This window comes from Nicotiana tabacum, chromosome 2 (assembly GCF_000715075.1).
Source record: "Nicotiana tabacum cultivar K326 chromosome 2, ASM71507v2, whole genome shotgun sequence".
Classification (NCBI taxonomy): Eukaryota; Viridiplantae; Streptophyta; class Magnoliopsida; order Solanales; family Solanaceae; genus Nicotiana; species Nicotiana tabacum.
This window is the reverse complement of record NC_134081.1, coordinates 120,439,208-120,511,296: the sequence shown is the minus strand read 5'-3', so window position 1 is coordinate 120,511,296 and position 72,089 is coordinate 120,439,208. Positions and strand designations below refer to the sequence as shown.

At 36.6% G+C, this 72,089-nt stretch overlaps 5 protein-coding genes across 7 annotated transcripts; 4 read left to right on the top strand and 1 right to left on the bottom strand.

The window, feature by feature from the left end:
• The first annotated feature begins 26,271 nt into the window (after positions 1 to 26,271).
• Positions 26,272 to 35,741, top strand: LOC107785784 (WD repeat-containing protein 26 homolog). Of its 3 annotated transcripts, none has more exons than XM_016607155.2 (5): positions 26,272 to 26,616; positions 28,489 to 29,384; positions 30,926 to 31,027; positions 33,992 to 34,621; positions 35,359 to 35,741. In XM_016607155.2, the coding sequence occupies exons 2-5, from the start codon at positions 28,587 to 28,589 to the stop codon at positions 35,572 to 35,574; spliced, it is 1,746 nt and encodes a 581-aa protein (XP_016462641.1). In that variant the 5' UTR covers positions 26,272 to 26,616; positions 28,489 to 28,586; the 3' UTR covers positions 35,575 to 35,741. The 3 variants fall into 3 exon arrangements, with proteins under 3 accessions (XP_016462641.1, XP_075094650.1, XP_075094646.1); XM_075238549.1 differs by having other exon boundaries at positions 26,277 to 26,616; positions 28,602 to 29,384; XM_075238545.1 differs by having other exon boundaries at positions 26,277 to 26,616; positions 28,511 to 29,384.
• A 420-nt stretch (positions 35,742 to 36,161) lies between these two features.
• Positions 36,162 to 38,216, bottom strand: LOC107785785 (oxygen-evolving enhancer protein 2-1, chloroplastic). The gene is given in 4 exon segments (NM_001325408.1): positions 36,162 to 36,525; positions 37,012 to 37,062; positions 37,168 to 37,400; positions 37,924 to 38,216. Coding segments are annotated over 4 exon segments (807 nt in total). The 5' UTR covers positions 38,186 to 38,216; the 3' UTR covers positions 36,162 to 36,264.
• A 3,622-nt stretch (positions 38,217 to 41,838) lies between these two features.
• On the top strand, positions 41,839 to 45,560 carry LOC142173293 (polygalacturonase-like). Its single transcript, XM_075238533.1, has 4 exons — positions 41,839 to 42,052; positions 42,601 to 42,912; positions 44,034 to 44,549; positions 45,142 to 45,560. Exons 1-4 carry the CDS (start codon positions 41,918 to 41,920, stop codon positions 45,382 to 45,384), a joined length of 1,206 nt encoding a protein of 401 aa, XP_075094634.1. The 5' UTR covers positions 41,839 to 41,917; the 3' UTR covers positions 45,385 to 45,560.
• An 8,360-nt stretch (positions 45,561 to 53,920) lies between these two features.
• LOC142173292 (polygalacturonase-like) lies at positions 53,921 to 57,765 on the top strand. The gene is made up of 4 exons (XM_075238532.1): positions 53,921 to 54,134; positions 54,683 to 54,994; positions 56,116 to 56,631; positions 57,224 to 57,765. The coding sequence occupies exons 1-4, from the start codon at positions 54,000 to 54,002 to the stop codon at positions 57,464 to 57,466; spliced, it is 1,206 nt and encodes a 401-aa protein (XP_075094633.1). The 5' UTR covers positions 53,921 to 53,999; the 3' UTR covers positions 57,467 to 57,765.
• A 4,767-nt stretch (positions 57,766 to 62,532) lies between these two features.
• LOC142173290 (polygalacturonase-like) lies at positions 62,533 to 66,254 on the top strand. The gene is made up of 4 exons (XM_075238528.1): positions 62,533 to 62,746; positions 63,295 to 63,606; positions 64,728 to 65,243; positions 65,836 to 66,254. The coding sequence occupies exons 1-4, from the start codon at positions 62,612 to 62,614 to the stop codon at positions 66,076 to 66,078; spliced, it is 1,206 nt and encodes a 401-aa protein (XP_075094629.1). The 5' UTR covers positions 62,533 to 62,611; the 3' UTR covers positions 66,079 to 66,254.
• The last annotated feature ends 5,835 nt before the right edge of the window (positions 66,255 to 72,089 follow it).

Here is a 72,089-nt window from a genome sequence, read left to right as displayed (position 1 = left end):
ATGAAAAAGAAAAAGAAAAAGAAAAATACACATGGGTTACCTCCCAAGAAGTGCCTGATTTAACGTCGCGGCACGACGCAGATTACCAATCATTTGAAATAAAGAACCTCCACGATGTGGCCATCATCAACCTTTCCAAGATAGTGTTTTACCCGGTGCCCATTGACTCTAAACACCTCATCATTTTTATTCTTCAAGTCTAAAGCACCAAAGGGGTTTACATTCACCACTTCAAATGGGCCACTCCATTTAGAATTCAACTTGCCCAGAAACATCCGTAACTGAGAATTGAATAATAACACAAGATTACCTTCTTTAAACTCCTTGTTTCGGATGTACTTGTCATGGAGGTACTTCATCTTGTCCTTTTATAAGGACGAACTTGAATATGCATGGTACCAGAATTCATCAAACTCATTCAATTGTGCCACCCTTAAGTTGGCGGTGACATCCCATTCAAGATTAGGCTTCTTCAATGCCCACATAGCCTTGTGCTCAAGTTCCTCCGGTAGGTGACAAGATTTCCCTAATACTAACTGATATAGAGACATACCAATCGGTGTTTTATAAGCTATCCTATAAGCCCAAAGAGCATCATCAAGTTTCTTTGACCAATCCGTCCGGTTGGCATTCACAGTCTTTGACAAAATACTCTTGAACTCCCGGTTGGAGACTTCGACTTGCCCACTTGCTTGAGGATGATAGGGAGTCGACACTTTGTGAGTGACACCATACTTTGTGAGTAAGGTATCAAAAGCTTTGTTACAAAAGTGCGATCCCCCATCACTAATAATGGCCATTGGGGTACCAAATCTCGTGAAGATGTTCTTTTTCAAAAATGCCACCATACTTCGAGCTTCATTGTTGGGTAAAGCCAAGGCTTCAACCCACTTTGACACATAATCCAAAGCTACCAATATGTAAGTGTTCACACAAGAGCTCACGAACGGACCCATGAAATCAATGCCCCACACATCAAAAATGTCAACCTCCAAGATGGTGGTGAGGGGCATCTCATTCTTCTTAGAAATCCCACCGGCCTTTTGACATTCATCACAACGCTTGACTAGATCGCTAGTGTCCTTGTAAAGAGTAGGCCAATAGAATCCTCAACTCAACATTTTTTTGTCGTTCTAGCTCTACCATGGTGACCACAATATGGTGAAGAGCGGCAAGCCTCAATAATTTCCCTTTGTTCCTCCTCCGGCACACATCGTCGAATCACACCATCGGTACAAATTCGGAAGAGATACGTCTCATCCCAATAATAGTCAAGGCAATCCCGTTTGAGCTTCTTCCTTTGGTTTGAAGAGAACTCATTCGGTACAATACCACTCACAAGATAATTGGCTAAGTCGGCGAACCATGGCATCCCGATCATTGAAATGGCTAGAAGTTACTCGTTGGGGAAGGAATCATTTATCTCAAGGCCGTCATGTGGCATCCCCTCCTCCTCCAAATGAGACAAGTGGTCCGTCACTTGATTTTTACTACCCTTGCGGTCTTGAATCTCTATATCAAAATCTTGCAATAGAAGCACCCACCGCATTAATCTTGCTTTAGAATCTTTCTTGCTCATCAAATATCAAAGTGCCGTATGGTCGGTGTGTACAATCACCTTTGTACCCATCAAATACAGGCAAAACTTCTTCATAGCAAAGACAATAGCAAGGAGCTCTTTTTCGGTCACTATGTAGCTGACTTGGGCATCATTCATGGTCTTACTAACATAGTAGACCAGATGGAAGATTTTGTTGATACGTTGCACCAAAACTACTCTGACCACCATATCACTTGCGTCACACATGAGCTCAAAAGGCAAGTTCCAATCTGGCGCGGTGATAATAGGAGTAGTAGTCAACTTGAACTTGAGCAATTCGAATGCTTTCATACAATCCTCATTGAAATGGAACTTGGCATCCTTCTCCAAAGGTTTATACAAGGAGTTCACCACCTTAGAAAAGTCATTGATGAATCAGTGATAGAACCCCACATGACCCAAGAAGCTCCTCACTCCCTTCACGGATGTAAGGGAGGGAGTTTGGAGATCACCTCAATTTTGGCCTTGTCGACCTCAATACCATGCTTTGAAATTTTGTGGCCGAGGACTATGCCTTCTTCGACCATGAAGTGATATTTCCCCAATTCAAAACCAAGTTTGTCTCCTCACGTCTTGCCAAGACCTTATCTAAGTTGTTCAAGCAATCATTGACAGAATTCCCAACCATAGAGAAATCATCCATAAAGACCTCAAGAAAATCCTCCACCATATCGGTGAAGATGGCCATCATACACCGTTGAAAAGTCGTCGGTGCATTGCATAACCCAAATGGCATCCACGAGAATGCGAAAGTACCATAGGGACAGGTGAAAGTAGTCTTCTCTTGGTCCTTAGGAGCAATAAGAATTTTATTGTAACCGGAATATCCATCAAGGAAATAATAAAAAGCTCGTCCGACCAACCTATCAAGCATTTGATCAAGAAATGGAAGCGGAAAATGATCTTTCCGAGTGATTTGTTTGAGCTTCCTATAGTTCATGCAAACTCTCCACCCGGTGACCATTTTTGTGGGGATCAACTCGTTCTTGTCATTTGTTACCACATTCATGCCCCCTTTCTTTGGGACACATTGCACCGGAGAGGTCCACGAGCTATCGGAAATGGGGTAAACAACCCCGGCATCCAACCATTTTATGATCTCCTTCTTCACCACCTCTTGCATTGCTTCATTTAATCTTCTTTGATGTTCAATGGAGGGTTTGGCATCCTCCTACAAAATAATCTTGTGCATAAAAAAGGCGGGGCTTATACCCCGAATATCCGCCAGTGCCCATCCTATAGCTTTCTTCCTCTTTTGAAGCACCGCCAAAGTAGAATCTACTTGCACGTTAGTCAAGCAAGAGGAAAGAATAACATGTAAAGTAGAACATGGGCCAAGAAACTCATACCTGAGATGTGAAGGCAATGACTTTAACTCCAAAGTGGGAGGCTCCTTGAGTGAGGGCTTTGTTGGAGGAGTTTTCCATTTTTCAAGATCTAAGGATAATTTTCGGGGTTTATAAGTATACGACCCCATTCCCTGTAATGCATTTACACATTCCACAAAGCCTTCCTTCTCATCATCATCATGATTAAGCAATACGGCTTCCAAAGTGTCATCAACATTCATCATGGCACTAGCATCATCAACAATCACCTCGGTCACTAAGTCCACAAACGAACAAACTTCATTACTATTTGGTTGCCTCATAGATTTGCATACATGGAAAACCACCTTTTCATCATCCACCCAGAAGGTGAGCTCACCGGCTTCCACATCAATAACAGCCTTCCCCATAGCAAGGAAAGGTAAACCTAAGATAATAGGCACCTCATAGTCCACTTCGCAATCAAGAATCACAAAGTCCGCCGGGAGGATGAACTTATTAACACAAACCAACACATCATCAATAATACCCAATGGCCTCTTCATAGTACGATCCGCCATTTGTAACCTCATAGATGTGGGTCTTGATTTCCCAATTCCCAAAGTTTTGAACACCGAGTAGGGCATCAAATTGATACTCGCCCCTAGATCACATATAGCTTTGACAAAGTTAGCGCTTCCAATAGTGCAAGGGATTGTGAAAGCGCCGGGACTTTCCAATTTCGGATCTATTGAGTGCACAATAACACTCACTTGATGTGTCATCTTGATAGTCTCATAATTCATTGATCTTTTCTTTGTCACCAAATCCTTCATGAACTTTGCATAACCGGGCATTTGTTCCAACGCCTCAACCAATGGCACATTAATGGATAACCTCTTCATCGTGTCAATAAACTTCTTGAATCAGTTCTCACTATTTTGCTTGGCGAGCCTTTGAGGGTATGGAGGAGGAGGCCTTGACATTGGTTCCTTGTCCTTTGGCACTACCGGTTTCAGTATGTCAATCACGTGTTCCCTAGATGGGTCCACTTCTTCTTGGGTCTCCTCCACACTCTCATCAATATCAATTCTCACTTCTTCATTAGCTTGAACCACATTGCTTGGAATCTCATCTTCTTGAACCACTACATCATCATCCACAATTCTTCTTTGATTTGAGGTGGTTGTATCTCCACCTCTTCCACTCCTTGTTGTTACGGCCATGGCATGTCCTGTGTTGTTCCCACCCTTCGGGTTCACCACCGTATCACTAGGTAGTGCCCCCTTAGGACGAGTGTTTAAAGCTTGCGAGATTTGCCCCAATTGAACTTCCAAATTACGGATTGAAGTGTTGTGAGAGGCTAATTGAGCATCGGAGTCGGAATTTTTCTCCATCATTTTTTTGAACATATTTTCAATCCGTCCCATCTCATTGTTGGAAGAAAATAGAACCTTGAGACGGATAGGGAGGCGAGTTTTTTGGCTGTTGATACATCGGGGGCCTTTGAAAGCCCGGCCCCCGATTCCCTTGGTTATTGTTCCAATCCCCTTGGTTGTTGCCTCCCCAATATCCTTGATTGTTGCCACCCCAATTGCCTTGGTTGCCTTGATTGTTCCAATTGCCTTGATTATTGTTATTCCTCCAATTACCTTGATTGTTGGTACCACCACTCCAATTGCCTTGGTGGTTTTGATTGTTCCAATTTCCTTGATTTCCTTGAGATCGCCATTGTTGTTGATTCGGGCCTTGAGAGTTGTTCCTTTGCCCTTGGTAGTTATTCACATATTGCACTTCTTCCTCTTGCTCATTGTATGATTCGTCTTGGTCAAACCCACTATCATCTTACATAAATTATTCCACACGGTTTTCCACTTGTTGACCCTTTTGCCTTCGCTTGTTCATCATTATATTGACACCTTCCATTGCATTTACTTGCTTAGGACCTTGAACCTGTTGAAATTGAGCTTTGTCCAATTGATTCATTGTAGTGGTCAACTCGGCAATTGCTTGCCCATGATCATGCAATTCTTTATATAGGTGAATCACATTTGGATCACCTTGAGGAACATTTACTCTACTTTACCATGCCGATGAAGTATCCCCCATTTCATCTAATATTTCACAAGCTTCGGCATATGGTGTTGTCATTAAATTTCCACCGGAAAGTTGATTGACCACGCATTGATTGGTAGTATTGATCCCCTTGTAGAAGGTTTGTTGAATCATAGCCTCAGTCATGTCATTATTCGGGCACTCTTTCACCATAGCGCGGTACCTCTCCCATATCTCGTGCAAAGGCTCATTGGATTCTTGTTTGAATGCTAGAATCTCGTCTCTAAGAGTAGCCATATGCCCGGGAGAAAAGAACTTGGCAATGGATTTTTCCGCCAATTCATCCCATGTATGGATAGAATGGTTTGACAATCTTTCTAACCAGTCCAAGGCTTTCCCCCATAGAGAGAAGGGAAATAGCCTCAACCTTAGAGCATCATCGGAGACGTTGGTCTGTTTAATCCCCCAGCAAGTATCCAAAAATCCTTTTAAATGTTTGTACGCATTTTGGTTCGGAGCCCCGGTGAAGAATCCCTGTTGCTCAACCAATGTGAGCTTAATATTTGTGATTTGAAAGTTTCCCGCCCTAATGCGGGGCGGGACTATGGCACTTGTGTACCCTTCATTCAGCACACCCGGTGTGGAGCCGCTCTTGGTGGATTTGGGGGTGGAATGAGAATATTTTCTTGAGGGGGTAGGCCTTGTCTATTTACTTGAGGCTCAAGAGGAACCTCCTCAACTTGGTCATCTTTCACATCCACATCCCCCAAAGGCATGTTTCCGAGAGTATCATTTTTTAGAGCCATTTTTGTACCTACAATCGATTCACAAAAAGGTTAGTAACCCAGAAGGAAAAGAAGACAAATCACACACAAAACCAAATATATAGCTAAATTTGTTTTTAGCTCCACGGCAACGGCGCCAAAAATTTATGTCGCCCAAACTCACACCACTAATTGGGATTGTGAGGTGGCCGATGCAATTATAAATACCCAACACGAGTCATGGTCAATTCCACAGAGAGCTTTATGTTGTATTAGGTATATACCTAGTCTAAGTATATGACGTGCCCAAGATTTTACTTCCACATATTCGATTGTTTCTTTTCTACTCCTAAATCTTATGCTAATGTTGTAATTGTAAAGCTAAGAAACAATGTTTTTGGTATTGTTGTTTTTCAGGTTATAAAAGATCTAGGGTTGTAACTTCCACTTAGTGGGTTACCTAACGGATTGAGAGATTTAGGGCATGTTTGGTTGGTCGGGATACAATATAGCAATCACACGCGATTACTCACTCTATACCTCTCGGTAGTTTGAGTGATTTTGCTTAATTTGGCTTTCTCAAGTCCAAATGGTTATTTCACAAAACAAGTGATAGATGATCAAGTCGGGTCTTACTATCGCTAGATTCGACCCTTTAATATGGGCTATCAATTTCTTGAGTTCACCCCAATTTCTTGTTAGCCAAGTTTTTCTAGACTTAGTCTCTCTTTCTCAAGTAGAGACTAAGTCAATTAGGCATGAATCAATGTTTGCAACCATCAATTCTCAAATTCAAGCAAGAACTAGGCTAAATATCATATACCCAATCATAAATATGCGCTAAATCAATCACCCATTAAGTATCCATACTAGGGTTGGGTCACAACCCTAGCTAAGAGTTTAGCCACTCATAGAAAATGAAGAAATTAAAGATGAAACTAAGATAAAACTCATAATAGATGATTAAGGGAAGAAAATCTAATGTTAAAATAATAAACTATTACAAAGTTACCCAAAACAGTAAAGAAAAACGGCTATCTATTCTCAGGTGTTCTCTGCTTAACCTAAATTTGACAAAAAGAGCTATTTATACCAAACTGAAATTATCGGACAAAATTGCCCCTGCGGAGATTCTGCGGCTGCACAATTATGTGTGTGGTCCGCACTTTGACACTAGCTTGACAGGATGGACTTCTGCGTCCGCACAATTTTGGGTTGCGGCCGCACTTCTTCAAATTCCGCGATTCGCACATTTCTGAGTGTGGCCACACTCTCGAATTTTAGCTTTGACATGCAAGACTTCTACGGACCGCATATTTCTGAGTGTGGCCGCACTTTTGATTCTGCGGTCGCACAATAATGGTATGGTCCGCACTTCTTCATGACTCCATAATCCATCTCTCTGAACCTCATCTTCTACGGTCGCACAATAATTATGCGGTCCGCACTTTGCATAGAAATTTTGTCAGAGGCTTCCTCATGTTCTGTAGCTGCACTCAATATTGTGCGGTCCGTATTTTGCCCTTTTAGCTTTGTTTTGGTCCTTGTCCAAAATTACTCCTTCTTGAGTTGATTTTCATCTCTTTGACTCATATTCCTATACTCATGCAAGAAAGCACATTTCATCGTTTTCGGGAATACCTTTAAGCAATTTTGAGCTAAAACGAAAGTAAAAGAGTGTAAATAAGTAGTCAAAATCCCTACTTATCAGATAGTCCGGGACTACTAGTGCCAGAAAATCGCACCCCCTGCGGTTTTCTGAAAATGATGGGTTTTAAGATGAATGATGAACTGCTCTGTCTAAAGAAGTCATACATCCCTTTTGAGTTTCTCTACGAGCATTATGGGCATAACAAATCATATCGCCTTCATCACGACAAACTAGCCATTACTTTCTTAAGATGGGTGCATCGCCGGGTTTATGTATACATTGTCTGCTTCTTGGGGTTGTTGATATTTTCAATGCAAGGAGGAAGGATTCATACTCACTTAGCCATGGTCGCCAGGAACTTAATGGATGGAATCGAAGGACAAACTTACACTATCATCCCCATGATCTTAGCTGAGATGTACCGCGCTCTAGATCGGTGTAAGCAGGGATTCAGACACTTTGAGGGTTGTAATCTATTGCTACAAGTTTGTTGCTGGAACACTTTCAAAGGGGAGAGTACCGTCAAGAGCTTCTGCGAAGGCCATTAAATGACTACATAGCCAACCATCACCCAAAAGAATGACGTTTATTCCAAACAAGTTTACAAAGCCTAGAAATGCTATAGGTTGGGTGCGTTTCTTCAGCAAACTGACAGACGAGCAGGTGCATTGGATGTTTGAATGGTTTCCTAGTAGTGAGTTCATCATCAGATCGAAGGGGACTACTCACTTGGTGTTGATCGGGCTGTGAGGTATCTACCCTTATGCTCCAATAAGGGTAATGAGACAAGCTGGAAGAAAACAGGTCATACCTCAGGTTTCCAACATGGTCCAATACAAGGCATATCAGTCAAAACCCGAAGAAGTGGGAAAATTGGTAAGTATGGCATCAAACTTCATGGACAGATTCATGTTTAACACAGAAAATGCGCCAGACATTTTCTATATTCAAAACCTCAAAAAGAAGCTGACAGAAACCTTCCACGAGTATGCTACTCGTTAGAGATCAGAGGCCGCAAAAGTAAGGCCAACACTTGAAGAAAAACAAATGAACAAGTTCTTTGTTAGAGCTCAAGGTCCACAGTATTATGAAAGATTGATGGTCATCGAGAATCATAAGTTCTCAGACATCATCAAGTTGGAGAGAGAATAGAAGAAGGAATCAAGAGCGGGATGGTGACTAATTTTGAGGCGCTGCAATCCACAAATAAAGCCTTGCAATCATGAGGTATTTCAAAGAAGAAAGAAGTGGGTATCGTGATGGTAGCCCAAGGCCCTAAGTCTCCCCTCACATACCAAACACCTCCACCCACATATCAACCCTCACCCCAAAATATCAATACCCTGCCACCGCCTACCATACATACAACACTCAAACTGCATATTACCATTCACCTCTACCCTCCCGCCAAAACTACCCAAAGCCACATCCAAATTTCGACCGCAGACCTCCTGGACAATACACCCCAATTGCTGAACCCATAGTCTAACTGTATGAGAGACGGTCATTGGTTACGTCACCTATATCCCTGCTGTTGTTGTGGAAAATCCTTCCCAATGGATCAACCCTAACAAAATATGTGCTTATCATTCAGGCATGAAGGGTCATACCATTGAGAAATACAGTACGTTAAAAGAGAAGATTCAGACGTTGATCGACACTAAGGTTATACAAGCAAATGAAGCTACACCAAATGTCCGTAACAACCCTCTCCCGGATCACAGAGGTGAGGGAGTGAACATAATAGAAACTGATGAGGAGTGGGATCAGGAAAGGTCCATCGGACTCATTCGAGAGGGAGACTCTCCTGAAATATCTCTGGCCACCCTCATGATAGTTGTGGTACAAACCCAGGCGCCATTTGAAGTTGAGGTAGCTACACCCTTCACTGTAATGGTAGCTCCCACACCATCTTACAAGTCTGATGTCACCCCGTAGGATTATGTTGCGGAAGCAAGAATAAAGGGAAAAGCCAAAATGGAAGAAACAGGTGCCGCGCAAGGTATGACTAGAACTGGCAGACACACCCGAGAATCTGGGAGGAACTAGCAAAGAAGCTGCACCTAAGCTGCCCGTTGTTGAGGCTAGCACTGACGACCTTTGGAGGAAAATACAAGCAAGGCAATACTCCATTGTTGACTACTTAAACAAGACTCTCACTCAGATATCTATCTTATCATTGTTGCAAAACTGATACACACACAAGAATGCCTTGATGAATGTGTTAAGTGAAGCTTATGTATCCACCAGTATTACTAGTGGAGATATGGCTAACATGGTCAGACAAGTACTGGAGAGTCACAAAATTACTTTCCACGAAGATGAGTTACCACCAGAAGGGTTTAGTCACAATAAGGCATTGCATATCATAGTGCAATTTGAGGACAAGTTCATTATCAGGGTCCTGATAGATGGAGATTTGAGTCAGAACATATGTCCACTGACTACCCTGAAAAGATTAGGTAAGGTCCTGCACATGATACGAATGGGAAGCATGAATGTGAAGGCATTCGATGGATCTCAGAGAGCCATTATCGGAGAAATTAACCTTGATCTACAGATGGGTCCGACTTGGTTTGATGTTGAGTTCCAAGTGATAGATATATCGGTTATTTACAACCTATTGTTCGGATGACCATGGATACATACAGCTGGGGCAGTGGCTTCTACTCTACACCTGGGTGTGAAGTTCGAGTGGAATGATAAGGAGGTGATCATTCATGGAGATGGAAGCAACCCCATCTACACCAATCAGACCGTTCCAATCATCGAAAATGGGAGAAAGTTAGGCGGAGAAGCATATCATCGCATTGAACGGGTTAACGCAATTGAAAAGGATCGATGGTGGAACAACAAGATAGAAAGCATATTGTTGTGGACAGGATATGAACCATTCAAAGGTCTTGGTAAAAAACTTCAGGGAATCACCAAACCCGTACAACTACAGTATCATGGCACGACCTTTGGACTCAGGTATGAATATACCGTGCAAGAACATCAGGATTGGATGCTGCCATGGCGCGCCCCTATTATCCGCTGGAACAACCCATACTACCTTGGCACCAGATATTCCACCAGGCTGACATAATGTAGAGATCTGAGGAAGATGATATTTTGGTTGGCATGAGGAAGTTATTTCTGGATGAAGAAGACATGGACTGCAGAGCAATTGTCGAGGAGGAGGAGGAGGAACACCTTACCATTTAGACAATGGAAAAGGGAGTTATTCTCAAGAACTGGACTGCTGCACCATCCCGGGCTCGCCGAGTTCCTGGCATAATTATTACATATCCTGATGAACCTACGACTGTGACATGTAATAAGACAACGCAACATAAGGACAGGGATTCGAAAGATTTGGAAGATGATGCAATACCTGAGGAAATTGTCCAAGAAGTAGAGAATTTTTAAAATAATCTGAAGTCCAATTTGGAGAAAACTGAGGTCGTTAACTTAGGGGATTCCGAAACAGTCAAGGAAACTCGAATAAGCATCCATCTATCACCAATAGAGAAGGAAGAGTATATCATGTTTCTAAAAGAATATGAGTATATTTTCGCATGGTCCTACGACGATATGACTGGGTTGAGCACATCCATAGTAGCTCACAAGCTACCTACCAATTCCATGTGTCCACTAGTAAAACAGAAGCTCAGAAAGTTCAAGCCGGATATGAGTTTGAAGATAAAAGAGGAGGTCATCAAACAAATTAAAGCCAAGGTCCTCCGAGTGGTCGAATACCCGACCTGGTTCCAAAAAAAGATGGGAAAGTTAGAATATTTGTCGATTACCGAGATCTGAACAGAGCAAGTCCTAAGGATGATTTTCCGCTGCCTAACATACATATACTGATTGACAACTATACCACGCATGAACTCCAATCCTTTGTGGATTGCTTCGCAGGATACCATCAGATTTGGATGGATGAAGAGGATGCTGCAAAGACCGCATTTATCACACCATGGGGAATATATTATTACAAAATGATACCGTTTGGTTAGAAGAATGTTGGCGCCACCTACATGAGGGCCATGACGACTATCTTCTATGACATGATACATAAGGAAATAGAGGTGTACGTGGATGATGTTATCATCAAATCTAAAAGGAGTTCGGATCACATAGCAGACCTGAAGAAATTTTTCGATCGGCTTTGAAAATACAACTTGAAGTTAAACCCTGCAAAATGTGCCTTCGGAGTCCCTGCTGGAAAATTATTAGGTTTCATCGTCAGTCGTCGAGGTAGTGAATTGGACCTGTCAAAAATCAAAGCTATCCAGGACTTGCCACCGCCAAAGAATAAGAAAGATGTGATGAGTTTTCTAGGGTGCCTCAATTATATCAGTCGTTTTATAGCACAATCAATGGTGATATATGAGCCAATCTTCAAAATGCTGAGGAAAGATGTTGCAACAAGCTGGACTGAAGAATGCCAGAAAGCCTTCGACAAAATCAAGGAGTATTTATCTAAACCGCCCGTGTTGGTCCCGCCAGAACCACGAAGACCTCTGCTGCTTTATCTGTTTGTGTTGGATGGGGCCTTTGGCTGCGTTCTAGGACAATATGATGAAACTGGAAGGAAAAAGCAGGCGATATATTATCTGAGCAAGAAGTTCATGTCCTACGAAGCCCGATACTCTTTGTTGGAAAGCACCTGCTATGCTTTGACATGGATAGCCCAGAAATTGAGACATTATTTCTGTGCATACATGACATATCTCATATCAAGGATGGACCCGCTAAAATATATCTTTCAGAAACCCATGCCTACGGGTAAGTTAGCAAAGTGGCAGATATTGCTGAGTAAGTTCGACATCATCTATGTAACTCAGAAGGCAGTCAAAGGGCAAGCATTGGCTGATCACTTGGCAGAAAATCCCGTAGACGGAGAATACGAACCACTGAAGACGTATTTTCCCGACGAAAAGGTATCATTTGTAGGAGAAGATATTACCGAAGCGTACTATAGTTGGAGGATATTCTTCGACGGAGAAACAATCTTCAAGGGAGTGGGCATCAGAGTTGTCTTACTATAAGAAACCTGTTAACATTACCCGATAAATGCAAAACTCGGGTTCTCGTGCACCAACAATATGGCAGAATACGAAGCCGGCATCTTGGGACTCAGGTTGGCCGTCGACATGAACATTCAGGAGTTGCTAGTAATCGGAGATTCTGATCTATTGGTGTACCAGGTTCTAGGAGAATAGGCTACTAAGGACATTAAAATATTATTGTACTTACATTATGTATAAGAGTTGATCAAGAGGTTCACAAAGATAGAGTTCAAACATGTTCCAAGGATTCAGAATGAGTTTGCAGATGCATTAGCCACCTTGTCTTCCATGATACAACATCCAGACAAGAATTTCATCGATCCTATCCCAATAGGAATTCATAAGCAGCTGGCTTATTGTGCTCATGTTGAAGAAGAGTTTGACGAAAATCCGTGGTTCCATGACATCAAGTAATACTTGGAAAAGGGAGAATATCCAGAGAATGCTACACACACTCAGAAGCGCACGCTCCGAAGATTGCCCAATTGTTTCTTTCAAAGCGAAGGAATTCTGTATAGAAGAACTCCTGACTTGGGATTATTGCGATGTGTCAATGCTAATGAGGCATCTAGATTGCTCGAAGAAATACATGCCGGAACTTGCGGACCCCACATGAACAGTTTCGTTTTGGCCAAGAAGATATTAAGAGTAGGGTATTTTTGGATGACTATGGAAATAGACTACATCAAATATGTTCAAAAGTGTCACCAATGCCAGATACATGCTGATATGATACGAGTACTGCCCAACAAACTCAATGTAACGAGTTCATCCTAGCCTTTCTATTCTTGGGGCATGGATGTCATCGGACCAATCGAACCCACTGCTTCAAACAGACATAGGTTCATTTTGGTGGCTATAGACTACTTCACAAAATGGGTTGAAGCCATATCTTATAAGACTGTAACTAAGCAGGTCATAGCAGATTTTGTTCGATACCGCATTGTTTGTCGATTTGGAGTACCTAAGTCAATCATTACCGACAACGCCGCAATATTAATAGTGACCTGATGAAAGATATATGTGAAACATTCAAGATTAAGCATCGGAACTCTACAGCATACAGGTCACAAATGAATGGAGCCGTAGAGGCCGCCAACAAGAACATCAAGAAGATATTAAGGAAAATGGTGGACAACTACAAGTAATGGCATGAAAAGCTACCGTTTGCTTTGCTCTGGTATCGCACCACTGTTCGCACGTCCACGGGGGCAACCCCCTACCTACTGGTTGTCACACCCCTTTTTTCACCTCACTAACCCCTCTTTAAATAGAATAAGAAGATTTGTAAGCTCAAAAGGGTTTTCAAATTCGAAAGTGACAAAAGATTGTGTTTCAAAGGATTTTTCAGAATCGCAACCTGATATTTGATTTCAGTGTGCCAGGTCACCATTTTTTTAAAATAACAATTTTCCTTCAAAATACATTTAGACTCTAAAGCATAGTCTGCACCAGAAACTCCGAGTAAGGGGGTTCATTTGACTCGGGGAGAAGGTGTTAGGCATTTTTCAAGTCCCGCGAAGGTCACGATTGCATACATGATCTAGTTGGCTTTAAAGGATACTCAAACTGAAACAAAAACATGCGAAAGAAAATAAACACACAAGAGACTCGAGGTTGTCCCCACCTAAATAAAAGAAAAATAAAATAAGAGGACAATACTAAAAATCTATACTATGTTCACCCACGATGTCCGTCACGGCCTCCGATTACATTCACTACAGGTCATACCCCGTATAAAAATATATACAAAATCTACGGGACATTCCCCTGAATATAAACTAAAGGGAACGATCTCTCGCCTCGAATGAAATAAAAGACGAGACCTAAAATTTGCCTACCCGAGTGCGGTCGGTCTAAACATACTCTTAGCGCTCAAAGAAATGAAGTAGATAAAAGAAATCTAAAAAAATAGTTCATGGTATGCTCTTTTTGTTTCTTTTTAACATTTAAATTCATTTTTAGACCAAGCCATTTCCAAAAGTATATGAGTAAATTTAATCAGTAATGGGCTAGTCTCTCCCCATTCCCACGGCCCAATATCATCCACAATAATTCATTCAAATCCTCCGCATAAAGAAGAACATAAACAGTGTACACAAACAAAAATCAGAAATAGACATTCGGTCAACGAGCACTTAAACCATTCAAAGGATATGAATAAGCAACTAACCAAACTGTAGAATAAGGAACGAAAACATAAAGGGGCAAAAGAGTGAATCAAACAACTGGAAATGCCATTAGTAAATTTTTTACCACCCTAATTTTATTAGTTTCACATTCTTTAACCCACTTATCAAGCCTAAATTATACTCTTATCACCCAAATTAATCACATGTTCCAACTCTTCTGCAAATGGTCCAGCAAAATAACATAATAATAATGGTGGCTTGGCATGTGAACAAAGTTTAAAGCCACTAACTCTTAAAGGCTAAAAACAGATGGTTTATTGCATAATGAGTTATCGAACATAGATTAGACTGAAAGGACCTGATTTATGCTTCTTCAAACTTAAAGCACATTACTAAATTACAATGTAGAATCGGGACTAACTGCGCGCACTTAACAAAGAACATAAATGATCATTCAATCTCATTTTTGACGTTTACTGCACATAACTTAGACTTAGCATGGAAATTGACAACCTTGAATACTCCTTAACCAAACGAAATGCTATTAAAACCTTTAAGATTACTAAAATAACATACTGCGGGACTTCATTCCTTCAAATTTTGTTTTAAGCAATTCAATGTCCTATTCCACTTAACAGAGAATCTACTATTTTAACCCCCAAGCAATCTAACTTATTTAGGCAAGAAACTGCAACTTAACTCAGAAAGATTGAGCTAAACCAACAGTGAGAATAATTTCAAAGAAATTCCAGCACTCATTTCACGCTGAAACTGACAGTAATCAACAAAAATACCCATGAAGATCGTAAAAATACATTGTTAATTTAGACATTCACTCACACATACCACTAATCTGGTTTCACTTAAACATGCTACAACTAGAAGAAAATCAATAAGATTCACGAGAAAATCGCATCACAGAGTAGTCACACCTAAACTAACTTGCATACATTTTCCATTTTTAGCAAAATCTCAACTAACAACATATTACGATCAATACCATAATATAATAGGAGGGATCAAAGAGATAAACTTGGATGCGCGCAAAGCTTTCGATTAATGCTGAAAGTGAATACAAGGAGGAGAAAGCTCGACAAAGAGCTTGAAAGGAAGAAAACAGCTACCGAAATCCGAGCTTCAATAGGAAACTTCAAATAGAAGCAGTGAACCACGACCTTCAACCTCGAACAACAGCTTCAACTCGACAGCGTCTCCATCGAACTCCATGGTTTTGAAATGGAAATCCAAGAGAAGAAATTAAAAATATTTTTGTATTTTTTGATTTTTTGAAATGGAAACAAAACTCGAACAAGAATCTAAACTCCGACTATTTTTTTTTTTCATTTTTCTGGAATTCAAACTAAACTTAGAAAAATTTGAAAATTGAATAGAACCCTAGAACTTTTCTTCTCTCTTTCCTCCCAATGTTTTCTGTCCAAAAATTAATTCCCCCAAAATTCTGAAAAATAACCCCAATATATAGGGGGTCTCGAACCTTCTCCCTTTTTCCCCAAGCAATCTCGAAAAAATCCCTCAAAAATCTGCAAATTCCCTTATTTTCGGTAAAAATCTGGGCAAATGGAGGGGTATGATTAATTTTCATTAATCATATCCTACCCTTCGTCCATCATCTACCGTTAAAAGAGATTCACGTATGAGAGAAAAAAACGCGGATGAGAAAGAGGAAGGGAATATTCGGCTACCAAAATAGGCTATTTGTTAGGCCACATGGAAGGGGATGAGAGGCGGGACCACGTGATGATTTTGGGGTAAACTCGCCTGAGTTTTGGGCGGGCAGAGGGTGGAGGAAGAAGGGGGCTGCCGTTTGGGGATGGGATTCTTAGGTTTAGGATTAGGGTTTGGAGAATAAGTTATGTTTTATTTGGGTTGGGGAATTAATGTGGGTCATTGGATGAGAAGCGATGAAGGGCTAGGATTAAGAAGGGAGATGGAGAGTTAGCGGGTCGACGGATTGGGCTCAGGGGATAGGGGATGTTGGGCTGCTGAGTTGAAGGGTATTGGACTTAGATTTTAGTATTTTGGATTAAGAAAAAGAAAAAGGTCAGTCCTAGTTTACTTCACTATAAAATAAAATATCACAAAGTAATAATAATTACTCCTAGTTAAAATATTAGTACTTCAAAATAGTAATTTTTCTTATATTAGATGAAACCGTAGTATGATGAAGAACATTATAAAACTAACTTTTTTTTTTAGTTTTTCTTTTTAATACTAAGATAACAAAATTAAAGTAGTAAAATACTATTATAAAATAATTAAAATTCTATGGAGATTAAGACGAGCCCTAATAAATATGTATAAAATGTTAAAGCAGCTAGAAAACGCGACTGGTCAAAAAACTCCTTATCTATTGGTCTATGGTACCGAAGTTGTTATCCCTGCCGAAGTGAAAATTTCTTCCTTAAGGATCATACAAGAGGCCGAGCTCAGCGATGTGGAATGGGTACGGAACCGGTATGAACAACTAGCTCTCATTGATGGTAAAAGAATAAACGCAATGTGTCACAGTCAACTCTACCAGAACAGAATGACAAGAGCCTTCAATAAAAAGGTTAGGTCAAGGTAATTCACACGGGGTAATTAGTGTTGAAACGAATCTTCCTACATCAGGATGAAGCAATGGGGGAAATTCTCACCCAATTGGCAAGGGCCTTACATGGTTCACCGAGTACTAACATGAGGAGGACTTATACTCGCAGAGATGGATAGAGAGATTTGGCCAAAACTTATCAATTTGGATGCGGTCAAGAGATACTATGTTTGCACTTCTATTTGATGTAACCTGAACTACGCTTGACCTGATTCCCATTTAAGAGGGAATACGAAGGCAGTCCTATGGGTTCGGTCACATCATAATAAAATCTTCATTTCCCCTTGGTCAGACACTGGGGCAAGATCTCGAGTTTGCCTAATCTCATCGTATTTAGAATCGTCAAGGAATATGTCGCCAGAAGTATGCATTTAAACTGGGGCAGAATTTTGAGGAGGATCCTCAAAATTCCGAGTTAAGGAGGTTTCAATGTCTCAAAAGCGTGGCACAGTCATCAATTCGACAAAATTATTCGCTTTCATGCATTATCACATATTTCAACCAACTACATTTTATATAAACAATTTATCACAAATGCATGTTTTTCGAAAATTTCATTTCTTATAGTAGCCAGATGTTACCCGGGGTGATTCAAGCAGGACCTCAAGACAAGAGCAAAGGCAAAGCAAGGAATCGAGAGCATGAACCAACCTTCCCCCCTCCAAACTCACAATTTTCCTTTGGATACAGGCACAATGGATATAAGAAGAACGTCCGCAAATACACACACAACAAGATCACTATCTTCACACCGACAAAAGTCGCCAAATGCAAACGCGTCAAGCTAAGAAATACTTTGCCCTCTTGCATAGTCATTGATTTTCTTGCATAGGGCTAAGCACTGCCCTCATCTTCCCATAAGGCTAAGCATTGCCTTTCTTTGCATGAGACTAAGCATTGTCTCCATTCCTCGCGTGTGTCTAAGAACTGCCTCCATCATTGCATAAGGTTAAGCATTGCCTTTCTTTGCATGAGACTAAGCATTGTCTCCATTCCTCGCATGTGGCTAAGCTCTGCCTCCATTATTGCATAAGGCTAAACATTGCCATTATTTGCATGAGACTAACTTTTATCTTTACTCCTTGCATCGGGCTAAACACTGCCCTCACCTTGCATGAGGCTAAGCACTGTCCTCCATATTGCATAAGACTAAGCACTATTTTTCCTTACATGAGACTAAGTACTGTCTCCATTCTTTGTATGAGGCTAAGCGTTGCCTTCATTGTTGCATAAGGCTAAGCACCGCCTTTCTTGCATGAGACTAGCATCGTCTCCATTCTCCGTATGAGGCTAAGCACTGCCTCCATACTGCATAAGGCTAAGTACTACCTTTCCTTGCATGAGACTAAGCATTGTCTCCACTCTTTGCATCGGGCTAAGCATTACCCTCATCACAAACAAGACTAAGCCTTGTCTCGTCTCGTTCTTGCATATGACTAGCATTGCATGTTTCCTCTATCAAACGATCGATATCACCGCACCTTTGCATTTCATGGGCTGAAAAATCGCCACGTTATCCGAAGGCACCATAGTCTGAGGGCATCATACTTATATCCCGAAGACATCATGCCATGGCCAAACGATCTCTCAAAACTGCATATCATTATTCAAAGGCGTCATAGTCCAGAGGCACCATTCTCATGACCCGAGGACACCATTTCATGGCATGCGAATCCCTTATCATACGCTTCATGGCCCAGGACTTCATAGCCTAAGGACATCATCTTCATCGTCCAAAGACAACTCTTATGGTCCGAAGGGAATTTGCATCATGTTTAAATTTTCGAAAAAACCCAAATATATTCGCGTGCATCTTGTTCTAAGTTTTGTAGGTAACTCGGGAGGTAACTGTTCTACAAACACGAGTAATTCTCGCCCCGATTTCCATTCACAACGTTCACATCCTTCGATCACCTCAAATGTAACCGACAATCAGCAATTGATTACCTTTTGTTCTATAACCGTTCAAATATCTGCCTTGTACATCCGTAACGTTCAATTTGCATTCATAGCCCCACCTGAAATTATTCGTTATTCACGACACTATCCTACTCAAAAGATCCTTTTTTGAAACACACAACCACTCTTATAACAACTCCATCGGTTTCGTTCGTCGTTGGATCCAGAACTACACACGGCCTGATTTCCGTAACACCAGGGATATGTAGGCAACTCAAGAATCAGGGTTCGAACCCCATTATTTTTTTCAAAACTCATCATTCCTCACTTACTTCGGACAAAATTGGTCATTATTTTCTTTACCCAACTACTCTTTCATCATTCCCGGGTAAAGAGGGACAATTGTTGATACCCAATTTTGCCCTTATATTTTTATAAATGTCACATATACTTTTAAAATATCATTCCTTAATCATCACCAATTTACAAGAATCATACAAGTATTTTCCATAATTTATCATAATCTTTAAAGCTTTAAAATTGATTTCTTGCATTTAAATTATTTGAATATATATTAATTACCCCTTTAAAATATTGTTGTGATCACTTATTTGCACCCACGTATATGTTTCATGATATTTTACTTTATTTTATACCAGTATATTTGTATTTCTAAAGCTATTTACACAATTTTGCAATAACGACCTATATTCTATACATAATTGTACTTATTATTTTATTTATGCTAAAATAATATTTCTTATATTTTTTATAATGTTAACCTATTATTTTTAAGTATTTTACTGCATAAATAATATTTTTTATTCTTTACTAGTCATTTTTATAATTTATTTTTAATGTATTTCGTATATTTAATTTTAGCCCCAACATAGGGCTAATTTCGGATCAAATTTGGCCCAAGTTATTAGCCCAATACCCCCCACAGCCCAAACCAATCATATCTTTTAATGAACCCGATCGCGACCCATTTAAACGACCCGCCCCATTCTCTTTTTGATCCTGATCGTTGATCTCAAATGATCAACGGACCATAATAAATCCCTACCTTTCCTTATATCCCCTCACCCCAAACCATAATCTCATTCTCACTCTTCAGCTGCCCCTAAATCCTCTCTACTCTCTTTTTATTTAAGGAAACCCTCGCCGCCATATCCCTTAATCCTCTCCGATTCCGACCTTAATATGGAACCCCTCCATGATTTTCTTTCCATATATGTTCTGTCACCTTGTTACTTCCACGATTTTGGTATCACCTAGTACATGCCTATTTTTGGCAAGTACCAGGCCTTGAGTTATGTGCAATCGTCTTCAATCTTCAAGATCTAGACAATATTTCGTCTATATACGTTCATGACAAGGTGATATGAGGCTGATTCACCAAGATCTTTGGTCGATTCTTTGATTTTCGTCGAACTAGGGTTTGAAATTTCTTTTTTTTTTTTTATTTACTGGTTCTATTATCGATTGCATGTGATATTTTCTTTCCTTATTTATATTTGAGTGATTGTTTTCCATGTTTGCTTGTTCGATTTCTACCACTATATAACCCCTCCTTAATTTCCCCTTTGGATGGACCTTAATCGCTGGAACTACTACTGTTCTCTTATTCTTTCTTGTCTTATACTACTTTGAGGCTAAATCTTTTGGTCGGCTGAAATCCAAGGCCACCGAAATTGATTATCGAACCTTTATCAGTGTGAGCACTGCCCGAGGTTCATTCGAAACCCTTGGGAACTCTGATGCACTGAGATTCCTGGGTTCTACTATTCGTTTTCTATTGACATTGGAGTGTTGCTGAAATTATTCCTCTTGTTTACTTGTTCATTCATCTGTAACTGGTAAGCATCTATGACTCTTGCAATTTCATTTCTTTCCGTTTGAATTCCTGTTCTGCATATCTATGTCTCTGAGAATTTTTATGAACCAACATGCCATTATATGCTTTGAAGCTCTTGTTAAGGCTCTATACCTTCTAGTAGTCTAACTTGCCTATTTGTTGCCTTGATTCTGCCTTCTTAAGCATGTTTGCTAATGTATGTGCTCGAATGCTTATTACTGTTGCTTATTCTGAGTTTGGTTTCTTGCCGTGTTCTATACTCTTGTGATGAGTCGAGTCATGCCCAGAACCTATTCTAATTCTTGAGTCATTCATGCGCACCTTGATACTTTTCTAGAATTAACTTCTGATCATGTTATTAGCCGAAGCATGCTTTCCCTGCTACTTGTGAACTAATGCACGTTCCCTGCCTTGTCATGTACCTTTGTGATGAATCCATGCATGCGTTTCAGACCTTGTTAAGTCATTCCTGTCTAACTTGCTAAGTTCTTGATATTGTACTGATTATCTAGGGCCTGCTTTCCATGTCATTTAAGTTCTAATGTATGCTTTGACTTGTGCAATGTTATTTGAGACCTTAGGTAAAACCTCATGTCTAGCCTCTTCCCCCCATATGTGATTAAGCCTAGTGCAGGCTAGTCCTGTTAACCTATATTTGACATATCCTTGACCATTATGAGTCCTGGTGCTATTTAAACCTTCGTGTATGATTGATAATGTTAAAGTCTTCATGCTCAGTTAAGTGAATTGTTACAGACTATGTTCATTAGCCTATTTGTTATTGATCATATTTGCACCAGACCCTCATACTAGGTATCTTACTTGTTTTCGCCTGTGATTCTGCAAGATTTCACTGACAAGATTGTGTTTAAGTTAATCTTAGATCATATTATATCCTGAAACTCTATTTGGGATTGTCTGTTGGTTTATGATGTTTCATCTTGTCTTCTGAACTTCTAGCATCTTATGTATATACCTACGTGTGATCTCATCTACCTGCTCTGGTTTAAAATACTGTTAGTTGCAGTCCTAAGAATTAAGTGTGTGGACTTCGAGTGGTTTGATTAATTTATGAACAACTTGTTACTCATGTAGTTAAGTCTGGCATTGCCGGGTAAGTTAGTTACCCCCTTCAGACTTGGTATGGGTCTGTGTTCGAGTTATGCAGCTGATACACTCTAATGTCCTGGGGTATACCTACACCTGATTTACTATTTTGTGTGAAGAATGAGATCACCGAAGACCTTGAAGTTGCTCGGTTATTTCTCTTTGGGCCTGTACTCATTTAACTTGTAATATTCGAGCATGTATTCTTCATTTTGGGCATGTAATGATTTGTAAACAAATAATTAGGGTGTTAGTGAAATCGAGGAATGGGTGTGCTTTCTTCTTGTATAAAGGGTAAAGAACATGCTTATAGAGCCCATGTGTTTTATTTGCTATTCTGTTTGACTTACTCTACTTTTGCGCGCTAATAGAAATCATGTCTATAGGAACCACATACATCTCACCTAATTTGACTAATACTCACTACCTCAAACATGTTAGCATTCACTATACTTGATTTCTATATTATTACTGTGCGTTTAGACAACATGCCTATAGGATGTATAACATATATTTTGTCAACCTAGAAACCATGCCTATAGGATTTCAAATAATCCATCGGTCAATTGCTTCTATTACTTTTAGTGTAATGCCTATCTAGATATTATGACTATAGGACCCTAATCTTTTAATCAACTACTTATGTTATTTTCATTATACTGCACCGCCTAGATGACATGCCTATAGGAGTAAAGTGTTATAAAAATAAGAATAGTTGTTAATTGTTAGAAATCCTACTTATAGGATGTTGTTACTCGCATAAGAACTGCTATGGGATCAATGTTGTTAATACTAGACTCTCAAAGCTGTTTCATTGCCTAAGTTATGCCACTACTAGAAATCATGCCTATAGGACGGTGTCAGCCGCCTAAGATGCCTATTGATAAAATCAGTGCTAATAATCCTGAGTCTGCAAACAGTTTACTGCCTCCTCGCCTAAGCCATTTAGAACAATAACGATGCATATACGATACTGGAATTCAGAATCACCTAGAAACCATGCCTATAGGACTCTAAGTCTCGATTCTGAAACTATGTACTACCTAAGCTGCCAGTTTGCATTTGTTGTTTATGTGTGGAGGCTAACTTGGGCTTTTAATTGTCTTTATGTGAAGTCCTATCTGTTTTGAATGTCACTTAGTTTTACCATTTTGAGCAACCTAGGTGAAGTCTAGAACCATCCAAATAGTAGGTCAAAAGCATCCTGGACCATAGGTATGGGACGAGTAGTGCACGCATAAGATACGATTTAGAATTGAATTAGAGCGCCTTTAAGTAACAACTTCGACATAGTAATTGGGTAGAAAGAGATGATAGTTATGCCCGTTGAATAATATGAGCAACCCCTACCTTAAGGGAGTTGCGAAGTATTATTTATGTTGCACGGGGTGTTCCTTTAGGCTAAAAAAATATAGGACCCCCCTTTTCTTTATATACTTGTTATTTACACATAGTCATTTAACATAGACCAATATAGTTGTATCCTTGTAATCATTAGGGATTTGTACCAATTCTCATGTATTCATGATAAGACTCTTCGACTTCTATATTTTCCTTTGTTTATTTTATCACCTAACTTAATTACATAATTTGCATAGTTTAAAATTTGGCCGGGACCTATAGTTGTGGACCTCGAACAGTATCTGACACCTTCTCTTTGAGGTAATTTGAGCCCTTGCCTGATCTTTGGTGACACAGACTAGTGAAACAAAGTTATTTACAAATAGACGCCCTAACGCACTTTAAAATTCGTTAGGCGATGACTCTTCTCTTTTAATGCTTAGAGTTGTCACATGTCAAAGCCCGTTCTCACAAGAAAACGGGACGCGACACCGAGAATAACTAATCTTGGATTAGTTATATTATTACGATTTTATCCCAATCAAAAATGAAATAAACTCGTTTCAAATTTAATTCTTAAGTTAATTATCCTTTATCCCTCGTGTCCTATCTTCTTGAAAGTTCGATAGCTCTATTTGTATTTTTGTGTTTTTCCTAGGGTGAGTACTTTCCGATTGTGATTGTAACGATTTGACATCATATTATTTAATACTATAATCCTCATAATCTTGTTTTCTTTTTTAATTTGTTTTCTTCTGTGCGACACTTTACTAAAGAGAGTCCTAGATGTTATTCAGTTATGTTTATCCCTAACCGTGAACTATGTTTTTTATTTTTAATTTATTTTTATTTTTATAAAGTAACCGTGTATTATGTTCAAGTAAATGTATTCTTTCGTATTAAAAATTAGCAAAGCAATTTAGCATAAAATCATACATTTCAGACACCTATTTTTGAAAGAGAAATACCTAAAATATATCCTGATTAATCTTATAGGTAGGACTACTAGTTGTTTAATATAAAACATGTTCTTGGCATATGGATTAGAGAGATTCATGTGGGAACGAATTGGTATTTAGGGGTCGTTTGGTAGAATTCATTAGATAAAATAATGCATCCATTAACTTTGTGTATTAATAATACTTTGTTTGGTACACTTTTTGAATCTATACATTAGATATGCAAGCATTAGTTATACATCCTATTTAATATTATCCTATGCATAACTAATGCATAGAAAACCATGGTATTAATAATGCAATCGGTTTTAATGCATGCATTACCTTATTTAAAGAAAAAATCGCCCTTCAAAATTTATGCTTGATTAAAATTTGCTATTATATTAATGCAAGTTTGAAATAATCCAGGAAAGTGGAAGCTAAATTATATATAAATATTTATCATATTTCTTTTTTTATAAATAAATATTCAGTTCTATACTATAATAAAGGTAGACAAATTAAATAATTTTTTAAAACCTTTTTATATAGAAATATTCCTCAGTATATGTTTCTTTTAAAAAGATAAATTGATGGACTAGTTATGAGGGTATTTTTATAAACAAAAAATGCTTTTAGAAATTGTGCAATGCTTTAATATATCAAACCAAACAATAGATAAGAAATATATCATCATAACTAATGCCAGCATTACTATAATACACCATATTAAGTATTATTCTTGTGAACCCTACCAAACGACCCCTTAGGCCGTTGGATATAGAAAAATAAGATTTTGAAACACAAATCCAAGAAGCAAAAAGTCAAAGGTAAAAAACTTATCGATAACACCAATCAAGCACCAATACAAATAACTACTTAGGGCTCGTTTGGTATGTGAAATTAGGGATAATTAAATTAAATTTGAGATGAGTTTATCCTATGTTTGATTGGGATAAAATCGTATTGTATTTTTTTTTAATCCCTCTGGGAGAGTGTGCTAACTAATCCCAGAATAACTAATTCCGGAATAATTAATCATGTGATAACTTGCTTCCCAACCAAACGACCCCTTATTGTTTTAGTAGGTGACACATGATTATAAGTTGCTTTCTTTGAACCGAGATTCTATCGGAAACAACCTCTCTATTTTTACAGGATAAAAATAAGGTCTACATACATACTATCCTCTCCAAACTTACTTGTGGAATTACAAATATATTATTGTTGTCGTCGTTATAAGTTCTACGAAGACATGTTTTTGTGGTTAGAATAGATGATAACATATAACTCCTCTTTAAATTTGAATTCATCAATTAGGAGAGTTTGTATGAGTTTAAATTTTATGCACGTAAGCAACCATATCATTTAAAATTAATAGCAAGTAACTCTATTTAATAGTATTGATTGATAACTTAGAATAAATAATAAGTAGCTTGTTATAACATAGAGACATTGAGAGAGGTGGTTCCCAAATAGCTTGTTTGGATTGTTGTTACATGTTATTTCATAATGTATCGTATTGTATTATACTGTATTGTACTATATTATTTGATGAATACAACATTTGGATAATTATATTATTTGCCGTTGTTATATGATGTCACACACCAATAATATGAAGAATAAACTTTCAACATTACTAAGGAAAAATAGCATACATAGTAAAATTATTATATAAAAAATAAGGTGAAAGATAAATATGATTATTTAATAAGAAATGGCAAGATGAGAGAGAAAAGTGAATTAACTATGCCACCACACTAAATTCGTCGTTGGTACTTTTTATTAATAACGAATTTAATAATATGATATAATAAAATTTAATTAACATTATATTGAAAGTAACGATAAAATACTATATAGACAGCCGCTCAAAAAAGATTAGTATAATATCTTACAAAGTACAAAGGTATCCTTAATAATATATATAAGTAAAAAATAAAATAAAGTGCCGAACTACACTTTTCTCCATTTCTCTTTTCATACAATCTGCCCCTAAAACTCCATTAACAAATACCCAATTCTCTCTCTCTCTTACCACATTCCTAACTCCTAACCCAACAATCAAATCATTTACCCTTCTTTAGCTTTCTTGAGATTGTCTCCTCTCTTGTTTTATCAATTAACTGCTCTTTACTCACCTAAATCTACTAGTCTTTCTTAGCTTGCCGACACCTAAAGAATACAATTACTGTTTTTTTCAATCAGTTTCTGTATCCATTTTGATCTGAATCTTTCAAATTCCTTTCTGGTATTGCAGATTCTGCCCCAATCGTTGTTCTTTCATTTTCTGGTAATCTTTCTTTCTTAGCGTATACTTTACTTTTCTTGTACGGAAATGCTTTTTGGTTTTCGTTCTTCATTTTGTTTGTTAGTGGATTATCTATAATCTGATTTTTCCGAGTTGGTTTTTGGGTGATTATTTGTAGTATGCTTATTTTTACTAAAAATGATTATGATTTGCACAAGTTAAGTTAGACTTCAGATGTATTTTGAGCTGAATTAACTTTTGCAAGATAGAATCTGCTTTGCTTGATTAGGACATTTATCTATAAAGTAGTGCCATTGTTGTTTTTGTGGTGTTGTAATGCACTAACTCTTTGTTTTTTATTGGATAAATTTTAATTCCCATTGAATCTTTTCATCAAGATGCGGAGTTTGTGCTGTTGATGGAGTTGACTGGTTTAGATGTACTGTAAATGCAATTGCATATTGGAGTTCAATTGTCCATAATTAGTTCATTGTTGATCATAGAAACTAGGTTTAAAAGGCTTAAGATTCATTACTACCTTGTGCATATATGTGTATGCGTTGCTATCACTCTTGATCGAAACAGGTTTGAGGGGTTAGGTGGGCGCACTCGTATCTTGCTTAGGAGAGGAATTAACTTTGTTGGCAAGATCTGATATAACAGGTCAAAGAATCTTGTAGGGAAATAGGGTAGACCTTGTTTGTCGTTTTGAGAGAACGATTACTTTGTGTAGGCTCTTGCAAATATTTGCACTGAATGAGTGAGAGATTGTGTTGATAACTCCAGCTCTATTGTGGCCAATTTATGGTTTCAAGTCATCCTTGCATATGATTAGGAGGACTAGACTTTTCCAGTTAGTGGCTAAGCTATTCTGGATAGAGTTATCAAGTCAGTAGTTGTAACATATGTAGGATGTATTTTCTTTTCTATTGAATTCGAACATCAAAGGTCAAACATCCAGAGGCGAATTTATTTATTCATTTTACAGTAACTACCTAGCTTGAGTGTTGATTAATGGAGGACTTGTGTGTTACCATGCACACTGGTAAAAACATCTGTACTTTCTGTAATCTACTTCTGGTGTTGCATCAGTTTTCATATTTTGGTATCTGTTTGATCTAGAGGCTGGTATTCAGAAGATTGAGTAGGTTATGCAAATAAAATGGTAGCAAATGCTTTGTTTATGTTAATGTGGACTTCCTGGGAGCAATACTCTGGCAGGTTGTTCAGTGGTTGGATAATTAGTAGTCCTTTCTGGATGTCTATTTTAGGCCGTATGTTTGTTAAGTTCTTATTTCAGGCTGGCCCTCCCTCCTCTCTCTCGAATTGTTCTTAAAAAGAAAATTTTATGCACTGTACCTTGTATATGGATCAAAATCTCTAGTACCAGCGGAGCCATCTGTTTTTTGAGTTTTCAAGTTAAGCAGGAAAGAAAAAAAAAAAAAGGCAGAAGCAATTACTGGTATCTGGCATCATGTCCAATATTACTAGTTGCACTTGTGATGGCATTTATCTTGTAATTCCTTTAATTCTAAGTTGTCTGTTTAAGGTGTTGGTAGTGGATGGTTAAGAGCTCTTGACTGTTTGAAACTGGCAGCACTGTTCGTTGAGAATCTCTCCAAACAATTTTCCTTCATATAACTTATTGGGCACGTTTGTGTGATATAGATATCAACCGATGCTTTTGCTTAATGCTGGGCAATCTTCATCAATAAAATGGTTACATACTTGTAAAAACATTAGCCTATACTCTTTAATTGCAGTGTTTTTCTTTCACCTCTGTGTTTTGCACTTCTGCTTGCTGTCTCATTACTATCGTTTTCTTTTTGTAATCTTCGATCATTCAAAGTTGCTCCCTTTTTTCTGTTTCTATTTAATTAATTTTGTGTTATTTCCTTTTCTGGTGTTACATAGGAGTCTCTTTTGTTAATTGAAGGATTTAGGCCTACAATTTCAACTTTTCAGTTTTTTCTTCCCCCTGTTTTTTATATATGGGCTGAGGTGTTTGTTTCATGGGCGGTGCGGAGGATGAGGAACCACCATTAAAACGTGTGAAAGTATCCTCCGGACAGTTGGTAGATATTTCGGACGGGACATTTGTTAGAGATCGTGCAAGTTGTTCATTGGGTGACTCGATGGCTCGGCCCCTGGATCTTCAAGGGGATGATGAGGTTGTCGGTACAAAAGGGGTTGTCAAGAAAGTTGAATTTGTTCGGATCATAACTGAGGCATTATATTCTCTTGGTTATAATAAGGCTGGGGCCCATCTTGAGGAAGAGTCAGGGATACCCTTGCACTCTTCTGGCATTAATTTGTTTATGCAGCAAATTCGTGATGGTAAATGGGATGAAAGTTTAACCACATTGAACAGAATTGGTCTGGTGGATGAAAAAATTGTAAAGTTAGCATCTTTTGTGATATTGGAGCAGAAGTTTTTTGAACTGCTGGACAAAGAAAAAGTCTTGGATGCCTTGAAGACACTGAGGACCGAGATTTCACCTCTTTCCATAGAAAATAATAGGGTCCATCAGCTTTCCTCCTTCATTATATCACCTTCTCAGCAGGTTCTTTCTGGGGTATCAGGTCAAGGTATAGTGAGAGTAAAGTCACGTACAAAGCTATTAGAGGAATTGCAAAGATTGCTTCCCCCAACAGTTATGATTCCAGAAAAGAGATTGGTACATCTTGTTCAACAGGCTCTTGACTTGCAACTAGATGCTTGTAGATTTCACAATTATGTGGTAGGTGAAATGTCACTGCTCACTGATCACAAGTGCGGAGGAGATCATATTCCATCTCAAACAGTACAGGTTAGATCACATTAATATTCGGGTTCCACTGATTGTAAGACGCGTTCAATGCATCTGGCGATCACGCAATAATTTGTCCTATCTTTATCTGAGTCAATAAAGGGTGGTTAATGAATATGTTGGCAAGTGTTAATCAAGTTTATTCCTTTGCATTCTGAACATTGACATTGTGGTTAAAAGCCTTGCTACTGCTATTTTATGTCACTGTTTGAATAACATATGATGGTGTTCTGTTGAAAAGCATTCATTGAATTCATGTTTGCTTCATTTAACTTTTTTGGGGTTGAAGGTTTTGCCATTTTTGCATATGCTCTTTCAAAAGGCTTGTTTTAATAAGAATGGATGGGATGTCTTAGATTGTTAAATTGTTGTGAGACATGGTGGAGAGAAATTAAATTGTTACATCAAGTTTTAAAATAATATAAGTCTTCTATCTTTTTCGGATAAAAGTCAGCCCCGTGCAACCTTATCTTGATTTCTGCAAGATGTTGTTTTCACGGCTTGAAGCCTTGAACCAGTGAACTTCTGCTCGCATGGCAACAACTCTTACCGTTACGCTCCCCTTCAAAAAAGAACTTCTATTAATGATGTAACAAGTTAGTATCCACCCACAAAAAGAAACCATACAAACTGCTTCAGTGTATCTGTAGTTCTATACACTAAAGTACGTTTACAACTATCTCGAAGCTAATGTAATCCTTCATTCACCAAATAACAAATGAAGAACAGTGATCTGACTCCAGTTTTCAGTGCAGCTGATCTCCAAAATATCGGCTCCTTTTCAGTAGTTATCTACCATGAAACTCTAACTAAAGCATATTCATTTGTGCCCCTGTTTGTTCAGCAAATTAATATGAATAGTTCAGTCCTATCATAGCGAGCTTAGCAATAAATGCAGTTTTCTTTCTTCGGTGTTCTGTCTTTGCGTGATGCTGGAGTTAATGGTAAGCACTATTGGTTTCTGGGAGCTTTGTGCTTTCCAGGTCTTTAATGAGCTTGTTTCCACCATTTTATGAGGCTTTTGTCACAATGATATGAATCATTTGATGGATAGTTGCCAAACTTTTAAATCATGAAATTTAGCTCCCTTTCCTTTGTCGCTGTATGTTCAACGTGTAAACAAGTATGTGCTTTTTATTCTCTAGTTTTTGGCTTTTTTTCGGATGAAGGCGTAGCTAGTGTTGTTCATGTCGTTTATACCATTTGCTAGTTGACCTAGTTGGGGTGTTTAACCAGAAGATGTGGTTGGATCCACTGTGATTTACGTGAAAGCAGAAAGTATGTGCTTTTGTTGTGGGGGGGGGGGGGGGGGGGGTTTGGGGGGGTGGGATGGTGCCTAGGAAATGTAAATGTGCTTGATAATTTTGAGCTTCACTGGCTTTCCACTTGATATTTTTACCAGCTTTACATGCGACAACTGGCTGTTTTTGTGTTATAAGTCATTTTAGAACGATCGGTGGTACTGGAGTTTGATTTTTGAAGATAAAATTTGTTAGTCACCTTAAGCTCTAATTGTTTCTTCGTTGCTTCTACTGCACCAGATATTACAAGAACACAGTGATGAAGTCTGGTTCTTGCAGTTTTCCCATAATGGAAATTACTTAGCCTCGTCATCTGCTGATTGTTCGGTCATTATATGGGAGGTATGTTTAAATCCTCTTGAATTGTCGTAACAATTGTTGTTTTTTCAACTTAGATCAATTGTCACTTTGCTTTTTGTTGAAAATTTATTTTTTCCTCCATTTTTTGCATCTTATGTCGCAGTTTCTTTCGTATTGTCCTTTACTTCTGCTTTAAAGAATTAATATCAGGAAAAAGATGCCATTCTTGTATGCTTCAGAGCAGGGGCGGACCCACCTTATAGCAAGGGGGTTTAGTTGAACCCGCTTCGTCGAAAAATTTATTATTTTCACTTGCGAACTTCATCAGAAAATCATGAAAGAAGATACTCCAATATTATAAGACATGAACCCACTTGACACAAATGGAAGTTGCAGAGCAGTGGCAAAGAGGGTTCATAATGTGGGCAGAGGCAGTGGCGGAGCCATGATTTTCACTAAGTGGTATCAAAATATAAGAATTTAAATACACCGTAAAATTAAGGGGAGTCAATGTATAGTAAATATACATAAAGTAAAAAATTTATCTAGCAATACAGTTTAATTTTCCGGCGAAGGAGTGTCGATTGACACCCCTCGGTTGAATGTGGCTCCGCCACTGGGCAGAGGTCAGAATTTCGAACCTCTGCTGAAGTGTCGAACTTATATTTTTTCCACATTGCATTTTATGTTCCAGTTATATACGTAATTATTTTAGCTATTCTTATTAAACTCTATTTTACTTCAAAAAAAATAAATAAACCTTTCCATTAAGTGAATTTTGGTTCTCTCTTACATAGTTTCTGCTAAAATTAATGAGAGTGCCTTGTTGAGATTATTTGTAATTTTTTAATTTTATGTAGTTTGGTTTATGTTCGAGCCGTGGAAACAGCCTCTTGCAGAAATGCAGGGTAAGGCTGCGTACAATAGACTCTTGTGGTCCGGCCCTTCCTCGGACCCCGCGCATAGCGGGAGCTTAGTGCACCGGGCTGCCCTTTTTTTTGGTTTATATATGTTGGAATTGTTAATTTGTGTTATACTGAAAATTTTAGTTTGGTGTTTACTCTTTTACTTTAAAAGTTTATATCAATTAGTTTAGTTCATAACTCCCCTTTTTACTTTTTTTTTGTTTGTAAATACTTATTATGTTAAATTTCTTAGAGTTATAAGATTTTTAAGTTGGTTAAATTTTTTTTGTTAAAATTAATAAATTTACAAATTTGTTGAAGTAAAATTTGTTTATATATATATATGGATAAAATGTCAATTTTGTTTTTTAAATTCCCACCTTTGATTATAAAATAGCGTCAATGACTTTATTTCGAGGTCACATGATGAATAAAACTAAGTAGTGAGCAAATTCTATTTACCGGTGCCGCTTATACAAGTGGCTACTATGCTCTTTGACCGAACCCGCTTGTATAAAATTCTGGGTCCGCCACTGCTTCAGAGTTTCATGGTGTGCCACATATGGGTCCTCAAACAAACATAATGTAATACAACCAAAAGTCAATTCATTTTGATTAAAATGGTGACCTATCTTGGCCCTTGGGGTTTTTTATAAAGTAAAAGGTTGTGAATTAATGTATTACTCCCCGTGTTCCATTTTATGTGACACTCTCTCTCTTTTTAGTCTGTAAAAAGAAGAATGTCATGGCTTGTTTAAGACCAAAAGTCTGCAACTAACGGTGAAGCCTATACAGGTTGAGGTGTTAGTTGTCCGAAATTTATTTTCTTAATATCTCTTTTACTTGTCCAAAATATTTTTTTTTTAAAAAATACAAAAATCAGTTGCAAGCTGATTTTGTATATAGTCTGAGGTGTTAGTTTCATGGAGCTTGGGCTCTATGTAATCTAATTAAATTTTTAGCCTATTAGATTGTCCGTTAACCGTTTCATGGTTCACGTTAGAAAATTATTGTATCAGATATTTCAGTCCAAAATTTAGCAAGGAAGCTAAATAGATTTTTCTGCCTGCAATAATTAGTTATTCATTATTATTCCATTGTTAAGAACAAAGTTATTATAAAGGTGATGTTGCCAAATAGTTATGAATGGCATGCTAAACGTTGATGTGCATGTCTATGTCAAATGTTGATGTGCATGTCTATGAATATCAGTTGAATACAACATCAACCTTAAGATATAATTTGGCTTTAGTTCCATTATAAGTACTCCTTCTGTTCCAAATTACATGACACTCTTCCCATTTACACGTTCCATCATTCTATTTTAAACAACTTTTAAAAATTTAAATTCATTAAAGTATTCACACTTTAACTTTGATGTGCTGTTTGTTGTCTTTTTGATACTACTTTAATACTCTTCCAAAGTCACTAATGTATTATACAAGTCAAAATAACATCTTTAAACCCTGTGCCCAATCAAATACCCTGATATAAAATGAGACCGGAGGGAATAGTTGTTTCATATCATGATAACCTTCCTTTTTAGGTTTCAAGAGAAATAAACACATGTAAGAGTTCCATGTACTATAGAAAAAATGAAAGTTGAAGGTCAATATTACTTTACTATAAGAAGGGATTTTGAACAAACTGTCTAGAAAAGAAATGTTAAGAGTGTCCTAGAGGTGATGATGTGCTTTATTCAGCTAGCTTTGTAAGTTGGAAATCAGAGTTTTATGTTGTATTTATTCCTGAAATAATAGGTGGTACTTGTACCGCTTCTGTTTGCTTATCAACAGGATTAATATTGAACATATTGGGTTCATGTCCTCTTCTTTTTGATGCTTGATTATATTTTTGAGAGCTGTGATATGCAAGGTTCTTTCTCCTCCAAACTTTAAGATGCTATTATCAGGTGCATTTCATTTTGGTAAAAGTTAAATAGAAAAAGTTGGTGTTTAAAGGTTAAATAGAAAAAAAATGGTCTTTATGTGGGAGGGAGTGCTGGGTATGAAAGAAAAGAGTGCTGTTGATCATGAAGATTTGAACTAATCAGACAGTTGATAGCATTTAACTTCATGCCTTAATTTTCTGCTCTTTATAGGTCAAATTGGATGGATGTGTCTTCTTAAAGCACCTATTTTCTGGTCATCAAAAACCTGTCTCCTATATATCATGGAGTCCTGACGACCATCAGCTTCTCACTTGTGGTGTAGAAGAAGTTGTCAGACAGTGGGATGTCGAGTCCGGTGAATGTATACGCATTTATGAGAAAAATGGACTTGGTTTGATCTCATGCGGATGGGCTCCTGATGGCAAGAGGATATTCTGTGGTGTAACTGACAAAAGCATTAGCATGTGGGATTTGGAAGGGAAAGAGCTGGAATGTTGGAAAGGCAACAGGACTATAAGAATATCGGACTTGGGAATAACAAGTGATGGGAAGCATGTTGTCTCTGTTTGTAAAGAAAATACGATAGTATTATTTGAATGGGAATCAAGAACAGAGAAAGTAATTCAAGAGGATCAAGCAATAACCTCGTTTGTATTGTCCATGGACAATAAGTATGTATTGGTTAGTCTTTGGAACCAAGAAATTCATCTTTGGGATATACAGGGAACTGTAAAACTCATAGCCAAATATAAGGGCCATAAACGTTCTCGTTTCGTTGTGAGGTCTTGCTTTGGAGGACTAGATCAAGCTTTCGTTGCCAGTGGAAGCGAAGATTCACAGGTACTTCTTCTCTTATTGATCGAGAAGCACAATGCATTTTTATGTTGCAGAACTTTTTTTTTTTTAAAGTATGCATATTAGCAGTTTAGCACATGATTAAATTGAGAATTCTATTCCTCAAATCAGGTTTGCATATTGCAGACGGTCTGTCTTTTGACCATAAAATCATCTTTCATTTACTCATTAAATACACTGTTTTCCTGCATAAAGAAGTCCTGTGAACAAGTTATGTTTTTTTAGAAATAATCATTTCATGTTTATGCTTCATATATGCAAGCAACATCATTATTTCTTTTGCATTTTCTAGGATTCTTGTAAATGATGCCCTAAAGAGTTAATTCTGTTTCTGTTGTTTGAGTATTTCAAAATTGCCTCTGGCAATCTGCTTAATTTTCTTTTTGAGTTTCTTCTACCATGAATAAAGCGTATTTTACTATTTGGACACATATCATCCTGCCTTTGTAATAACCACTGCTCTCAATAATCATGGATTTCCAATGCTCTCTTATTTGAGTTATTTCCATGTCATTGAGTGTCTTGTTATTGCAAAATTCTCCAGTCTTTCAGAGATTTTCAGACCATTTATATATCCTTGCACACGTTATCTTTATTATCTGTAGAGAGTTGGATTCTGACCTTGTATTCTCTAGAGAGACTTTGATCTTAGTCTATACCATAAACTTAGTGTTAGTCTTGTATGAGAGAGATTTTGATCTTGGTCTATACAATACTTTCAGGTTTATATATGGCATAGAGGCTCAGGTGAACTTGTTGGGACATTGGCGGGACATTCTGGGACGGTGAATTGTGTTAGCTGGAACCCAGCAAATCCTCATATGCTGGCATCAGCAAGTGATGATCGTAGTATCCGTATATGGGGCTTGAATCGAGTAAACATGAAGCAACATGGCACTGTTACTAATGGTGTGAACTGCTGCAATGGGCGAAGTTGAAGTCTGAGATGCAAAAGGGCAGTGTATAATGTTTACAAGATTGATCTCTTATCCCTATTCACTGCTTTCTCTGTATATTCTTTACGTTCATGTCAAAGCAAACATTTATGACAAACAAGAATGTGAAATTTGCATTCAGTCCATCAATAATTCATGTACTTACTCCATATCTCAGTTCTCAGTGATTGCTTTGTGTCTCTTACTGAATTTAAGCTGGGGAAGTAGTCAATGGTTTGAATAGATTGGATGCATTGTCATTTGCTTTTATCTCCAAAAAAATAGTGAAAAGAAGGGGAATTTAAGAGGGGGTTTAACTGTTATTCACGGGCAATGTTATCGATACATAGTTATAAAACTTGCCTATGGTTTAGTAACTCAAAATTTGCATATGAGAAGTGAGTTTAGGTCCTCAGAATGACACAAAAAGAAGAGAAAAGGAAATAAAACAGTGCTTTAAACATGTCTAAAAGGGTGTCTAATATATGCAAAGAAAATATTAAAATTATTAACATTAGCTTTCTCCAACAATACTTCAAACATCTCTACAAACTATTTTAGGGTGGCTTGAAAAGAGAAAAAAGGAAGTCCAATTAAGCAACTCATCTCAGCACCATATTTCTTTTTAAGAGGGGGGAGAACTAAGTACATACAAACTTAATACTAATGGTTTTACTTTTTTTTCATTCTTAATTAAGCAACACTGAAAGAAGTGGCAGCATTCTCCACAAACTTCCTAGCACCCTTAAACCATCTCTTGTCACCAGCTTGTGCTTTGCAAATGTAAAGTTTGCCACCATTTACTGTAGCTGAGATCAATTGGTGCTTACCACCTTCATCTCCATCTGCAGTTCTTGTTAATACTGACAAGATGTAGTACTCTTTTCCTCCTACAGTTGAGCTTGATGTCTCCAATAGGTTTGCAGTTGCCACTGCACCAGATTCAAATCCACCCTGCAGCAACAAATTCCCACTCTTCATTTTTCTATCATAATTCTTGCATACAATAGTCTAGATGGTGCTTTTGCAAACACCATCTAGATGGGCATAGTTATCCGGTATTTCTGCTGGTGGAAAATAGTTGATACACTAGGGGAATCAGGGGCGAAGTGAGCCTTTTGGCTATGGGTTTGACCGAACCTAGTAGCTTTGGTCCGAACCCTATATTTGTTTATGAGAAATCCGTTGAATATATACAAATTATTAAATTAGCTAAAATCCCCAACGTAATAACTTCAAATCCTAGCTCCGCCTCTAAGTGGAATAGTCTAGGTGCATGTGCGCGCAAGTTAGACTTGACACCACCGGTACGAAAGAAATTGTAGGGCATTTATTTCTAGGACTTACTTCATTTGTTCCATGTGTAAATACTCCCACTCTACAAATAACCAGAACAACAAATCCTTTTCACAATCATTTATTGTAGTTATGACTACTTACCTCTGAATCAGTTTTACCAAAGTAAGCTTGCTTTCCTAGCAAAAAGTCCACCTGCTCAGACAAAAAAAGAACAAGGTCAAAACTCATCACTTTGTGCAATTTTCAGTCTATAAAATGCATGCTTTTAGAGAGAGAGAGAGAGAGAGATGTAATTACTTGAGTGAGGAACTCTTCGGGGGAGCCGTAGTCAGTGATGGATTTCTTATCAGTTGGAGTGACAGTGACAATGAGATTGCTGGTGGAATCAAAGTTGTCTTCATATCTGAGAACTTGACCAGGGAACTCAACTTCTTTGCTGGGGTTCCATTTAGCTGGGACTTGCAACTTGAATCCATCTCCGTTGTATGCCAAGAAATCAGTGTTTTCCTTTGGCTTACCAAAAACATTTGCTGTATATATATGTATCACAAAAACCATCATTAAATTCCATTCAATAATCGTTTTAAGCATCATCATGTTATTCCATGGAAGAAGGGGAGCCTTGGTATAACTGGTAAAGTTGCTGCCATGTGATCAGGAGGTCACGGGTTTGAGTCCTGGAAAAAGCCTCTTGCAGTAACGCAGGGTAAGGCTGCATATACTAGACCTTTGTTGTCCGACCCTTCACCGGACCCCATGCATAGCGGGAGTTTAGTGCATCGGGCTGCCCTTTATGTTATTCCGTGGAAGTTTTATATAGGTGCGTCTGATCAATAAATGTGTTCAAAAGGATTTAGTTTATATAACTAACACTATAAAGAATGAATTTTTACACTATCACTGATTTAACTTGTTATAACGTGTTGTACATATGCTCTACTTTCCTAGTGACTCATTCGCCGTATTATTAACAGTTACCTGTAATTATCTTTTAAATGATCTGATAGTATAAAAATTATTTGAGACAGTATGTCAAAATTGAACTTGACATACCAGCTTCTCCATAAGCAGCATCTGCAGGGGAAACCTTGGAACCAATGGCCGCAGCACCAATAAGGACAGTGAGAGCCAATCGTCGAGAGACGACGACGCTGTTGCCATCATCTTCTTGAGGTGAGGACTGTTTTTGGGCACGGCAAACCAATTGGTTAGGCTTAAGGGATGAAACGTACCTCTGTGATGACACTGAGGATGTTGTTCTAGCTGCTGAGCTAGAGAGTGCATGCTGGTGCAAGAAACATTGTGTTGAAGCCATTGCTTACAATTATCCTTTCTTTTCTTTGTTTTTTGGCTTGGTTTCCTCTTAATGTTTGTGATCTATGTGTGAAGGGAAATTGGCTTTAGTTTATGAATGTGTGGGAAATGGATATTGGGAAGATTAGATTTATGATGTGGGATAAGGTTCTTGAGTCTTTGATTGGTGCCAAATGGACTTTCAAAATATTATTGTTTGTTCTAGTTTCCACTGCAATCTCCATGTCATAAAGTTGTGGGGCTTAGTTTGGACCAAGGCTGTTTCCAACCACACTTCCTTTCAGCATATATAGTGTACAAGATATATTGTAGAAGTGCAGCCTTTGTATGTTTATAGGACTAGGACACTGACTCGAACATTTTTTTTTCTTTAGTGTTCCGAAGTATTATTTACATTTCGTAGCCGAAAAAGTGTATAAAATTTATATATAACATACATAATGTATATATATACAAAAAAATATATACATTTTTTTGACTATTATTTTGAGAGCAGTTATACAGTGTTATTTTCCCAATATAATAGGGGTAATACAAACACAACATAGTGTAGTGTACAAGTTTAAAATGATAAAATTATTTCCGTGTGACCGATAGGTCACAGGTTCAAGCTGTGAACGCAATCCTTGGAGTACGTCTTTCTCCGGACCCTATATGGATACGGAATACTATCCAATCTTAAAAAACCGATGAAATGCGATCTCATAGGCAATTTTCTATGAGGGTCCGCTCCATTATATTCCCCATTATTTCACTTTCTCGCTATTCGAAAATAAGCGTCACGACAACATCCAAAGGTGACCTTTAGATTCTTAAGTAGGGGGGCAAGGAGGAGCACGTAGGAATGCTGACCACTATATAAGCCACTAGTGGCTGAGAGAAAGCGATGTCAACAGGTTAGGAAACTCTAAGATGTTTTATATTCGGTGGAAGGAAGGCTGAAACTCCACCCCAACCAAGTGAAACTAAGGGTCTGAAAGAGTTCATGATCTGTAGCTAGCTCAATCAGTGCGCTGGAGTTCCGTTCGTTCAAACTCTCCGCCAGGGAAGTGCTCTTCGGGCTGAGACTCGGTTGCTAGGAAGAATGCGGGCTTAGATCCAATAAAACTCGTGTTCCTTCGTCACCCTCTAGCGTACCAAACTTGTGAAAAGCATAATTTAAGATATGCAAACCTACCATTCTGTATAACCTATTCACATTAGTAAAGCGGTTAGATGCATAAAGAAAGTGGAAGTTTGTGAGACCTTAGTCGGGATGCATATGTGAGTCAACCTACGAGCACAGTTGATGGATCTGGTCTTGTCGAACAGGTCCAGATTCGAGGTTCGAACACAAAAGTCCACTAGCCGAGCTGAATGCACTTTGAGTGAGATAGCGTTGACCGTAAATCCCCTTCTTGGGATTCAAAGAGGTCTGCAAACCTGTGCTTCGGCTTTCGCTGGGAGGCTTTCGTCATCCATATCCATCACTGTCGGGGGTAATTTTTTTCTATTTCTTCTTTCTAAAGGCAAGGCTAAGCCATCGGCCCTTCATTGCAGGGTAAAAGGGGAGACGGTTCCCAAGGGGTGGCTAGTTCGAGTAAGTGAGACAGATACATATAAGGTCCTTTTTTCTAATCGAGCCTATGAAAGAGTATGCCCGAGTGGAACTGAGAAGATCAAATGACCCGACAGAGCTACCATCGGAGAGACTTTAGCCACATCTTAACCCATGGTTGAAGAATGAGGCGATCAAGAAAGTCGCCCCGAGGACTCCGCTTCGATATCATCTAAAGAGTCACGGCGCACTTGGCTGCCCTTTTACTAGATATAATGACAGGAAAAAAAAAGGTGCCCCCAAGACTACTATTATACAAGCAATGACAAGATTAAATTAAAACAAGGTGTTATCTAGGGGTGTACAAAGAAAACCGATAAATCGCACCAAACCGATAATCCGAGTCATACCGGAAAAAAAAATCCGATGTGGTTTGGTACTGAAAAATAAAACCCGACCATAATTGGTTTGGTTTGGTTTTAACTAAAAAAAGTCAAACCGATACTAAATCAACCCGATAGTATATTTATATAATTTTTAAAAATATTTTATACATATAAATATTTATTGTAATGTAATTTATAAATATTTCTTAAACTTTTTCACAGTTTTATCTTTTAACAAATTATTTCAAGTTTAGACTTAACATTCTTGAATGGTAAATAAATTTTATAGCACATAAATCAAGAATGGTAAATAAATTTTATAGCACATAAATGTAGTAACTCAAACAAAGTTCAAATCAATACTAATGCTAACAAAACAAATTCAATTCAATACGAGGAATGACGATAGTGTTGGATAATTATTTTAGTTTTACATTGGTTTATAATGAAAATGCATAACTTAGTTTATATTTTTCTTTAGTGCTTAGTTATGTAACTAATATTAGTACTTATTAGCTATACTTATTTTAGCATGACCTATATAGTATTTTTAGATTACGTTAATTTTCATTATGACTTATTAATTAGTAATATTTGTTTTATGTAATTTTATTATTTTATCTTTGTTATTGAATATTTTAGTATAATGCTATGACTTATCTCATATTATTGTGTTAGTTTCTTGGAAAACACATTATATAGTTGTATTTACTAGGATTTAAGAAATATTTGGAGCACAAGTTACATATTTTATGCTATGAAACTTTACCGAAAACCCCCCCGAAAAATCCGAGAAAAATCGAGATTGAAAAACCTGGCTTTGTTGGTTTGGTTTGGTTTATAAATTTAAAAACCCGACACCATTGATTTGGTTTGATAATTGAAAAATCCGAACCAACCCGACCTATGTAAACCCCTAGTGCTATCCTTTGATAAGAATGAGGTACAAACTAGGAATTGGAAGGTCACAAATGATAGTAATGGTTAACTCGTAGTACACTTCAAACATTATTAGAATTAGACTAAATTTTATTAAAATTAATAAGGCACAGTTGAGAAAGTATAACATGAAGAAGTACTTAAACTATTAAATTATCCTTGTTCCACTGAGGCTATAATAATTTGAAGAGAATTGACAACTTGTAGGATCTTAGTTTTGCTGGCTAGTAATTATTTCCCTAAGCTACAAAGTTAAACTACTAAAATCATTGTTTTCTACGATCTTCTCCTAAGTTTCTGGTTCCAAAAAAAAAAAAAAAAAAAGGGGCAGACCAGTGTACTAAGTTCCCGCTATGCGCGTGATCCGGGGAAGGACCGGACTACAAGGATCTATTGTATGTAGCCTTACCCTGTATTTTTGCAAGAGATTGTTTTCACGACTTGAATTCGTGACCTCCTGGTCACATGGCATCAATTTTATCAGTTAAGCCAAGACTCTCCTTCTAAAATGATCGATAAATAATGAAAATCAAAGTCATTCACTAGGATTAGATTTTAGAAGAGCAAGAGCTTCTAACTTGGTTCTTTGGGTAGATGGTTTTGAAATTTTCAACACAATCTAATTAAATTTCTTGGATCTTAATTTCCCTAATTAATCATCCTCCTTTGTTGGAGAATATCTGTTCCATAGAAGACTAATTCAAATGAACCACTAAATTTCTACCATATTGGTAGAAATTTGATGGTCTCAGTTCATCTTGATCATACTATAAAAGAGCTTCAACCTTCACTTACCATTTCAAACGCCAAAAAAGAAAAATACACAATAACGCAATAAAATACAATACAAAAGAAAAAGACAAGAAAAAAAATGGAATTAAAATTTACATCGTTTGCATTTTTATTGTTATTTTTTGCACGAATTGGAGACGCTCAACCAACAGCTTCGCCCGGAGTCTTTGATGTTACCAAATATGGCGCAACAACTAATGGAGATATCAGTAAGGTAAATCATGCATTTTTACCATATAATTGATTTATTTTTTTACTTGAGACAAATTCAAGATTTAAAGTCAATCTGTTAAGAATGAATGTGATCTAATATATATTTATGCTTTGAAATATTTTTGCATATGTATAGCATTTCGAGCTGAAAGTAGTGAGTTCGGTTGAATCCGGAAAAAGAAATCAGAAATAGTCCGATTTACAACTGATAATTAAAAAATAGTCACCGTTTCGAAAGTAATCGAAATTTAGCTACTTTTTCACGTAGAACAAAAACACTCTTAAAAATTCGAAAAAATTTCAACATCGAATTTTTTACGTACGAGATTCCAGCATAATGTGGTGGAGTTCCAACATAATGTGCTGGAAATTTAAACGCAGGAGCTCCATAATAAACTTTCCGTGTTTCAATTAAAATAGTAGCTATTTTTCAATGACTTTACAAACGCTGGCTATTTTTCGATTACCAGTCCGAAAACTGGCTAGCCCGTGCTATTTTCACGTTGAATCCTTTCTAGATTTGCCTATAACAGAAATTATAATTTATAGGCTGTGTTAGATGCTTTTAAAGAGGCATGTGCAGCAACAAGCCCAAGTACAATAGTGATACCAAAAGGTACATATCAAATGAATCAAGTAAAACTACAAGGGCCATGCAAAGCACCAGTTGAGCTACAAGTTCAAGCCATTTTGAAAGCTCCTTCAGATCCTAAACAACTCAGTGCAGATATTGAATGGTTAACTGTTAATTATATTGATCGTTTCACACTTTCTGGTGGTGGTGTTTTTGATGGCCAAGGTAAACAAGCTTGGGGTCAAAATAATTGCAAGGATTCCAAAAGTTGCAGCAATCTTCCCAATGTAAGTTATGACATGTATATTCCACTATATCTTGTGTTGATCAATGTTTTTAATGCGGATTTAACTTATATACACCGGCGGTATATAGGCCGCAACTTTTTAACTGCCACAGTTTTCTACTCCTGCTAATAGTTTAGCACATTCATTGTTGTTACTATGGGTCCTGAAGCACAAGGAGATTTTACTCGATGGTGTCAACAGGGGCGAGGGATCTGTGGACTTTTATTGCTCTCTATGGAGCTTTTGGCCTGATAGGTTTCATGTTACGTCAATTTGAGCTTGCTCGATCTGTTCAATTGAGACCTTATAATGCAATCGCATTCTCTGGTCCAATGTTGTTTTTCTTTTTGTATTTCCGATTTATTCACTAGGTCAATCTGGTTGGTTCTTTGCACCTAACAGCCTCGTTTGTTCCCATTTTTTATTTTTTTTTGTAGCGAAGTGATGTTGTACAGAACATATATCATAATATAACATAAAGAAAAGGTCCAAAGAAAACTTGGTTGTTTTAGGGAATTGTTATTATAGGGGATGACTGTTATAGAGAGGTCTCACTGTATTAGATATTTGTACACTATCAGTGCAATTTAACTTGTTATACAAAATTACTTGCCTTTGTTTTCAAGTTACTCATTCCATCTATCATAAGTAATTCTGATTATCTTTTAAATGATCCGATACAAAAACTTTGCAAAGTTAGTATATCAAAGTCACTCTTTTAAGTTGACTAGTAACACATTATCAAAAAAGAACTTAAGCTATATACAGTCAGTCCTCTCTATATAACAGCATCCCTATATAACAACACTTCACTATAAAAGTCAAGCTTTTTCGGAACCAATTTTTATGTTATGTTATAATATATGTTCTCTATAACATCACTTCGCTATAACATCCAAAAATATTCGGAACAAACGAGGTTGTTATAGAGAGGTTTGACTGTACATTCGTAGTTTAACATGTGCTAGTAAGTACATTACCGTTTTTATCAATAAATGTTTTACTATAGAATTTCTCCTATAATTACCTTGTAAGTGATATAATATATGTAATTATTTTTTGTACTGCATACAACTTAAGCTTTTCCAAATTTTGTGCTCATTATCTTTACTCTGGTACAGAATTTGAGCTTCAACTTCCTTACAAATTCCACAATCCAAGACATAACTTCACAAGACAGCAAACTATTCCATATCAACGTGAATGGTTGCAAGAACTTGACATTCATCAGAGTAAACATCACAGCTCCACAAGAAAGCATCAACACAGATGGCATTCACGTCGCGCGATCGAGCAACGTGAACATCACAGATTGTGTAATCGGTACAGGAGATGACTGTATTTCTGTAGGAGATGAATTGGAACAGCTTCATATCACTAGAGTTACTTGTGGTCCTGGCCATGGTATTAGTGTTGGAAGCCTTGGGAAAACTCCAGGTGAAAAGCCAGTGGTTGGAGTTTATGTAAAAAATTGCACATTTATTAATACTGATAATGGTGTTAGAGTAAAGACATGGCCAGCTTCACATCAAGGTGTTGTCACAGATTTGCACTATGAAGATATCATTGTGCAAAATGTTAGCAACCCTATTGTCATTGATCAAGTCTATTGCCCTTACAATCAATGCAACAAAGATGTAAGAACAAAACTTTATGCATTTACTTGTACTTATCTTTTAAGTGACTATCTAATATATTATACTATAAAATTTCTGCCAGCTAACCAGCCTTTGCCAGAAAATTATACCATGTATACAACAATAACAACCCAGTAAAATCGTACAAGTGGGGTCTGGGAAGAGTAGTGTGTACGCAGATCTTACTTCTACCCGAGGAAGTAGAAGGTTATTTCCGATAGACTCTCGGCGCGCAGAAAATTATACTATGTATATAAGTTAAATATTGCGAATAGGGTCGTGAGTTAATCACCTTCGTTTGTAACATATGGCGAATGGTGGTTAGTTGAACATCATTCGCGAAACTATATTGAGTATATAAGTTAAACATAGCAATGTACGATCAGCTAAACACCCTTCGCCGGAAAATTACACTGTACATATAGGTTAAATATACTATGTTTATACATATAAATTGAATCTTGAATACCTGTAACGAAATTTCTGACTTTGCTACTACTATCAGTGTATAAGAGTTAAATTCCTTGAGAATAAGTTCTAGATTTGATTTTGTTATATTATGGTTCATATATTTATTTTGTGAATTTTGCAGTTGCCATCAAAAGTAAAGATAAGCAAAGTGAGCATAAAAAACATAAGGGGAACATCAAGAACACAAGATGCAGTGCTTTTACTGTGCAGTAAAGGTGCACCATGTGATGGAGTGGAGGTTGGAGATATAGACATTACCTATAATGGAAAAGAAGGACCAGCCAAATCTAGTTGTGAAAATGTGAAGCCAAAGTTAGTAGGGAAACAGAATCCACCAATTTGTGCTGGAGCTCAGTCTTCTTGAGCTTTTTTTAATTAGTTCCCAATTTTTGTGCAAATTTTAGCAATTTTATTTAATATAGTTTTGATTAAGAAGATATGAATCCACCAGTTTGCACTGGTGTTGCTCAGTCTAATTATTGAGCTTAATAGCTTATAATATTTATTTTTTTTAATTCTAGAGTTTTTAGTTTTTGGATATCCTAATTGAAATAGTATGTGTGCACGTATATGAGATGTGCATTGTATTCAAAGTGTAGAAATTACACATGAACAATGGAGTAATAGGAAATCCTCTTGGCGAGAGATTTTTGAACATGAGATTTTCATTGGTACAGTTAAACCCTCTGCTTGTTTGTTCCGAAAAAGAATAAAGTCTCTCAAGAAGAGTAAGTTTTAATCAACTTACCTCGTTTTCGTTTTATTAATATTCACAATCATTCAATCCTCCTCCATCATTCCAATATTGATTAAAATGTTCAACATCACCAACAAGTCGATATCTACAATTAGATATCCTAATTACATCAAAGTATGACCTAAGATATTGATCAATATCCATACATGGCTCATAAGTTGGCTACAAGCCTCCAACAACTCAAATCGCCAAATAGATTTACAAGCTAGACAATTCAACTTCATTCTTATATTTTAATACCCATTCGAAATCATTATTGATACTACATCGATTGTCCAATGCCACCAAGTTACTATTCATCGTCTTTCATAATCAACACTCGCAAAATCTTGGGTTGATATAAATGTTTTAAAAGTATATATTGTGGGTTATGTTTTACTTGTCTTTCATTTAAAATGACAAGGATCATGAATTGATAAAATTTCTTATCATTTTATATCAAATATTGATGCATTATTTTTAAAAAGTTTGTCCCAAGAACTTAAGTTAGAGAAAGTCTATAACACTTATTGAGTATCGCCGTGGTGTACTCAGCCCTTAGGGCCCTCCTCCAGGGTCTCGCTTACTTTACATATTTCAGGATGACATATGATACGTGGCATGCGGTCAGGGCTAGGATGACTCTCTTTCCGAGGTATTATGAAGCACCATTTTTATTTCGTGGTAGCTATCGTGTTATTTCTTATTTTATTTTGTTAGAATTACTCCAAGTGTTGGTTCTATTCTTTGGTATAGAGGCTCCATAGATAGTTGTGGGATTGTAAAAATAGGATTGTAGACGTCATGCATAAAGGAATAATCATTTAATTTGATTATATCATTTTTATAAAAGGTTTCATGTATGATTTTGGAAATGAAAAATATGTTATGACTTGATTTGAAAATGTACAAGATTCTCAATTGGCTTCCGCAATTATATTTGGTCTTGACATATGGGTTGGTTCACTCGGGTCGAGTAGTGTGCCGGGTGCCGGTCACGTGGATTTGGGTCGTGACAAAGTTGGTATCACAGCACTAGGTTCTAAGTCGAGTCCTAGGAAGTCTTTGGAGCCGTGTCAAGTAGAGTCCCTCTTATCGGTGTGTTGCCGGCCACACTTATATCAGGGAGGCTACAATGACATCTAGGGAGTTTTACTTTTTTCATACTCTATATCGTGCGTTAGTGCCTGAGGTGAGAGTACGAATTCTCGATCGTATTGATTACCTGATGAGGAAGATATGGAAGTGATGAGAATAAAGCTCAAGGTTCAAGTTATAATACAAGATGTTTAGGCTAATAGCCAGAAAGTGTCAGATTGATGGAAGGATAAGTTGAGAATAGATTGGGACTGATACAGTCAACACGTATGACTTTGGTGAATACGGATTAACAGTCGAATACTGAGAAATCATGGAAGAAAATAAGGTGATGATGTCATCTAGTATTGTCAGGATGGTGTCCTGACTTATAAAGAATTTTACTAAAGGATGCGAATAAGGGCACCTATGTTAGACCCTAAATTTCAATTCAAGATTGTTGGTCAAGATGTTGGAGCGACTGTTTACTATGGTAATCACCATGTCACGCCCCGACCTGGGAGCGAGAGTGGCACCCGGTGCCTCAACTAACCTGGTGTACCAAATTGCGACTAAGGGAATCTGAACATATAATGCCATAATTTGTCCATGAGGCCACCTTGCAAGATAATTTACGAAGCAAAATATAAAACTGAATGGAAACTAGCATTGACTAAACATCAATATAAAGTTGGATCGACAAGGCCGTCATAACTATTACAACTGACAAACCACCAAAATATACATACCAGGCCTACAAGTCCAATATAGTGCACTAACTGACACGATATGTCTACAAGCCTTTACTGATGGATATATTGTGATCGGAACAGGGCCCCGACCTACCCATAACATATATACATACATACATACATACATACATACATACATACATACATACATAAGATGTACATGAAAACCTAGACCCGATAACTCCGAAGGACGTGGAGCTTACCGACCAGGCTGAACTCTGGAAACACCTACTAAGGAGGTCTACCCCTCTGTCTATATGAACGTGCATGCATGAAATGTAGTGTCCCTAGAAAAAGGACGTCAGTGCAAAATAATGTACCGAGTATATAAGGCAATAACATAACTGAAAGTTGAAACTGAACTGATAATATAAAAACTGAATGTAATTGGGAGTCAAAGATGATCTGGAGATATACTTACCTGTTGATACTGACTCAACTCCTTTAATATAGTAAGTAAAATAATTGTCCGGCCTTATAAGGCTCGGTACATATAACTGCTCTTTCGTAGTAGGCTCGCTCATAGGCGCTCGGCCATACTAGGCTATGTATCTCGACCATGCTGGGCTCGCTCATAGGCGCTCGGCCACAGTAGGCTCGGTATATAACTTTCCATCTGATCAGAGGTTGCCCAATAGGGGCCTGCCCATTGATTATAGATCAATATCCATACATGGCTCATAAGTTGGCTACAAGCCTCCAACAACTCAAATCGCCAAATAGATTTACAAGCTAGACAATTCAACTTCATTCTTATATTTTAATACCCATTCGAAATTATTATTGATACTACATCAATTGTCCAATGCCACCAAGTTACTATTCATCGTCTTTCATAATCAACACTTGCAAAATCTTGGGTTGATATAAATGTTTTAAAAGTATATATTGTGGGTTATGTTTTACTTGTCTTTCATTTAAAATGACAAGGATCATGAATTGATAAAATTTCTTATCGTTTTATATCAAATATTGATGCATTATTTTTACAAAGTTTGTCCCAAGAACTTAAGTTAGAGAAAGTCTATGACACTTATTGAGTATCGCCGTGGTGTACTCAGCCCTTAGGGCCCCCTCCAGGGTCCCGCTTACTTTACATGTTTCGGGATGACATATGATACGTGGCATGCGGTCAGGGCTAGGATGACTCTCTTTCCGAGGTATTATGAAGCACCATTTTTATTTCGTGGTAGCTATCATGTTATTTCTTATTTTATTTTGTTGGAATTACTCCAAGTGTTGGTTCTATTCTTTGGTATAGAGGCTCCATAGATAGTTGTGGGATTGTAAAAATAGGATTGTGGACGTCATGCATAAAGGAATAATCATTTAATTTGATTATATCATTTTTATAAAAGGTTTCATGTATGATTTTGGAAATGAAAAATATGTTATGACTTGATTTGAAAATGTACAAGATTCTCAATTGGCTTCCGCAATTATACTTGGTCTTGACATATGGGTTGGTTCACTCGGGTCGGGTAGTGTGCCGGGTGCCGGTTACGTGGATTTGAGTCGTGACAAAGTTGGTATCACAACACTAGGTTCTAAGTCGAGTCCTAGGAAGTCTTTGGAGTCGTGTCAAGTAGAGTCCCTCTTATCGGTGTGTTGCCGACCACACTTATATCAGGGAGGCTACAATGACATCTAGGGAGTTTCACTTTTTTCATACTCTATATCGTGCGTTTGTGCCTGAGGTGAGAGTACGAATTCTCGATCGTATTGATTACCTGATGAGGAAGATATGGAAGTGATGAGAATAAAGCTCAAGGTTCAAGTTATAATACAAGATGTTTAGGCTAATAGCCAGGAAGTGTCAGATTGATGGAAGGATAAGTTGAGAATAGATTGGGACTGATACAGTCAACACATATGACTTTGGTGAATAAGGATTAACAGTCGAATACTGAGAAATCATGGAAGAAAATAAGGTGATGATGTCAGCTAGTATTGTCAGGATGGTGTCCTGACTTATAAAGAATTTTACTAAAGGATGCGAATAAGGGCACCTATGTTAGACCCTAAATTTCAATTCAAGATTGTTGGTCAAGATGTTGGAGCGACTGTTTACTATGGTAATCACCATGTCACGCCCCGACCTGGGAGTGAGAGTGGCACCCGGTGCCTCAACTAACCTGGTGTACCAAATTGCGACTAAGGGAATCTGAACATATAATGCCATAATTTGTCCATGAGGCCACCTTGCAAGATAATTTGCGAAGCAAAATATAAAACTGAATGGAAACTAGCGTTGACTAAACATTAATATAAAGTTGGGTCGACAAGGCCGTCATAACTACTACAACTGACAAACCACCAAAATATACATACCAGGCCTACAAGTCCAACATAGTGCACTAACTGACAGGATATCTCTACAAGCCTCTACTGATGGATATATGGTGATCGGAACAGGGTCCCGACCTACCCATAACATATATACATACATACATACAGAAGATGTACACGAAACAACCTCTCTACCCCAGGGTAGGGGTAAGGTCTGCGTACACACTACCCTCCACAGACTCCACCAGTGGGATTATACTAGGTTGTTGTTGTAATAAGTACTATTAATTACACAATTAAGAATAGAAAAAATAGATAAACTAGGTTATACATTTTTCTTATAAATCAATGCAAAACTAAAAAAAAATAGATATGCAACACTATTGTCATGCCTAGTGTTGAATTGAATTTCCTTTATTAGCATTAGTATTGATTTGAACTTTATTTAACTTAACTACTTTTATGGGCTATAAAATTTATCGGACCATTCAAGAATGTTAAGTCCAAATTTTAAATAATACTTTTAAAGATAAAATTGTGAACAAGTTTAAGAAATACTTATAAATTATATTACAATAAATATTTATATGCATAAAATATTTTTTTAAATTGTATAAATGTAATATCGGGTTGGTTTGGTTTTAGGTTTGATTTTTTTTGTTAAAAACAAACCAAACCAAATCACAATGGGTTTTGTTTCTCGGTTTGACTCGAATTATCGGGTTGGTGCGCTTTATAGGTTTTCTTTGTACACCCCTAGTAATAGACACCCAAAAAGAAATGGTTTTTTTTTCCACTTTTAGCCCATGCCAGAAATTATTTACATTTCGTAGCCGAAAAAGTGTATAAAATTTATATATAACATACATAATGTACATATATACAAAAAACAAATATATATTTTTTTCGACTATTATTTTAAGAGCAGTTATACGGTGTTATTTTCCCAATATAATAGGGGTAATACAAACACAACATAGTGTAGTGTACAAGTTTAAAATGGTAAAATTATTTCCGCGATAGGTCACGGGTTCAAGCTGTGAACGCAATCCTTGGAGTGCGTCTTTCCTCGGACCCTACATGGATACGGAATACTATCCAATCTTAAAAACTGATGAAATGCGATCTCATAGGCAATTTCCTATGAGGGTCTGCTCCATTATATTCCCCATTATTTCACTTTCTCGCTATTCGAAATAAGCGGCACGACAACATCCAAAGGTGACCTTTGGATTCTTAAGTAGGGGGCAAGGGGGAGCTCGTAGGAATGCTGACCACTACATAAGCCACTAGTGGCTGAGAGAAAGCGATGTCAGCAGGTTAGAAAATTCTAAGGTTTTTTATATTCGGTGGAAGGCAGGCTAAAACTCTGCCCCAACCAAGTGAAACTAAGGGTCTGAAAAAGTTCACGATATGTAGCTAGCTCAATCAGTGCGCTGGAGTTCCGTTCTTTCAAACTCTCCGCCAGGGAAGTGCTCTTCGGGCTGAGACTCGGTTGCTAGGAAGAATGCGGGCTTAGATCCAATAGAACTAGTGTTGCTTCGTCACCCTCTAGCGTACCGAACTTATGAAAAGCATGATTTAAGATATGCAAACCTACCCTTATGTATAATCTATTCACATTAGTGAAGCGGTTGGATGCATAAGGGAAGTGCAAGTTTGTGAGACCTTAGTCGGGATGCATATGTGAGTCAACCAACGAGCACATTTGATGGATCTGGTCTTGTCGAACAGGTCCGGATTCGAGGTTCGAACACAAAAGCCCACTAGCCGAGCTGAATGCTCTTTGATGAGATATCGTTGACTGTAAATTCCCTTCTTGGGATTCAGAGAGGTCTGCGAACCTGTGCTTCGGCTTTCGCTGGGGGCTTTCGTCAACCATATCCATCACTATCAGGGGTAAAAAATTTCTATTTATTCTTTCTAAAGGCAAGGCTAAGCCATCCGCCCTTCATTGCAGGGTAAAAGGGGAGACGGTTCCCAAGGGGTGGCTAGTTCGAGTAAGAGAGACAGATACAGATAAGGTCCTTTTTTTCTAATCGAGCCTATGAAAGAGTATGACCGAGTGAAACTGAGAAGATCAAATGATCCGATAGAGCTACCATCGAAGAGACTTTAGCCACATCTTAACCCATGGTTGAAGAATGAGGCGATCAAGAAAGTCGCCCCGAGGACTCCGCTTCGATATCATCTAAAGAGTCATAGTGCACTTGGCTGCCCTTTTACTAGATATAATGACAGAAAAAAGTGCCCCCAAGACCACTATTATACAAGCAATGACAAGATTAAATTAAAACAAGGTATTATCTAGGGGTGTACAAAGAAAATCGATAAACCGCACCAAACCGATAATTCTAGTCAAACCGGAAAAAAACCCCCGATGTACTTTGGTATTGGAAAATAAAACCCGACCATAATTGGTTTGGTTTGGTTTTAACTAAAAAAAAGTCAAACCGAAACCAATCAACCCGATAGTATATTTATATTATTTTTAAAAATATTTTATACATATTAATATTTATTGTAATATAATTTATAAATATTTCTTAAACTTTTTCATAGTTTTATCTTTTAACGTATTATTTGAAGTTTAGACTTAACATTCTTGAATGGTAAATAAATTTTATAGCACATAAATGTAGTAACTCAAACAAAGTTCAAATCAATACTAATGCTAACAAAATAAATTTAATTCAATACGAGAAATGACGATAGTGTTGGATAATTATTTTAGTTTTACATTGGTTTATAATGAAAATGCATAACTTAGTTTATATTTTTCTTTAGTGCTTAGTTATATAATTAATATTAGTACTTATTAGCTATACTTATTTTAGCATGACCTATATAGTATTTTTAGACTACATTAATTTTTATTATGACTTATTAATTAGCAATATTTATTTTATGTAATTTTATTATTTTATCTTTGTTATTGAATATTTTAGTATAATGCTATGACTTATCTCATATTATTGTGTTAGTTTTTTGGAAAACACATTATATAGTTGTATTTACTAGGACTTAAAAATATTTGGAGCACAAGTTACATATTTTATGCTATGAAACTTTACCGAAAACCCCCCCCCCCCCCCCCCCCCCAAAAAAAAAATCCGAGATTGAAAGACCTGACTTTGTTGGTTTGGTTTGGTTTATAAATTTAAAAACCCGACATCATTGATTTTGTTTGATAATTGAAAAATTCGAACCAACCCGACCTATGTACACCCGTAGTGCTATCCTTTGATAAGAATGAGGTACAAACTAGAAATTGGAAGGTCACAAATGATAGTAATGGTTAATTCGTAGTACACTTCAAACATTATTAGAATTAGACTAAATTTTATTAAAATTAATAAGGCACAGTTGAGATAGTATAACATGAAGAAGTACTTAAACTATTAAATTATCATTGTTCCAACTGAGGCTATAATAATTTGAAGAGAATTGACAACTTGTAGGATCTTAGTTTTGCTGGCTAGTAAATATTTCCCTAAGCTACAAAGTTAAACTACTAAAATCATTGTTTTCTACGATCTTCTCCTAAGTTTCTGGTTCCAAAAAAAAAAAAAAAAAAAGGGGCAGACCAGTGTACTAAGTTCCCGCTATGCGCGTGATCCGGGGAAGGACCGGACTACAAGGATCTATTGTATGTAGCCTTACCCTGTATTTTTGCAAGAGGTTGTTTTCACGACTTGAATTCGTGACCTCCTGGTCACATGGCATCAATTTTATCAGTTAAGCCAAGACTCTCCTTCTAAAATGATCGATAAATAATGAAAATCAAAGTCATTCACTAGGATTAGATTTTAGAAGAGCAAGAGCTTCTAACTTGGTTCTTTGGGTAGATGGTTTTGAAATTTTCAACACAATCTAATTAAATTTCTTGGATCTTAATTTCCCTAATTAATCATCCTCCTTTGTTGGAGAATATCTGTTCCATAGAAGACTAATTCAAATGAACCACTAAATTTCTACCATATTGGTAGAAATTTGATGGTCTCAGTTCATCTTGATCATACTATAAAAGAGCTTCAACCTTCACTTACCATTTCAAACGCCAAAAAAGAAAAATACACAATAACGCAATAAAATACAATACAAAAGAAAAAGACAAGAAAAAAAATGGAATTAAAATTTACATCGTTTGCATTTTTATTGTTATTTTTTGCACGAATTGGAGACGCTCAACCAACAGCTTCGCCCGGAGTCTTTGATGTTACCAAATATGGCGCAACAACTAATGGAGATATCAGTAAGGTAAATCATGCATTTTTACCATATAATTGATTTATTTTTTTACTTGAGACAAATTCAAGATTTAAAGTCAATCTGTTAAGAATGAATGTGATCTAATATATATTTATGCTTTGAAATATTTTTGCATATGTATAGCATTTCGAGCTGAAAGTAGTGAGTTCGGTTGAATCCGGAAAAAGAAATCAGAAATAGTCCGATTTACAACTGATAATTAAAAAATAGTCACCGTTTCGAAAGTAATCGAAATTTAGCTACTTTTTCACGTAGAACAAAAACACTCTTAAAAATTCGAAAAAATTTCAACATCGAATTTTTTACGTACGAGATTCCAGCATAATGTGGTGGAGTTCCAACATAATGTGCTGGAAATTTAAACGCAGGAGCTCCATAATAAACTTTCCGTGTTTCAATTAAAATAGTAGCTATTTTTCAATGACTTTACAAACGCTGGCTATTTTTCGATTACCAGTCCGAAAACTGGCTAGCCCGTGCTATTTTCACGTTGAATCCTTTCTAGATTTGCCTATAACAGAAATTATAATTTATAGGCTGTGTTAGATGCTTTTAAAGAGGCATGTGCAGCAACAAGCCCAAGTACAATAGTGATACCAAAAGGTACATATCAAATGAATCAAGTAAAACTACAAGGGCCATGCAAAGCACCAGTTGAGCTACAAGTTCAAGCCATTTTGAAAGCTCCTTCAGATCCTAAACAACTCAGTGCAGATATTGAATGGTTAACTGTTAATTATATTGATCGTTTCACACTTTCTGGTGGTGGTGTTTTTGATGGCCAAGGTAAACAAGCTTGGGGTCAAAATAATTGCAAGGATTCCAAAAGTTGCAGCAATCTTCCCAATGTAAGTTATGACATGTATATTCCACTATATCTTGTGTTGATCAATGTTTTTAATGCGGATTTAACTTATATACACCGGCGGTATATAGGCCGCAACTTTTTAACTGCCACAGTTTTCTACTCCTGCTAATAGTTTAGCACATTCATTGTTGTTACTATGGGTCCTGAAGCACAAGGAGATTTTACTCGATGGTGTCAACAGGGGCGAGGGATCTGTGGACTTTTATTGCTCTCTATGGAGCTTTTGGCCTGATAGGTTTCATGTTACGTCAATTTGAGCTTGCTCGATCTGTTCAATTGAGACCTTATAATGCAATCGCATTCTCTGGTCCAATGTTGTTTTTCTTTTTGTATTTCCGATTTATTCACTAGGTCAATCTGGTTGGTTCTTTGCACCTAACAGCCTCGTTTGTTCCCATTTTTTATTTTTTTTTGTAGCGAAGTGATGTTGTACAGAACATATATCATAATATAACATAAAGAAAAGGTCCAAAGAAAACTTGGTTGTTTTAGGGAATTGTTATTATAGGGGATGACTGTTATAGAGAGGTCTCACTGTATTAGATATTTGTACACTATCAGTGCAATTTAACTTGTTATACAAAATTACTTGCCTTTGTTTTCAAGTTACTCATTCCATCTATCATAAGTAATTCTGATTATCTTTTAAATGATCCGATACAAAAACTTTGCAAAGTTAGTATATCAAAGTCACTCTTTTAAGTTGACTAGTAACACATTATCAAAAAAGAACTTAAGCTATATACAGTCAGTCCTCTCTATATAACAGCATCCCTATATAACAACACTTCACTATAAAAGTCAAGCTTTTTCGGAACCAATTTTTATGTTATGTTATAATATATGTTCTCTATAACATCACTTCGCTATAACATCCAAAAATATTCGGAACAAACGAGGTTGTTATAGAGAGGTTTGACTGTACATTCGTAGTTTAACATGTGCTAGTAAGTACATTACCGTTTTTATCAATAAATGTTTTACTATAGAATTTCTCCTATAATTACCTTGTAAGTGATATAATATATGTAATTATTTTTTGTACTGCATACAACTTAAGCTTTTCCAAATTTTGTGCTCATTATCTTTACTCTGGTACAGAATTTGAGCTTCAACTTCCTTACAAATTCCACAATCCAAGACATAACTTCACAAGACAGCAAACTATTCCATATCAACGTGAATGGTTGCAAGAACTTGACATTCATCAGAGTAAACATCACAGCTCCACAAGAAAGCATCAACACAGATGGCATTCACGTCGCGCGATCGAGCAACGTGAACATCACAGATTGTGTAATCGGTACAGGAGATGACTGTATTTCTGTAGGAGATGAATTGGAACAGCTTCATATCACTAGAGTTACTTGTGGTCCTGGCCATGGTATTAGTGTTGGAAGCCTTGGGAAAACTCCAGGTGAAAAGCCAGTGGTTGGAGTTTATGTAAAAAATTGCACATTTATTAATACTGATAATGGTGTTAGAGTAAAGACATGGCCAGCTTCACATCAAGGTGTTGTCACAGATTTGCACTATGAAGATATCATTGTGCAAAATGTTAGCAACCCTATTGTCATTGATCAAGTCTATTGCCCTTACAATCAATGCAACAAAGATGTAAGAACAAAACTTTATGCATTTACTTGTACTTATCTTTTAAGTGACTATCTAATATATTATACTATAAAATTTCTGCCAGCTAACCAGCCTTTGCCAGAAAATTATACCATGTATACAACAATAACAACCCAGTAAAATCGTACAAGTGGGGTCTGGGAAGAGTAGTGTGTACGCAGATCTTACTTCTACCCGAGGAAGTAGAAGGTTATTTCCGATAGACTCTCGGCGCGCAGAAAATTATACTATGTATATAAGTTAAATATTGCGAATAGGGTCGTGAGTTAATCACCTTCGTTTGTAACATATGGCGAATGGTGGTTAGTTGAACATCATTCGCGAAACTATATTGAGTATATAAGTTAAACATAGCAATGTACGATCAGCTAAACACCCTTCGCCGGAAAATTACACTGTACATATAGGTTAAATATACTATGTTTATACATATAAATTGAATCTTGAATACCTGTAACGAAATTTCTGACTTTGCTACTACTATCAGTGTATAAGAGTTAAATTCCTTGAGAATAAGTTCTAGATTTGATTTTGTTATATTATGGTTCATATATTTATTTTGTGAATTTTGCAGTTGCCATCAAAAGTAAAGATAAGCAAAGTGAGCATAAAAAACATAAGGGGAACATCAAGAACACAAGATGCAGTGCTTTTACTGTGCAGTAAAGGTGCACCATGTGATGGAGTGGAGGTTGGAGATATAGACATTACCTATAATGGAAAAGAAGGACCAGCCAAATCTAGTTGTGAAAATGTGAAGCCAAAGTTAGTAGGGAAACAGAATCCACCAATTTGTGCTGGAGCTCAGTCTTCTTGAGCTTTTTTTAATTAGTTCCCAATTTTTGTGCAAATTTTAGCAATTTTATTTAATATAGTTTTGATTAAGAAGATATGAATCCACCAGTTTGCACTGGTGTTGCTCAGTCTAATTATTGAGCTTAATAGCTTATAATATTTATTTTTTTTAATTCTAGAGTTTTTAGTTTTTGGATATCCTAATTGAAATAGTATGTGTGCACGTATATGAGATGTGCATTGTATTCAAAGTGTAGAAATTACACATGAATAATGGAGTAATAGGAAATCCTCTTGGCGAGAGATTTTTGAACGTGAGAACATATATTATAACGTAGCACAATATATGTTTGTGCTGGAGCTCACGCTTATTTGTTTCGAATATTTTTGGATGTTATAACGAAGTGCTGTTATAGAGAACATATATTATAACATAGCATAAAAATTAGTTCCGAAAAAGCTTGGCTTTTATAGCGAAGTTTGTTATATAGGGATGTTGTTATAGAGAGGTGTGACTGTATATATGATATTTAAATTACGACCTGCATTTGCATTTTTATTATTAGTGTACGTAGCAGTGATTATTTGTGTTGTTTTTGCAAACAAAAAAAAAAGTTGCCTTTTTATCTTTCAAACTATTTTTTCCTTTTAATGTTTACAACATAACATCAAACCGAGTGTGATCCTACAAGTGGAGGTCCCAAGAGGATAAAGTATATGTAGATCTTACCCATACTTTGTGTGAGGTAGAGAGTTTGTTTCCAATAGACTGTAGGCTCAAAAAAAAAATCAAAACAGGTTGGGAAAATACGCTATGATTAAAATACTGACGATTCTTGTTTGAATGGTTGTTACCTATTGTATTGTATCGTATTGTTCCTTTAAATACAATATTTATTTTGATTGTTCAAAATTTTATTGTATCGTATTATTAAATCCGTCGTTATGTAACGATGAAAAGTGTCACTTTATGTAACGAACGATTTGGTGTGGTTGCATCGTTACCTTGTTCTTTTCTCTCATCTTATCCTTCTCTATTATTAAATAATTATATTTTATCTTTTATCCTACCTTTTATATAATAATTCAACCTTGTACCCTACTTTTTCTTTGTAATATTGCAAGTTTATTTTTCATATTGTTTGTTCATTATATCATGGACAAGAGTGGGTTGCTCTAGTGGTAAGCACCCTCTACTTCTAACCAAGAGGTTGTGAGTTCGAATCACCCCAAGAGCAAGGTGGGAAGTTCTTGGAGGGAGTGAGCCGAGGGTCTATCGGAAACAACCACTCTACCCTAGGGTAAGGATATGGTATGCGTACACACTACCCTCCACAGACCCCACTAGTGGGATTATACTAGGTTGTTGTTGTAATAAGTACTATTAATTACACAATTAAGCATAGAAAAAATAGATATCCAACACTATTGTCATTCCTAGTGTTGAATTGAATTTCCTTTATTAGCATTAGTATTGATTTTAACTTTATTTGACTTACTATTTTTATGGGCTATAAAATTTATTGGACCATTCAAGAATGTTAAGTCCAAATTTTAAATAATACTTTTAAAGATAAAACTATGAACAAGTTTAAGAAATACTTATAAATTATATTACAATAAATATTTATATGCATAAAATATTTTTTTAAATTGTATAAATGTAATATCGAGTTGGTTTGGTTTTAGGTTTGATTTTTTTTGTTAAAAACAAACCAAACCAAATCACAATGGATTTTTTTTTCTCGATTTGACTCGAACTATCGGGTTGGTGCGCTTTATAGGTTTTCTTTGTACACCCTTAGTAATAGACACCCAAAAAGAAATGGTTTTTTTTTCACTCTTAGCCCACGCCAGAAATTATTTACATTTCGTAGCCGAAAAAGTGTATAAAATTTATATATAACATACATAATGTACATATATACAAAAAACAAATATATATTTTTTTCGACTATTATTTTAAGAGCAGTTATACGGTGTTATTTTCCCAATATAATAGGGGTAATACAAACACAACATAGTGTAGTGTACAAGTTTAAAATGGTAAAATTATTTCCGCGATAGGTCACGGGTTCAAGCTGTGAACGCAATCCTTGGAGTGCGTCTTTCCTCGGACCCTACATGGATACGGAATACTATCCAATCTTAAAAACTGATGAAATGCGATCTCATAGGCAATTTCCTATGAGGGTCTGCTCCATTATATTCCCCATTATTTCACTTTCTCGCTATTCGAAATAAGCGGCACGACAACATCCAAAGGTGACCTTTGGATTCTTAAGTAGGGGGCAAGGGGGAGCTCGTAGGAATGCTGACCACTACATAAGCCACTAGTGGCTGAGAGAAAGCGATGTCAGCAGGTTAGAAAATTCTAAGGTTTTTTATATTCGGTGGAAGGCAGGCTAAAACTCTGCCCCAACCAAGTGAAACTAAGGGTCTGAAAAAGTTCACGATATGTAGCTAGCTCAATCAGTGCGCTGGAGTTCCGTTCTTTCAAACTCTCCGCCAGGGAAGTGCTCTTCGGGCTGAGACTCGGTTGCTAGGAAGAATGCGGGCTTAGATCCAATAGAACTAGTGTTCCTTCGTCACCCTCTAGCGTACCGAACTTATGAAAAGCATGATTTAAGATATGCAAACCTACCCTTATGTATAATCTATTCACATTAGTGAAGCGGTTGGATGCATAAGGGAAGTGCAAGTTTGTGAGACCTTAGTCGGGATGCATATGTGAGTCAACCAACGAGCACATTTGATGGATCTGGTCTTGTCGAACAGGTCCGGATTCGAGGTTCGAACACAAAAGCCCACTAGCCGAGCTGAATGCTCTTTGATGAGATATCGTTGACTGTAAATTCCCTTCTTGGGATTCAGAGAGGTCTGCGAACCTGTGCTTCGGCTTTCGCTGGGGGCTTTCGTCAACCATATCCATCACTATCAGGGGTAAAAAATTTCTATTTATTCTTTCTAAAGGCAAGGCTAAGCCATCCGCCCTTCATTGCAGGGTAAAAGGGGAGACGGTTCCCAAGGGGTGGCTAGTTCGAGTAAGAGAGACAGATACAGATAAGGTCCTTTTTTTCTAATCGAGCCTATGAAAGAGTATGACCGAGTGAAACTGAGAAGATCAAATGATCCGATAGAGCTACCATCGAAGAGACTTTAGCCACATCTTAACCCATGGTTGAAGAATGAGGCGATCAAGAAAGTCGCCCCGAGGACTCCGCTTCGATATCATCTAAAGAGTCATAGTGCACTTGGCTGCCCTTTTACTAGATATAATGACAGAAAAAAGTGCCCCCAAGACCACTATTATACAAGCAATGACAAGATTAAATTAAAACAAGGTATTATCTAGGGGTGTACAAAGAAAATCGATAAACCGCACCAAACCGATAATTCTAGTCAAACCGGAAAAAAACCCCCGATGTGCTTTGGTATTGGAAAATAAAACCCGACCATAATTGGTTTGGTTTGGTTTTAACTAAAAAAAAGTCAAACCGAAACCAATCAACCCGATAGTATATTTATATTATTTTTAAAAATATTTTATACATATTAATATTTATTGTAATATAATTTATAAATATTTCTTAAACTTTTTCATAGTTTTATCTTTTAACGTATTATTTGAAGTTTAGACTTAACATTCTTGAATGGTAAATAAATTTTATAGCACATAAATGTAGTAACTCAAACAAAGTTCAAATCAATACTAATGCTAACAAAATAAATTTAATTCAATACGAGAAATGACGATAGTGTTGGATAATTATTTTAGTTTTACATTGGTTTATAATAAAAATGCATAACTTAGTTTATATTTTTCTTTAGTGCTTAGTTATATAATTAATATTAGTACTTATTAGCTATACTTATTTTAGCATGACCTATATAGTATTTTTAGACTACATTAATTTTTATTATGACTTATTAATTAGCAATATTTATTTTATGTAATTTTATTATTTTATCTTTGTTATTGAATATTTTAGTATAATGCTATGACTTATCTCATATTATTGTGTTAGTTTTTTGGAAAACACATTATATAGTTGTATTTACTAGGACTTAAAAATATTTGGAGCACAAGTTACATATTTTATGCTATGAAACTTTACCGAAAACCCCCCCCCCCCCCCCCCCCCAAAAAAAAAATCCGAGATTGAAAGACCTGACTTTGTTGGTTTGGTTTGGTTTATAAATTTAAAAACCCGACATCATTGATTTTGTTTGATAATTGAAAAATTCGAACCAACCCGACCTATGTACACCCGTAGTGCTATCCTTTGATAAGAATGAGGTACAAACTAGAAATTGGAAGGTCACAAATGATAGTAATGGTTAATTCGTAGTACACTTCAAACATTATTAGAATTAGACTAAATTTTATTAAAATTAATAAGGCACAGTTGAGATAGTATAACATGAAGAAGTACTTAAACTATTAAATTATCATTGTTCCAACTGAGGCTATAATAATTTGAAGAGAATTGACAACTTGTAGGATCTTAGTTTTGCTGGCTAGTAAATATTTCCCTAAGCTACAAAGTTAAACTACTAAAATCATTGTTTTCTACGATCTTCTCCTAAGTTTCTGGTTCCAAAAAAAAAAAAAAAAAAAGGGCAGACCAGTGTACTAAGTTCCCGCTATGCGCGTGATCCGGGGAAGGACCGGACTACAAGGATCTATTGTATGTAGCCTTACCCTGTATTTTTGCAAGAGGTTGTTTTCACGACTTGAATTCGTGACCTCCTGGTCACATGGCATCAATTTTATCAGTTAAGCCAAGACTCTCCTTCTAAAATGATCGATAAATAATGAAAATCAAAGTCATTCACTAGGATTAGATTTTAGAAGAGCAAGAGCTTCTAACTTGGTTCTTTGGGTAGATGGTTTTGAAATTTTCAACACAATCTAATTAAATTTCTTGGATCTTAATTTCCCTAATTAATCATCCTCCTTTGTTGGAGAATATCTGTTCCATAGAAGACTAATTCAAATGAACCACTAAATTTCTACCATATTGGTAGAAATTTGATGGTCTCAGTTCATCTTGATCATACTATAAAAGAGCTTCAACCTTCACTTACCATTTCAAACGCCAAAAAAGAAAAATACACAATAACGCAATAAAATACAATACAAAAGAAAAAGACAAGAAAAAAAATGGAATTAAAATTTACATCGTTTGCATTTTTATTGTTATTTTTTGCACGAATTGGAGACGCTCAACCAACAGCTTCGCCCGGAGTCTTTGATGTTACCAAATATGGCGCAACAACTAATGGAGATATCAGTAAGGTAAATCATGCATTTTTACCATATAATTGATTTATTTTTTTACTTGAGACAAATTCAAGATTTAAAGTCAATCTGTTAAGAATGAATGTGATCTAATATATATTTATGCTTTGAAATATTTTTGCATATGTATAGCATTTCGAGCTGAAAGTAGTGAGTTCGGTTGAATCCGGAAAAAGAAATCAGAAATAGTCCGATTTACAACTGATAATTAAAAAATAGTCACCGTTTCGAAAGTAATCGAAATTTAGCTACTTTTTCACGTAGAACAAAAACACTCTTAAAAATTCGAAAAAATTTCAACATCGAATTTTTTACGTACGAGATTCCAGCATAATGTGGTGGAGTTCCAACATAATGTGCTGGAAATTTAAACGCAGGAGCTCCATAATAAACTTTCCGTGTTTCAATTAAAATAGTAGCTATTTTTCAATGACTTTACAAACGCTGGCTATTTTTCGATTACCAGTCCGAAAACTGGCTAGCCCGTGCTATTTTCACGTTGAATCCTTTCTAGATTTGCCTATAACAGAAATTATAATTTATAGGCTGTGTTAGATGCTTTTAAAGAGGCATGTGCAGCAACAAGCCCAAGTACAATAGTGATACCAAAAGGTACATATCAAATGAATCAAGTAAAACTACAAGGGCCATGCAAAGCACCAGTTGAGCTACAAGTTCAAGCCATTTTGAAAGCTCCTTCAGATCCTAAACAACTCAGTGCAGATATTGAATGGTTAACTGTTAATTATATTGATCGTTTCACACTTTCTGGTGGTGGTGTTTTTGATGGCCAAGGTAAACAAGCTTGGGGTCAAAATAATTGCAAGGATTCCAAAAGTTGCAGCAATCTTCCCAATGTAAGTTATGACATGTATATTCCACTATATCTTGTGTTGATCAATGTTTTTAATGCGGATTTAACTTATATACACCGGCGGTATATAGGCCGCAACTTTTTAACTGCCACAGTTTTCTACTCCTGCTAATAGTTTAGCACATTCATTGTTGTTACTATGGGTCCTGAAGCACAAGGAGATTTTACTCGATGGTGTCAACAGGGGCGAGGGATCTGTGGACTTTTATTGCTCTCTATGGAGCTTTTGGCCTGATAGGTTTCATGTTACGTCAATTTGAGCTTGCTCGATCTGTTCAATTGAGACCTTATAATGCAATCGCATTCTCTGGTCCAATGTTGTTTTTCTTTTTGTATTTCCGATTTATTCACTAGGTCAATCTGGTTGGTTCTTTGCACCTAACAGCCTCGTTTGTTCCCATTTTTTATTTTTTTTTGTAGCGAAGTGATGTTGTACAGAACATATATCATAATATAACATAAAGAAAAGGTCCAAAGAAAACTTGGTTGTTTTAGGGAATTGTTATTATAGGGGATGACTGTTATAGAGAGGTCTCACTGTATTAGATATTTGTACACTATCAGTGCAATTTAACTTGTTATACAAAATTACTTGCCTTTGTTTTCAAGTTACTCATTCCATCTATCATAAGTAATTCTGATTATCTTTTAAATGATCCGATACAAAAACTTTGCAAAGTTAGTATATCAAAGTCACTCTTTTAAGTTGACTAGTAACACATTATCAAAAAAGAACTTAAGCTATATACAGTCAGTCCTCTCTATATAACAGCATCCCTATATAACAACACTTCACTATAAAAGTCAAGCTTTTTCGGAACCAATTTTTATGTTATGTTATAATATATGTTCTCTATAACATCACTTCGCTATAACATCCAAAAATATTCGGAACAAACGAGGTTGTTATAGAGAGGTTTGACTGTACATTCGTAGTTTAACATGTGCTAGTAAGTACATTACCGTTTTTATCAATAAATGTTTTACTATAGAATTTCTCCTATAATTACCTTGTAAGTGATATAATATATGTAATTATTTTTTGTACTGCATACAACTTAAGCTTTTCCAAATTTTGTGCTCATTATCTTTACTCTGGTACAGAATTTGAGCTTCAACTTCCTTACAAATTCCACAATCCAAGACATAACTTCACAAGACAGCAAACTATTCCATATCAACGTGAATGGTTGCAAGAACTTGACATTCATCAGAGTAAACATCACAGCTCCACAAGAAAGCATCAACACAGATGGCATTCACGTCGCGCGATCGAGCAACGTGAACATCACAGATTGTGTAATCGGTACAGGAGATGACTGTATTTCTGTAGGAGATGAATTGGAACAGCTTCATATCACTAGAGTTACTTGTGGTCCTGGCCATGGTATTAGTGTTGGAAGCCTTGGGAAAACTCCAGGTGAAAAGCCAGTGGTTGGAGTTTATGTAAAAAATTGCACATTTATTAATACTGATAATGGTGTTAGAGTAAAGACATGGCCAGCTTCACATCAAGGTGTTGTCACAGATTTGCACTATGAAGATATCATTGTGCAAAATGTTAGCAACCCTATTGTCATTGATCAAGTCTATTGCCCTTACAATCAATGCAACAAAGATGTAAGAACAAAACTTTATGCATTTACTTGTACTTATCTTTTAAGTGACTATCTAATATATTATACTATAAAATTTCTGCCAGCTAACCAGCCTTTGCCAGAAAATTATACCATGTATACAACAATAACAACCCAGTAAAATCGTACAAGTGGGGTCTGGGAAGAGTAGTGTGTACGCAGATCTTACTTCTACCCGAGGAAGTAGAAGGTTATTTCCGATAGACTCTCGGCGCGCAGAAAATTATACTATGTATATAAGTTAAATATTGCGAATAGGGTCGTGAGTTAATCACCTTCGTTTGTAACATATGGCGAATGGTGGTTAGTTGAACATCATTCGCGAAACTATATTGAGTATATAAGTTAAACATAGCAATGTACGATCAGCTAAACACCCTTCGCCGGAAAATTACACTGTACATATAGGTTAAATATACTATGTTTATACATATAAATTGAATCTTGAATACCTGTAACGAAATTTCTGACTTTGCTACTACTATCAGTGTATAAGAGTTAAATTCCTTGAGAATAAGTTCTAGATTTGATTTTGTTATATTATGGTTCATATATTTATTTTGTGAATTTTGCAGTTGCCATCAAAAGTAAAGATAAGCAAAGTGAGCATAAAAAACATAAGGGGAACATCAAGAACACAAGATGCAGTGCTTTTACTGTGCAGTAAAGGTGCACCATGTGATGGAGTGGAGGTTGGAGATATAGACATTACCTATAATGGAAAAGAAGGACCAGCCAAATCTAGTTGTGAAAATGTGAAGCCAAAGTTAGTAGGGAAACAGAATCCACCAATTTGTGCTGGAGCTCAGTCTTCTTGAGCTTTTTTTAATTAGTTCCCAATTTTTGTGCAAATTTTAGCAATTTTATTTAATATAGTTTTGATTAAGAAGATATGAATCCACCAGTTTGCACTGGTGTTGCTCAGTCTAATTATTGAGCTTAATAGCTTATAATATTTATTTTTTTTAATTCTAGAGTTTTTAGTTTTTGGATATCCTAATTGAAATAGTATGTGTGCACGTATATGAGATGTGCATTGTATTCAAAGTGTAGAAATTACACATGAACAATGGAGTAATAGGAAATCCTCTTGGCGAGAGATTTTTGAACATGAGATTTTCATTGGTACAGTTAAACCCTCTCCTTGTTTGTTCCGAAAAAGAATAAAGTCTCTCAAGAAGAGTAAGTTTTAATCAACTTACCTCGTTTTCGTTTTATTAATATTCACAATCATTCAATCCTCCTCCATCATTCCAATATTGATTAAAATGTTCAACATCACCAACAAGTCGATATCTACAATTAGATATCCTAATTACATCAAAGTATGACCTAAGATATTGATCAATATCCATACATGGCTCATAAGTTGGCTACAAGCCTCCAACAACTCAAATCGCCAAATAGATTTACAAGCTAGACAATTCAACTTCATTCTTATATTTTAATACCCATTCGAAATCATTATTGATACTACATCGATTGTCCAATGCCACCAAGTTACTATTCATCGTCTTTCATAATCAACACTCGCAAAATCTTGGGTTGATATAAATGTTTTAAAAGTATATATTGTGGGTTATGTTTTACTTGTCTTTCATTTAAAATGACAAGGATCATGAATTGATAAAATTTCTTATCATTTTATATCAAATATTGATGCATTATTTTTAAAAAGTTTGTCCCAAGAACTTAAGTTAGAGAAAGTCTATGACACTTATTGAGTATCGCCGTGGTGTACTCAGCCCTTAGGGCCCTCCTCCAGGGTCTCGCTTACTTTACATATTTCAGGATGACATATGATACGTGGCATGCGGTCAGGGCTAGGATGACTCTCTTTCCGAGGTATTATGAAGCACCATTTTTATTTCGTGGTAGCTATCGTGTTATTTCTTATTTTATTTTGTTAGAATTACTCCAAGTGTTGGTTCTATTCTTTGGTATAGAGGCTCCATAGATAGTTGTGGGATTGTAAAAATAGGATTGTAGACGTCATGCATAAAGGAATAATCATTTAATTTGATTATATCATTTTTATAAAAGGTTTCATGTATGATTTTGGAAATGAAAAATATGTTATGACTTGATTTGAAAATGTACAAGATTCTCAATTGGCTTCCGCAATTATACTTGGTCTTGACATATGGGTTGGTTCACTCGGGTCGGGTAGTGTGCCGGGTGCCGGTTACGTGGATTTGAGTCGTGACAAAGTTGGTATCACAACACTAGGTTCTAAGTCGAGTCCTAGGAAGTCTTTGGAGTCGTGTCAAGTAGAGTCCCTCTTATCGGTGTGTTGCCGACCACACTTATATCAGGGAGGCTACAATGACATCTAGGGAGTTTCACTTTTTTCATACTCTATATCGTGCGTTTGTGCCTGAGGTGAGAGTACGAATTCTCGATCGTATTGATTACCTGATGAGGAAGATATGGAAGTGATGAGAATAAAGCTCAAGGTTCAAGTTATAATACAAGATGTTTAGGCTAATAGCCAGGAAGTGTCAGATTGATGGAAGGATAAGTTGAGAATAGATTGGGACTGATACAGTCAACACATATGACTTTGGTGAATAAGGATTAACAGTCGAATACTGAGAAATCATGGAAGAAAATAAGGTGATGATGTCAGCTAGTATTGTCAGGATGGTGTCCTGACTTATAAAGAATTTTACTAAAGGATGCGAATAAGGGCACCTATGTTAGACCCTAAATTTCAATTCAAGATTGTTGATCAAGATGTTGGAGCGACTGTTTACTATGGTAATCACCATGTCACGCCCCGACCTGGGAGTGAGAGTGGCACCCGGTGCCTCAACTAACCTGGTGTACCAAATTGCGACTAAGGGAATCTGAACATATAATGCCATAATTTGTCCATGAGGCCACCTTGCAAGATAATTTGCGAAGCAAAATATAAAACTGAATGGAAACTAGCGTTGACTAAACATCAATATAAAGTTGGGTCGACAAGGCCGTCATAACTACTACAACTGACAAACCACCAAAATATACATACCAGGCCTACAAGTCCAACATAGTGCACTAACTGACAGGATATCTCTACAAGCCTCTACTGATGGATATATGGTGATCGGAACAGGGTCCCGACCTACCCATAACATATATACATACATACATACAGAAGATGTACACGAAACAACCTCTCTACCCCAGGGTAGGGGTAAGGTCTGCGTACACACTACCCTCCACAGACTCCACCAGTGGGATTATACTAGGTTGTTGTTGTAATAAGTACTATTAATTACACAATTAAGAATAGAAAAAATAGATAAACTAGGTTATACATTTTTCTTATAAATCAATGCAAAACTAAAAAAAAATAGATATGCAACACTATTGTCATGCCTAGTGTTGAATTGAATTTCCTTTATTAGCATTAGTATTGATTTGAACTTTATTTAACTTAACTACTTTTATGGGCTATAAAATTTATTGGACCATTCAAGAATGTTAAGTCCAAATTTTAAATAATACTTTTAAAGATAAAATTGTGAACAAGTTTAAGAAATACTTATAAATTATATTACAATAAATATTTATATGCATAAAATATTTTTTTAAATTGTATAAATGTAATATCGGGTTGGTTTGGTTTTAGGTTTGATTTTTTTTGTTAAAAACAAACCAAACCAAATCACAATGGGTTTTGTTTCTCGGTTTGACTCGAATTATCGGGTTGGTGCGCTTTATAGGTTTTCTTTGTACACCCCTAGTAATAGACACCCAAAAAGAAATGGTTTTTTTTTCACTTTTAGCCCATGCCAGAAATTATTTACATTTCGTAGCCGAAAAAGTGTATAAAATTTATATATAACATACATAATGTACATATATACAAAAAACAAATATATATTTTTTTCGACTATTATTTTAAGAGCAGTTATACGGTGTTATTTTCCCAATATAATAGGGGTAATACAAACACAACATAGTGTAGTGTACAAGTTTAAAATGGTAAAATTATTTCCGCGATAGGTCACGGGTTCAAGCTGTGAACGCAATCCTTGGAGTGCGTCTTTCCTCGGACCCTACATGGATACGGAATACTATCCAATCTTAAAAACTGATGAAATGCGATCTCATAGGCAATTTCCTATGAGGGTCTGCTCCATTATATTCCCCATTATTTCACTTTCTCGCTATTCGAAATAAGCGGCACGACAACATCCAAAGGTGACCTTTGGATTCTTAAGTAGGGGGCAAGGGGGAGCTCGTAGGAATGCTGACCACTACATAAGCCACTAGTGGCTGAGAGAAAGCGATGTCAGCAGGTTAGAAAATTCTAAGGTTTTTTATATTCGGTGGAAGGCAGGCTAAAACTCTGCCCCAACCAAGTGAAACTAAGGGTCTGAAAAAGTTCACGATATGTAGCTAGCTCAATCAGTGCGCTGGAGTTCCGTTCTTTCAAACTCTCCGCCAGGGAAGTGCTCTTCGGGCTGAGACTCGGTTGCTAGGAAGAATGCGGGCTTAGATCCAATAGAACTAGTGTTCCTTCGTCACCCTCTAGCGTACCGAACTTATGAAAAGCATGATTTAAGATATGCAAACCTACCCTTATGTATAATCTATTCACATTAGTGAAGCGGTTGGATGCATAAGGGAAGTGCAAGTTTGTGAGACCTTAGTCGGGATGCATATGTGAGTCAACCAACGAGCACATTTGATGGATCTGGTCTTGTCGAACAGGTCCGGATTCGAGGTTCGAACACAAAAGCCCACTAGCCGAGCTGAATGCTCTTTGATGAGATATCGTTGACTGTAAATTCCCTTCTTGGGATTCAGAGAGGTCTGCGAACCTGTGCTTCGGCTTTCGCTGGGGGCTTTCGTCAACCATATCCATCACTATCAGGGGTAAAAAATTTCTATTTATTCTTTCTAAAGGCAAGGCTAAGCCATCCGCCCTTCATTGCAGGGTAAAAGGGGAGACGGTTCCCAAGGGGTGGCTAGTTCGAGTAAGAGAGACAGATACAGATAAGGTCCTTTTTTTCTAATCGAGCCTATGAAAGAGTATGACCGAGTGAAACTGAGAAGATCAAATGATCCGATAGAGCTACCATCGAAGAGACTTTAGCCACATCTTAACCCATGGTTGAAGAATGAGGCGATCAAGAAAGTCGCCCCGAGGACTCCGCTTCGATATCATCTAAAGAGTCATAGTGCACTTGGCTGCCCTTTTACTAGATATAATGACAGAAAAAAGTGCCCCCAAGACCACTATTATACAAGCAATGACAAGATTAAATTAAAACAAGGTATTATCTAGGGGTGTACAAAAAAAACCGATAAACCGCACCAAACCGATAATTCTAGTCAAACCGGAAAAAACCCCCCGATGTGCTTTGGTATTGGAAAATAAAACCCGACCATAATTGGTTTGGTTTGGTTTTAACTAAAAAAAAGTCAAACCGAAACCAATCAACCCGATAGTATATTTATATTATTTTTAAAAATATTTTATACATATTAATATTTATTGTAATATAATTTATAAATATTTCTTAAACTTTTTCATAGTTTTATCTTTTAACGTATTATTTGAAGTTTAGACTTAACATTCTTGAATGGTAAATAAATTTTATAGCACATAAATGTAGTAACTCAAACAAAGTTCAAATCAATACTAATGCTAACAAAATAAATTTAATTCAATACGAGAAATGACGATAGTGTTGGATAATTATTTTAGTTTTACATTGGTTTATAATGAAAATGCATAACTTAGTTTATATTTTTCTTTAGTGCTTAGTTATATAATTAATATTAGTACTTATTAGCTATACTTATTTTAGCATGACCTATATAGTATTTTTAGACTACATTAATTTTTATTATGACTTATTAATTAGCAATATTTATTTTATGTAATTTTATTATTTTATCTTTGTTATTGAATATTTTAGTATAATGCTATGACTTATCTCATATTATTGTGTTAGTTTTTTGGAAAACACATTATATAGTTGTATTTACTAGGACTTAAAAATATTTGGAGCACAAGTTACATATTTTATGCTATGAAACTTTACCGAAAACCCCCCCCCCCCCCCCCCCCAAAAAAAAAAATCCGAGATTGAAAGACCTGACTTTGTTGGTTTGGTTTGGTTTATAAATTTAAAAACCCGACATCATTGATTTTGTTTGATAATTGAAAAATTCGAACCAACCCGACCTATGTACACCCGTAGTGCTATCCTTTGATAAGAATGAGGTACAAACTAGAAATTGGAAGGTCACAAATGATAGTAATGGTTAATTCGTAGTACACTTCAAACATTATTAGAATTAGACTAAATTTTATTAAAATTAATAAGGCACAGTTGAGATAGTATAACATGAAGAAGTACTTAAACTATTAAATTATCATTGTTCCAACTGAGGCTATAATAATTTGAAGAGAATTGACAACTTGTAGGATCTTAGTTTTGCTGGCTAGTAAATATTTCCCTAAGCTACAAAGTTAAACTACTAAAATCATTGTTTTCTACGATCTTCTCCTAAGTTTCTGGTTCCAAAAAAAAAAAAAAAAAAAGGGGCAGACCAGTGTACTAAGTTCCCGCTATGCGCGTGATCCGGGGAAGGACCGGACTACAAGGATCTATTGTATGTAGCCTTACCCTGTATTTTTGCAAGAGGTTGTTTTCACGACTTGAATTCGTGACCTCCTGGTCACATGGCATCAATTTTATCAGTTAAGCCAAGACTCTCCTTCTAAAATGATCGATAAATAATGAAAATCAAAGTCATTCACTAGGATTAGATTTTAGAAGAGCAAGAGCTTCTAACTTGGTTCTTTGGGTAGATGGTTTTG

Excerpts from the sequence above, each read along its gene's own strand:
- LOC107785784 (XM_016607155.2), top strand. The coding sequence starts at position 28,587 with ATGGGCGGTGCGGAGGATGAGGAACCACCATTAAAACGTGTGAAAGTA. Across the intron at positions 29,385-30,925 it reads TTCCATCTCAAACAGTACAG|ATATTACAAGAACACAGTGA; the intron begins GTTAGATCACAT and ends CTACTGCACCAG. Across the intron at positions 31,028-33,991 it reads GTTCGGTCATTATATGGGAG|GTCAAATTGGATGGATGTGT; the intron begins GTATGTTTAAAT and ends TGCTCTTTATAG.
- LOC142173293 (XM_075238533.1), top strand. The coding sequence starts at position 41,918 with ATGGAATTAAAATTTACATCGTTTGCATTTTTATTGTTATTTTTTGCA. Across the intron at positions 42,053-42,600 it reads CTAATGGAGATATCAGTAAG|GCTGTGTTAGATGCTTTTAA; the intron begins GTAAATCATGCA and ends TATAATTTATAG. Across the intron at positions 44,550-45,141 it reads ACAATCAATGCAACAAAGAT|TTGCCATCAAAAGTAAAGAT; the intron begins GTAAGAACAAAA and ends TGAATTTTGCAG.
- LOC142173292 (XM_075238532.1), top strand. The coding sequence starts at position 54,000 with ATGGAATTAAAATTTACATCGTTTGCATTTTTATTGTTATTTTTTGCA. Across the intron at positions 54,135-54,682 it reads CTAATGGAGATATCAGTAAG|GCTGTGTTAGATGCTTTTAA; the intron begins GTAAATCATGCA and ends TATAATTTATAG. Across the intron at positions 56,632-57,223 it reads ACAATCAATGCAACAAAGAT|TTGCCATCAAAAGTAAAGAT; the intron begins GTAAGAACAAAA and ends TGAATTTTGCAG.
- LOC142173290 (XM_075238528.1), top strand. The coding sequence starts at position 62,612 with ATGGAATTAAAATTTACATCGTTTGCATTTTTATTGTTATTTTTTGCA. Across the intron at positions 62,747-63,294 it reads CTAATGGAGATATCAGTAAG|GCTGTGTTAGATGCTTTTAA; the intron begins GTAAATCATGCA and ends TATAATTTATAG. Across the intron at positions 65,244-65,835 it reads ACAATCAATGCAACAAAGAT|TTGCCATCAAAAGTAAAGAT; the intron begins GTAAGAACAAAA and ends TGAATTTTGCAG.